This window comes from Phyllobates terribilis, unplaced genomic scaffold (genome assembly GCF_046119375.1).
Source record: "Phyllobates terribilis strain yellow unplaced genomic scaffold, ASM4611937v1 Scaffold_5__5_contigs__length_657084704, whole genome shotgun sequence".
In the NCBI taxonomy this organism is placed as follows: domain Eukaryota; kingdom Metazoa; phylum Chordata; class Amphibia; order Anura; family Dendrobatidae; genus Phyllobates; species Phyllobates terribilis.
The window spans coordinates 52,228,286-52,300,374 of NW_027362765.1; positions in this window are offsets into that span (position 1 = coordinate 52,228,286).

Below are 72,089 nucleotides of genomic sequence, written 5' to 3' on the forward strand. Positions count from 1 at the left end.
GCATTGTTAAACATCAGCGTAATTCCGAGAACAATGGAAGAGTTCCAAAGCATTTTTAAACTTCAGCGGAATTCCGAAAAAATGGAAGAGTTCCAAAGCATTTTTAAACTTCAGCAGAATTCCGAAAAGAATGGAAGAGTTACAAAGCATTGTTAATCTTCAGCGGAATTCCGAGAACAATGGAAGCGTTTCAAATCATTTTTAATCTTCAGCAGAATTCCGAGAACAATGGAAGAGTTCCAAAGCATTTTTAGACATCAGCGGAATTCCGAGAACAATGGAAGAGTTCCAAAGCATTTTTATACTTCAGCACAATTCCAAGAGCAATGGAAGAGTTCCAAAGCATTTTTAAATTTCATCGGAATTCCCTGAGCAATGGAAGAGTTCCAAAGCATTGTTAAACATCAGCGTAATTCCGAGAACAATGGAAGAGTTCCAAAGCATTTTTAAACTTCAGCGGAATTCCGAAAAAATGGAAGAGTTCCAAAGCATTTTTAAACTTCAGCAGAATTCCGAAAAGAATGGAAGAGTTACAAAGCATTGTTAATCTTCAGCGGAATTCCGAGAACAATGGAAGCGTTTCAAAGCATTTTTAAACTTCAGCAGAATTCCGAGAACAATGGAAGAGTTCCATAGCATTTTTAAACTTCAGCAGAATTCCGAGAACAAAGAAAGAGTTCCAAAGCACTGTTAAACATCAGCGGATTTCCGAGAACAATGGAAGAGTTCCAAAGCATTTTTAAACTTCAGCGGAATTCTGAGAACAAGGAAGAGTTCCAAAGCATTTTTAAACTTCATCGGAATTCTGAGAACAATAGAAGTGTTCCAAAGCATATTTAAACTTCACCAGAATTCCGAGAACAATGGAAGAGATCCAAATCATTGTTAAACATCAGCGGAATTCCGAGAACAATGAAAGAGTTCCAAATCATTTTTAATCTTCAGCAGAATTCCGAGAACAATGGAAGAGTTCCAAAGCATTTTTAGACATCAGCGGAATTCCGAGGACAATGGAAGATTTCCAAAGCATTTTTATACTTCAGCACAATTCCGAGAGCAATGGAAGAGTTCCAAAGCATTTTTAAATTTCATCGGAATTCCATGAGCAATGGAAGAGTTCCAAAGCATTGTTAAACATCAGCGTAATTCCGAGAACAATGGAAGAGTTCCAAAGCATTTTTAAACTTCAGCGGAATTCCGAAAAAATGGAAGAGTTCCAAAGCATTTTTAAACTTCAGCAGAATTCCGAAAAGAATGGAAGAGTTACAAAGCATTGTTAACCTTCAGCGGAATTCCGAGAACAATGGAAGCGTTTCAAAGCATTTTTAAACTTCAGCAGAATTCCGAGAACAATGGAAGAGTTCCATAGCATTTTTAAACTTCAGCGGAATTCTGAGAACAAGGAAGAGTTCCAAAGCATTTTAAACTTCAGTAGAATTTTGAGAACAATGGAAGTGTTCCAAAGCATTTTTAAACTTCAGCAGAATTCCGAGAACAATGGAAGAGTTCCAAATCATTGTTAAACATCAGCGGATTTCCGAGAACAATGAAAGAGTTCCAAATCATGTTTAATCTTCAGCAGAATTCCGAGAACAATGGAAGAGTTCAAAGCATTTTTAAACTTCAGTGGAATTCCGAAAAAATGGAAGAGTTCCAAAGCATTTTTAAACTTCAGCGGAATTCTGAGAACAAGGAAGAGTTCCAAAGCATTTTTAAACTTCAGCGGAATTCTGAGAACAATAGAAGTGTTCCAAAGCATATTTAAACTTCATCAGAATTCCGAGAACAATGGAAGAGCTCCAAATCATTGTTAAACATCAGCGTAATTCCGAGAACAATGAAAGAGTTCCAAATCATTTTTAATCTTCAGCAGAATTCCGAGAACAATGGAAGAGTTATAAAGCATTTTTAGACATCAGCACAATTCCGAGAGCAATGGAAGAGTTCCAAAGCATTTTTAAATTTCATCGGAATTCCGTGAGCAATGGAAGAGTTCCAAAGCATTGTTAAACATCAGCGTAATTCCGAGAACAATGGAAGAGTTCCAAAGCATTTTTAAACTTCAGCGGAATTCCGAAAAAATGGAAGAGTTCCAAAGCATTTTTAAACTTCAGCAGAATTCCGAAAAGAATGGAAGAGTTACAAAGCATTGTTAATCTTCAGCGGAATTCCGAGAACAATGGAAGCGTTTCAAAGCATTTTTAAACTTCAGCAGAATTCCGAGAACAATGGAAGAGTTCCATAGCATTTTTAAACTTCAGCAGAATTCCGAGAACAAAGAAAGAGTTCCAAAGCACTGTTAAACATTAGCGGATTTCCGAGAACAATGGAAGAGTTCCAAAGCATTTTTAAACTTCAGCAGAATTCCGAGTAGAATGGAAGAGTTCCAAAGCATTTTTAAACTTCAGCAGAATTCCGAGAACAATGGAAGAGTTCCAAAGCATTGTTAAACATCAGCGTAATTCCGAGAACAATGGAAGAGTTCCAAAGCATTTTTAAACTTCAGCAGAATTCTCAGAACAATGGAAGAGTTCCAAAGCATTGGTAAACATCAGCGTAATTACGAGAACAATGGAAGAGTTCCAAAGCATTGTTAAACATCAGCGGAATTCCGAGAACAATGGTCGAGTTTCAAAGCATTTTTAAACATCAGCAGATTTCCGAGAACAATGGAAGAGTTCCAAAGCATTTTTAAACTTCAGCAGAATTCCCAGAACAATGGAAGAGTTCCAAAGCATTGTTAAACATCAGCGTAATTCCGAGAACAATGGAAGAGTTCCAAAGCATTTTTAAACTTCAGCAGAATTCCCAGAATGATGGAAGAGTTCCAAATCATTGTTAAACATCAGCGGAATACCGAGAACAATGAAAGAGTTCCAAATCATTTTTAATCTTCAGCAGAATTCCCAGAACAATGGAAGAGTTCCAAAGCATTTTTAAACTTCAGCAGAATTCCCAGAACAATGGAAGAGTTCCAAAGCATTGTTATACATCAGCGTAATTCCGAGAACAATGGAAGAGTTCCAAAGCATTTTTAAACTTCAGCGGAATTCCGAAAAAATGGAAGATTTCCAAAGCATTTTTAAACTTCAGCGGAATTCTGAGAACAATGGAAGAGCTCCAAATCATTGTTAAACATCAGCGGAATTCCGAGAACAATGAAAGAGTTCCAAATCATTTTTAATCTTCAGCAGAATTCCGAGAACAATGGAAGAGTTCCAAAGCATTTTTAGACATCAGCGGAATTCCGAGAACAATGGAAGAGTTCCAAAGCATTTTTATACTTCAGCACAATTCCGAGAGCAATGGAAGAGTTCCAAAGCATTTTTAAATTTCATCGGAACTCCATGAGCAATGGAAGAGTTCCAAAGCATTGTTAAACATCAGCGTAATTCCGAGAACAATGGAAGAGTTCCAAAGCATTTTTAAACTTCAGCGGAATTCCGAAAAAATGGAAGAGTTCCAAAGCATTTTTAAACTTCAGCAGAATTCCGAAAAGAATGGAAGAGTTACAAAGCATTGTTAATCTTCAGCGGAATTCCGAGAACAATGGAAGCGTTTCAAATCATTTTTAATCTTCAGCAGAATTCCGAGAACAATGGAAGAGTTCCAAAGCATTTTTAGACATCAGCGGAATTCCGAGAACAATGGAAGAGTTCCAAAGCATTTTTATACTTCAGCACAATTCCGAGAGCAATGGAAGAGTTCCAAAGCATTTTTAAATTTCATCGGAATTCCCTGAGCAATGGAAGAGTTCCAAAGCATTGTTAAACATCAGCGTAATTCCGAGAACAATGGAAGAGTTCCAAAGCATTTTTAAACTTCAGCGGAATTCCGAAAAAATGGAAGAGTTCCAAAGCATTTTTAAACTTCAGCAGAATTCCGAAAAGAATGGAAGAGTTACAAAGCATTGTTAATCTTCAGCGGAATTCCGAGAACAATGGAAGCGTTTCAAAGCATTTTTAAACTTCAGCAGAATTCCGAGAACAATGGAAGAGTTCCATAGCATTTTTAAACTTCAGCAGAATTCCGAGAACAAAGAAAGAGTTCCAAAGCACTGTTAAACATCAGCGGATTTCCGAGAACAATGGAAGAGTTCCAAAGCATTTTTAAACTTCAGCGGAATTCTGAGAACAAGGAAGAGTTCCAAAGCATTTTTAAACTTCATCGGAATTCTGAGAACAATAGAAGTGTTCCAAAGCATATTTAAACTTCACCAGAATTCCGAGAACAATGGAAGAGATCCAAATCATTGTTAAACATCAGCGGAATTCCGAGAACAATGAAAGAGTTCCAAATCATTTTTAATCTTCAGCAGAATTCCGAGAACAATGGAAGAGTTCCAAAGCATTTTTAGACATCAGCGGAATTCCGAGGACAATGGAAGATTTCCAAAGCATTTTTATACTTCAGCACAATTCCGAGAGCAATGGAAGAGTTCCAAAGCATTTTTAAATTTCATCGGAATTCCATGAGCAATGGAAGAGTTCCAAAGCATTGTTAAACATCAGCGTAATTCCGAGAACAATGGAAGAGTTCCAAAGCATTTTTAAACTTCAGCGGAATTCCGAAAAAATGGAAGAGTTCCAAAGCATTTTTAAACTTCAGCAGAATTCCGAAAAGAATGGAAGAGTTACAAAGCATTGTTAACCTTCAGCGGAATTCCGAGAACAATGGAAGCGTTTCAAAGCATTTTTAAACTTCAGCAGAATTCCGAGAACAATGGAAGAGTTCCATAGCATTTTTAAACTTCAGCGGAATTCTGAGAACAAGGAAGAGTTCCAAAGCATTTTAAACTTCAGTAGAATTTTGAGAACAATGGAAGTGTTCCAAAGCATTTTTAAACTTCAGCAGAATTCCGAGAACAATGGAAGAGTTCCAAATCATTGTTAAACATCAGCGGATTTCCGAGAACAATGAAAGAGTTCCAAATCATGTTTAATCTTCAGCAGAATTCCGAGAACAATGGAAGAGTTCAAAGCATTTTTAAACTTCAGCGGAATTCCGAAAAAATGGAAGAGTTCCAAAGCATTTTTAAACTTCAGCGGAATTCTGAGAACAAGGAAGAGTTCCAAAGCATTTTTAAACTTCAGCGGAATTCTGAGAACAATAGAAGTGTTCCAAAGCATATTTAAACTTCATCAGAATTCCGAGAACAATGGAAGAGCTCCAAATCATTGTTAAACATCAGCGTAATTCCGAGAACAATGAAAGAGTTCCAAATCATTTTTAATCTTCAGCAGAATTCCGAGAACAATGGAAGAGTTCCAAAGCATTTTTAGACATCAGCACAATTCCGAGAGCAATGGAAGAGTTCCAAAGCATTTTTAAATTTCATCGGAATTCCGTGAGCAATGGAAGAGTTCCAAAGCATTGTTAAACATCAGCGTAATTCCGAGAACAATGGAAGAGTTCCAAAGCATTTTTAAACTTCAGCGGAATTCCGAAAAAATGGAAGAGTTCCAAAGCATTTTTAAACTTCAGCAGAATTCCGAAAAGAATGGAAGAGTTACAAAGCATTGTTAATCTTCAGCGGAATTCCGAGAACAATGGAAGCGTTTCAAAGCATTTTTAAACTTCAGCAGAATTCCGAGAACAATGGAAGAGTTCCATAGCATTTTTAAACTTCAGCAGAATTCCGAGAACAAAGAAAGAGTTCCAAAGCACTGTTAAACATTAGCGGATTTCCGAGAACAATGGAAGAGTTCCAAAGCATTTTTAAACTTCAGCAGAATTCCGAGTAGAATGGAAGAGTTCCAAAGCATTTTTAAACAACAGCAGAATTACGAGATCAATGGAAGAGTTCCAAAGCATTTATAAACATCAGCGGAATTCCAAGAACAATGGAAGAGTTCCAAAGCATTCTTAAACTTCAGCAGAATTCCGAGAACAATGGAAGAGTTCCAAAGAATTTTTAAACTTCAGCAGAATTCCGAGAACAATGGAAGAGTTCCAAATCATTGTTAAACATCAGCGGAATTCCGAGAACAATGGAAGAGTTCCAAATAATTTTTAATCTTCAGCAGAATTCCGAGAACAATGGAAGAGTTCCAAAGCATTGCTAAAGATCAGCGGAATTCCGAGAACAATGGAAGAGTTCCAAAGTATTTTTAAACTTCAGCAGAATTCCAAGAACAATGGAAGAGTTCCAAAGCATTTTTAGACATCAGCGGAATTCCGAGAACATTGGAAGAGTTCCAAAGCATTTTTATACTTCAGCACAATTCCGAGAGCAATGGAAGAGTTCCAAAGCATTTTTAAACTTCATAGGAATTCCGTGAGCAATGGACGGGTTCCAAAGCATTGTTAAACATCAGCGTAATTCCGAGAACAATGGAAGAGTTCCAAAGCATTTTTAAACTTCAGCGGAATTCCGAAAAAATGGAAGAGTTTCAAAGCATTTTTAAACTTCAGCAGAATTCCGAGAACAATTGAAGAGTTCCAAAGCATTTTTAAACTTCAGCGGAATTCCGAGAACAATGGAAGAGTTCCAAAGCATTTTTAACATCAGCGGAATTCCGAGAACAATGGTCGAGTTTCAAAGCATTTTTAAACTTCAGCAGAATTCCGAGAACAATGGAAGAGTTCCAAAGCATTTTTAAACTTCAGCAGAATTCTCAGAACAATGTAAGAGTACCAAAGCATTGTTAAACAGCAGCGTAATTCCGAGAACAATGGAAGAGTTCCAAAGCATTTTTAAACTTCAGCGGAATTCCGAAAAAATGGAAGAGTTCCATAACATTTTTAAACTTCAGCATAATTCTGAGAGCAAGGAAGAGTTCCAAAGCATTTTAAACTTCAGCAGAATTTTGAGAACAATGGAAGTGTTCCAAAGCATTTTTAAACTTCAGCAGAATTCTGAGAAAAATGGAAGAGTTCCAAATCATTGTTAAACATCAGCGGATTTCCGAGAACAATGAAAGAGTTCCAAAGCATTTTTAAACTTCAGCAGAATTCCGAGAACAATGGAAGAGTTCAAAAGCATTTTTAAACATCAGAGGAATTCCGAGAACAATGGAAGAGTTCCAAAGCATTTTTATACTTCATCGGAATTCCGTGAACAATGGAAGCGTTCCAAAGCATTGTTAAACATGAGCGGAATTCTGAGAACAATGGAAGAGTTCCATAGCATTTTTAAACTTCAGCAGAATTCCGAGAACAAAGAAAGAGTTCCAAAGCACTGTTAAACATCAGCGGATTTCCGAGAACAATGCAAGAGTTCCAAAGCATTTTTAAACTTCAGCAGAATTCCGAGAAGAATGGAAGAGTTTCAAAGCATTTTTAAACATCAGCAGAATTCTCAGAACAATGGAAGAGTTCCAAAGCATTGGTAAACATCAGCGTAATTACGAGAACAATGGAAGAGTTCCAAAGCATTGTTAAACATCAGCGGAATTCCGAGAACAATGGTCGAGTTTCAAACCATTTTTAAACATCAGCAGATTTCCGAGAACAATGGAAGAGTTCCAAAGCATTTTTAAACTTCAGCAGAATTCCCAGAACAATGGAAGAGTTCCAAAGCATTGTTAAACATCAGCGTAATTCCGAGAACAATGGAAGAGTTCCAAAGCATTTTTAAACTTCAGCATAATTCCCAGAATGATGGAAGAGTTCCAAATCATTGTTAAACATCAGCGGAATACCGAGAACAATGAAAGAGTTCCAAATCATTTTTAATCTTCAGCAGAATTCCCAGAACAATGGAAGAGTTCCAAAGCATTTTTAAACTTCAGCAGAATTCCCAGAACAATGGAAGAGTTCCAAAGCATTGTTATACATCAGCGTAATTCCGAGAACAATGGAAGAGTTCCAAAGCATTTTTAAACTTCAGCGGAATTCCGAAAAAATGGAAGAATTCCAAAGCATTTTTAAACTTCAGCGAAATTCTGAGAACAAGGAAGAGTTCCAAAGCATTTTTAAACTTCAGCGGAATTCTGAGAACAATAGAAGTGTTCCAAAGCATATTTAAACTTCACCAGAATTCCGAGAACAATGGAAGAGCTCCAAATCATTGTTAAACATCAGCGGAATTCCGAGAACAATGAAAGAGTTCCAAATCATTTTTAATCTTCAGCAGAATTCCGAGAACAATGGAAGAGTTCCAAAGCATTTTTAGACATCAGCGGAATTCCGAGAACAATGGAAGAGTTCCAAAGCATTTTTATACTTCAGCACAATTCCGAGAGCAATGGAAGAGTTCCAAAGCATTTTTAAATTTCATCGGAACTCCATGAGCAATGGAAGAGTTCCAAAGCATTGTTAAACATCAGCGTAATTCCGAGAACAATGGAAGAGTTCCAAAGCATTTTTAAACTTCAGCGGAATTCCGAAAAAATGGAAGAGTTCCAAAGCATTTTTAAACTTCAGCAGAATTCCGAAAAGAATGGAAGAGTTACAAAGCATTGTTAATCTTCAGCGGAATTCCGAGAACAATGGAAGCGTTTCAAATCATTTTTAATCTTCAGCAGAATTCCGAGAACAATGGAAGAGTTCCAAAGCATTTTTAGACATCAGCGGAATTCCGAGAACAATGGAAGAGTTCCAAAGCATTTTTATACTTCAGCACAATTCCGAGAGCAATGGAAGAGTTCCAAAGCATTTTTAAATTTCATCGGAATTCCCTGAGCAATGGAAGAGTTCCAAAGCATTGTTAAACATCAGCGTAATTCCGAGAACAATGGAAGAGTTCCAAAGCATTTTTAAACTTCAGCGGAATTCCGAAAAAATGGAAGAGTTCCAAAGCATTTTTAAACTTCAGCAGAATTCCGAAAAGAATGGAAGAGTTACAAAGCATTGTTAATCTTCAGCGGAATTCTGAGTACAATGGAAGCGTTTCAAAGCATTTTTAAACTTCAGCAGAATTCCGAGAACAATGGAAGAGTTCCATAGCATTTTTAAACTTCAGCAGAATTCCGAGAACAAAGAAAGAGTTCCAAAGCACTGTTAAACATCAGCGGATTTACGAGAACAATGGAAGAGTTCCAAAGCATTTTTAAACTTCAGCGGAATTCTGAGAACAAGGAAGAGTTCCAAAGCATTTTTAAACTTCATCGGAATTCTGAGAACAATAGAAGTGTTCCAAAGCATATTTAAACTTCACCAGAATTCCGAGAACAATGGAAGAGCTCCAAAGCATTTTTAAACAACAGCAGAATTCCGAGATCAATGGAAGAGTTCCAAAGCATTTATAAACATCAGCGGAATTCCGAGAACAATGGAAGAGTTCCAAAGCATTCTTAAACTTCAGAAGAATTCCGAGAACAATGGAAGAGTTCCATAGAATTTTTAAACTTCAGCAGAATTCCGAGAACAATGGAAGAGTTCCAAATCATTGATAAACATCAGCGGAATTTTGAGAACAATGGAAGAGTTCCAAATCATTTTTAATCTTCAGCAGAATTCCGAGAACAATGGAAGAGTTCCAAAGCATTGCTAAAGATCAGCGGAATTCCGAGAACAATGGAAGAGTTCCAAAGCATTTTTAAACTTCAACAGAATTCCAAGAACAATGGAAGAGTTCCAAAGCATTTTTAGACATCAGCGAAATTCCGAGAACATTGGAAGAGTTCCAAAGCAATTTTATACTTCAGCACAATTCCGAGAGCAATGGAAGAGTTCCAAAGCATTTTTAAACTTCATAGGAATTCCGTGAGCAATGGAAGGGTTCCAAAGCATTGTTAAACATCAGCGTAATTCCGAGAACAATGGAAGAGTTCCAAAGCATTTTTAAACTTCAGCGGAATTCCGAATAAATGGAAGAGTTTCAAAGCATTTTTAAACTTCAGCAGAATTCCGAGAACAGTTGAAGAGTTCCAAAGCATTTTTAAACTTCAGTGGAATTCCGAGAACAATGGAAGAGTTCCAAAGCATTTTTAAACATCAGCAGAATTCCGAGAACAATGGTCGAGTTTCAAAGCATTTTTAAACTTCAGCAGAATTACGAGAACAATGGAAGAGTACCAAAGCATTTTTAAACTTCAGCAGAATTCTCAGAACAATGTAAGAGTACCAAAGCATTGTTAAACAGCAGCGTAATTCCGAGAACAATGGAAGAGTTCCAAAGCATTTTTAAACTTCAGCGGAATTCTGAAAAAATGGAAGAGTTCCAAAGCATTTTAAACTTCAGCAGAATTTTGAGAACAATGGAAGTGTTCCAAAGCATTTTTAAACTTCAGCAGAATTCTGAGAACAATGGAAGAGTTCCAAATCATTGTTAAACATCAGCGGATTTCCGAGAACAATGAAAGAGTTCCAAAGCATTTTTAAACTTCAGCAGAATTCAGAGAACAATGGAAGAGTTCAAAAGCATTTTTAAACATCAGAGGAATTCCGAGAACAATGGAAGAGTTCCAAAGCATTTTTATACTTCATCGGAATTCCGTGAACAATGGAAGAGTTCCAAAGCATTGTTAAACATGAGCGGAATTCTGAGAACAATGGAAGAGTTCCATAGCATTTTTAAACTTCAGCAGAATTCCAAGAACAAAGAAAGAGTTCCAAAGCACTGTTAAACATCAGCGGATTTCCGAGAACAATGGAAGAGTTCCAAAGCATTTTTAAATTTCAGCAGAATTCCGAGAAGAATGGAAGAGTTCCAAAGCATTTTTAAACTTCAGCAGAATTCCGAGATCAATGGAAGAGTTCCAAAGCATTTTTAAACATCAGCGTAATTCCGAGAACAATGGAAGAGTTCCAAAGCATTCTTAAACTTCAGCAGAATTCCGAGAACAATGGAAGAGTTCCAAAGCATTTTTAAACTTCAGCAGAATTCTGAGAACAATGGAAGAGTTCCAAATCATTGTTAAACATCAGTAGAATTCCGAGAACAATGGAAAAGTTCCAAATCATTTTTAATCTTCAGCAGAATTCCGAGAACAATGGAAGAGTTCCAAAGCATTGCTAAAGATCAGCGGAATTCCGAGAACAATGGAAGAGTTCCAAAACATTTTTAAACTTCAGCAGAATTCCGAGAACAATGGAAGCGTTCCAAAGCATTGTTAAACATCAGCGGAATTCCGAGAACAATGGTCGAGTTCCAAAGCATTTTTAAACTTAAGCAGAATTCCGAGAACAATGGAAGAGTTCCAAAGCATTTTTAAACTTCAGCAGAATTCTCAGAACAATCGAATAGTTCCAAAGTATTGCTAAAGATCAGCGGAATTCCGAGAACAATGGAAGAGTTCCAAAGTATTTTTAAACTTCAGCAGAATTCCAAGAACAATGGAAGAGTTCCAAAGCATTTTTAGACATCAGCGGAATTCCGAGAACATTGGAAGAGTTCCAAAGCATTTTTATACTTCAGCACAATTCCGAGAGCAATGGAAGAGTTCCAAAGCATTTTTAAACTTCATAGGAATTCCGTGAGCAATGGACGGGTTCCAAAGCATTGTTAAACATCAGCGTAATTCCGAGAACAATGGAAGAGTTCCAAAGCATTTTTAAACTTCAGCGGAATTCCGAAAAAATGGAAGAGTTTCAAAGCATTTTTAAACTTCAGCAGAATTCCGAGAACAATTGAAGAGTTCCAAAGCATTTTTAAACTTCAGCGGAATTCCGAGAACAATGGAAGAGTTCCAAAGCATTTTTAACATCAGCGGAATTCCGAGAACAATGGTCGAGTTTCAAAGCATTTTTAAACTTCAGCAGAATTCCGAGAACAATGGAAGAGTTCCAAAGCATTTTTAAACTTCAGCAGAATTCTCAGAACAATGTAAGAGTACCAAAGCATTGTTAAACAGCAGCGTAATTCCGAGAACAATGGAAGAGTTCCAAAGCATTTTTAAACTTCAGCGGAATTCCGAAAAAATGGAAGAGTTCCATAACATTTTTAAACTTCAGCATAATTCTGAGAGCAAGGAAGAGTTCCAAAGCATTTTAAACTTCAGCAGAATTTTGAGAACAATGGAAGTGTTCCAAAGCATTTTTAAACTTCAGCAGAATTCTGAGAAAAATGGAAGAGTTCCAAATCATTGTTAAACATCAGCGGATTTCCGAGAACAATGAAAGAGTTCCAAAGCATTTTTAAACTTCAGCAGAATTCCGAGAACAATGGAAGAGTTCAAAAGCATTTTTAAACATCAGAGGAATTCCGAGAACAATGGAAGAGTTCCAAAGCATTTTTATACTTCATCGGAATTCCGTGAACAATGGAAGCGTTCCAAAGCATTGTTAAACATGAGCGGAATTCTGAGAACAATGGAAGAGTTCCATAGCATTTTTAAACTTCAGCAGAATTCCGAGAACAAAGAAAGAGTTCCAAAGCACTGTTAAACATCAGCGGATTTCCGAGAACAATGCAAGAGTTCCAAAGCATTTTTAAACTTCAGCAGAATTCCGAGAAGAATGGAAGAGTTTCAAAGCATTTTTAAACATCAGCAGAATTCTCAGAACAATGGAAGAGTTCCAAAGCATTGGTAAACATCAGCGTAATTACGAGAACAATGGAAGAGTTCCAAAGCATTGTTAAACATCAGCGGAATTCCGAGAACAATGGTCGAGTTTCAAACCATTTTTAAACATCAGCAGATTTCCGAGAACAATGGAAGAGTTCCAAAGCATTTTTAAACTTCAGCAGAATTCCCAGAACAATGGAAGAGTTCCAAAGCATTGTTAAACATCAGCGTAATTCCGAGAACAATGGAAGAGTTCCAAAGCATTTTTAAACTTCAGCATAATTCCCAGAATGATGGAAGAGTTCCAAATCATTGTTAAACATCAGCGGAATACCGAGAACAATGAAAGAGTTCCAAATCATTTTTAATCTTCAGCAGAATTCCCAGAACAATGGAAGAGTTCCAAAGCATTTTTAAACTTCAGCAGAATTCCCAGAACAATGGAAGAGTTCCAAAGCATTGTTATACATCAGCGTAATTCCGAGAACAATGGAAGAGTTCCAAAGCATTTTTAAACTTCAGCGGAATTCCGAAAAAATGGAAGAATTCCAAAGCATTTTTAAACTTCAGCGAAATTCTGAGAACAAGGAAGAGTTCCAAAGCATTTTTAAACTTCAGCGGAATTCTGAGAACAATAGAAGTGTTCCAAAGCATATTTAAACTTCACCAGAATTCCGAGAACAATGGAAGAGCTCCAAATCATTGTTAAACATCAGCGGAATTCCGAGAACAATGAAAGAGTTCCAAATCATTTTTAATCTTCAGCAGAATTCCGAGAACAATGGAAGAGTTCCAAAGCATTTTTAGACATCAGCGGAATTCCGAGAACAATGGAAGAGTTCCAAAGCATTTTTATACTTCAGCACAATTCCGAGAGCAATGGAAGAGTTCCAAAGCATTTTTAAATTTCATCGGAACTCCATGAGCAATGGAAGAGTTCCAAAGCATTGTTAAACATCAGCGTAATTCCGAGAACAATGGAAGAGTTCCAAAGCATTTTTAAACTTCAGCGGAATTCCGAAAAAATGGAAGAGTTCCAAAGCATTTTTAAACTTCAGCAGAATTCCGAAAAGAATGGAAGAGTTACAAAGCATTGTTAATCTTCAGCGGAATTCCGAGAACAATGGAAGCGTTTCAAATCATTTTTAATCTTCAGCAGAATTCCGAGAACAATGGAAGAGTTCCAAAGCATTTTTAGACATCAGCGGAATTCCGAGAACAATGGAAGAGTTCCAAAGCATTTTTATACTTCAGCACAATTCCGAGAGCAATGGAAGAGTTCCAAAGCATTTTTAAATTTCATCGGAATTCCCTGAGCAATGGAAGAGTTCCAAAGCATTGTTAAACATCAGCGTAATTCCGAGAACAATGGAAGAGTTCCAAAGCATTTTTAAACTTCAGCGGAATTCCGAAAAAATGGAAGAGTTCCAAAGCATTTTTAAACTTCAGCAGAATTCCGAAAAGAATGGAAGAGTTACAAAGCATTGTTAATCTTCAGCGGAATTCTGAGTACAATGGAAGCGTTTCAAAGCATTTTTAAACTTCAGCAGAATTCCGAGAACAATGGAAGAGTTCCATAGCATTTTTAAACTTCAGCAGAATTCCGAGAACAAAGAAAGAGTTCCAAAGCACTGTTAAACATCAGCGGATTTACGAGAACAATGGAAGAGTTCCAAAGCATTTTTAAACTTCAGCGGAATTCTGAGAACAAGGAAGAGTTCCAAAGCATTTTTAAACTTCATCGGAATTCTGAGAACAATAGAAGTGTTCCAAAGCATATTTAAACTTCACCAGAATTCCGAGAACAATGGAAGAGCTCCAAAGCATTTTTAAACAACAGCAGAATTCCGAGATCAATGGAAGAGTTCCAAAGCATTTATAAACATCAGCGGAATTCCGAGAACAATGGAAGAGTTCCAAAGCATTCTTAAACTTCAGAAGAATTCCGAGAACAATGGAAGAGTTCCATAGAATTTTTAAACTTCAGCAGAATTCCGAGAACAATGGAAGAGTTCCAAATCATTGATAAACATCAGCGGAATTTTGAGAACAATGGAAGAGTTCCAAATCATTTTTAATCTTCAGCAGAATTCCGAGAACAATGGAAGAGTTCCAAAGCATTGCTAAAGATCAGCGGAATTCCGAGAACAATGGAAGAGTTCCAAAGCATTTTTAAACTTCAACAGAATTCCAAGAACAATGGAAGAGTTCCAAAGCATTTTTAGACATCAGCGAAATTCCGAGAACATTGGAAGAGTTCCAAAGCAATTTTATACTTCAGCACAATTCCGAGAGCAATGGAAGAGTTCCAAAGCATTTTTAAACTTCATAGGAATTCCGTGAGCAATGGAAGGGTTCCAAAGCATTGTTAAACATCAGCGTAATTCCGAGAACAATGGAAGAGTTCCAAAGCATTTTTAAACTTCAGCGGAATTCCGAATAAATGGAAGAGTTTCAAAGCATTTTTAAACTTCAGCAGAATTCCGAGAACAGTTGAAGAGTTCCAAAGCATTTTTAAACTTCAGTGGAATTCCGAGAACAATGGAAGAGTTCCAAAGCATTTTTAAACATCAGCAGAATTCCGAGAACAATGGTCGAGTTTCAAAGCATTTTTAAACTTCAGCAGAATTACGAGAACAATGGAAGAGTACCAAAGCATTTTTAAACTTCAGCAGAATTCTCAGAACAATGTAAGAGTACCAAAGCATTGTTAAACAGCAGCGTAATTCCGAGAACAATGGAAGAGTTCCAAAGCATTTTTAAACTTCAGCGGAATTCTGAAAAAATGGAAGAGTTCCAAAGCATTTTAAACTTCAGCAGAATTTTGAGAACAATGGAAGTGTTCCAAAGCATTTTTAAACTTCAGCAGAATTCTGAGAACAATGGAAGAGTTCCAAATCATTGTTAAACATCAGCGGATTTCCGAGAACAATGAAAGAGTTCCAAAGCATTTTTAAACTTCAGCAGAATTCAGAGAACAATGGAAGAGTTCAAAAGCATTTTTAAACATCAGAGGAATTCCGAGAACAATGGAAGAGTTCCAAAGCATTTTTATACTTCATCGGAATTCCGTGAACAATGGAAGAGTTCCAAAGCATTGTTAAACATGAGCGGAATTCTGAGAACAATGGAAGAGTTCCATAGCATTTTTAAACTTCAGCAGAATTCCAAGAACAAAGAAAGAGTTCCAAAGCACTGTTAAACATCAGCGGATTTCCGAGAACAATGGAAGAGTTCCAAAGCATTTTTAAATTTCAGCAGAATTCCGAGAAGAATGGAAGAGTTCCAAAGCATTTTTAAACTTCAGCAGAATTCCGAGATCAATGGAAGAGTTCCAAAGCATTTTTAAACATCAGCGTAATTCCGAGAACAATGGAAGAGTTCCAAAGCATTCTTAAACTTCAGCAGAATTCCGAGAACAATGGAAGAGTTCCAAAGCATTTTTAAACTTCAGCAGAATTCTGAGAACAATGGAAGAGTTCCAAATCATTGTTAAACATCAGTAGAATTCCGAGAACAATGGAAAAGTTCCAAATCATTTTTAATCTTCAGCAGAATTCCGAGAACAATGGAAGAGTTCCAAAGCATTGCTAAAGATCAGCGGAATTCCGAGAACAATGGAAGAGTTCCAAAACATTTTTAAACTTCAGCAGAATTCCGAGAACAATGGAAGCGTTCCAAAGCATTGTTAAACATCAGCGGAATTCCGAGAACAATGGTCGAGTTCCAAAGCATTTTTAAACTTAAGCAGAATTCCGAGAACAATGGAAGAGTTCCAAAGCATTTTTAAACTTCAGCAGAATTCTCAGAACAATCGAATAGTTCCAAAGTATTGTTAAACATCAGCGTAATTCCGAGAACAATGGAAGAGTTCCAAAGCATTTTTAAACTTCAGCAGAATTCTCAGAACAATGGAAGAGTTCCAAAGCATTCGTAAACATCAGCGTAATTCCAAGAACAATGGAAGAGTTCCAAAGCATTTTTAAACTTCAGCGGAATTCCAAAAAAATGGAAGAGTTCCATAGCATTTTTAAACTTCAGCGGAATTCTGAGAACAAGGAAGAGTTCCAAAGCATTTTAAACTTCAGTAGAATTTTGAGAACAATGGAAGTGTTCCAAAGCATTTTTAAACTTCAGCAGAATTCCGAGAACAATGGAAGAGTTCCAAATCATTGTTAAATATCAGCGGATTTCCGAGAACAATGAAAGAGTTACAAATCATTTTTAATCTTCAGCAGAATTCCGAGAACAATGGAAGAGTTCAAAGCATTTTTAAACTTCAGCAGAATTCCGAGAACAATGGAAGAGTTCCAAAGCATTTTTAAACATCAGAGGAATTCCGAGAACAATGGAAGAGTTCCAAAGCATTTTTAAACTTCAGCGGAATTCCGAGAACAATGGAAGAGTTCCAAAGCATTGGTAAACATCAGCGGAATTCCGAGAACAATGGTCGAGTTCCAAAACATTTTTAAACTTCAGCAGAATTCCGAAAACATTGGAAGAGTTCCAAAGCATTTTTAAACTTCAGTAGAATTCCCAGTACAATGGAAGAGTTTCAAAGCATTGGTAAACATCAGCGTAATTCCGAGAACAATGGAAGAGTTCCAAAGCATTTTTAAACTTCAGCGGAATTCTGAGAACAAGGAAGAGTTCCAAAGCATTTTTAAACTTCAGCGGAATTTTGAGAACAATGGAAGTGTTCCAAAGCATTTTTAAACTTCAGCAGAATTCCGAGAACAATGGAAGTGTTCCAAATCATTTTTAAACATCAGCGGAATTCCGAGAACAATGAAAGAGTTCCAAATCATTTTTAATCTTCAGCAGAATTCCGAGAGCAATGGAAGAGTTCCAAATCATTTTTAAACTTCAGCAGAATTCCGAGAACAATGGAAGAGTTCCAAAGCATTTTTAGACATCAGCGGAATTCCGAGAACAATGGAAGAGTTCCAAAGCATTTTTATACTTCATCGGAATTCCGTGTACAATGGAAGAGTTCCAAAGCATTGTTAAATATCAGCGGAATTCCGAGAACAATGGAAGAGTTCCATAGCATTTTTAAACTTCAGCAGAATTCCGAGAACAAAGAAAGAGTTCCAAAGTATTGTTAAACATCAGCGGATTTCAGAGAACAATGGAAGAGTTCCAAAGCATTTTTAAACTTCAGCAGAATTCCGAGAACAATGGAAGAGTTCCAAAGCATTTTTAAACTTCAGCAGAATTCCGAGAACAATGGAAGAGTTCCTAAGCATTTTTGAACATCAACAGATTTCTGAAAACAATGGAAGAGTACCAAAGCATTTTTAAAGATCAACGGAATTCCGAGAACAATGGAAGAGTTCCAAAGCATTTTTAAACTTCAGTGGAATTCCGAGAACAATGGAAGAGTTCCAAAGCATTCTTAAACTTCAGCAGATTTCCGAGAACAATGGATGAGTTCCAAAGCATTTTTAAACTTCAGCGGAATTCCGAGAACAATGGAAGAGTTCCAAAGCATTGTTAAACATCAGCGGAATTCCGAGAACAATGGTCGAGTTCCAAAGCATTTTTAAACTTCAGCAGAATTCTGAGAACAAAGAATGAGTTCCAAAGCCCTGTTAAACATCAGCGGATTTCCCAGAACAATGGAAGAGTTCCAAAGCATTTTTAAACTTCAGCAAAATTCCGAGAAGAATGGAAGAGTTCCAAAGCATTTTTAAACATCAGCAGAATTCCGAGATCAATGGAAGAGTTCCAAAGCATTTTTAAACATCAGCGGAATTCCGAGAACAATCGAAGAGTTCCAAACCATTCTTAAACTTCAGCAGAATTCCGAGAACAATGGAAGAGTTCCAAAGCATTTTTAATCTTCAGCAGAATTCCGAGAGCAAAGGGAGAGTTCCAAATCATTGTTAAACATCAGCGGAATTCCGAGAACAATGGAAGAGTTCCAAAGCATTTTTAAACTTCAGCAGAATTCCGAGAACAATGGAAGAGTTCCAAAGCATTTTTATACTTCAGCACATTTCCGAGAGCAATGGAAGAGTTCCAAAGCATTTTTAAACTTCATCGGAATTCCGTGAGCAATGGAAGACTTCAAAAGCATTGTTAAACATCAGCGTAATTCCGAGAACAATGGAAGAGTTCCAAATCATTGTTAAACATCAGCGGAATTCCGAGAACAATGGAAGAGTTCCAAATCATTTTTAATCTTCAGCAGAATTCCGAGAATAATGGAAGAGTTCCAAAGCATTTTTAAACTTCAGCAGAATTCCGAGAACAATGGAAGAGTTCCAAAGCATTTTTAGACATCAGCGGAATTCCGAGAACAATGGAAGAGTTCCATAGCATTTTTATACTTCAGCACAATTCCGAGAGCAATGGAAGAGTTCCAAAGCATTTTTAAACTTCATCGGAATTCCGTGAGCAATGGAAGAGTTCCAAAGCATTGTTAAACATAAGCGTAATTCCGAGAACAATGGAAGAGTTCCAAAGCATTTTTAAACTTCAGCAGAATTCCGAGAACAATTGAAGAGTTCCAAAGCATTTTTAAACTTCAGCGGAATTCCGAGAACAATGGAAGAGTTCCAAAGCATTGTTAAACATCAGCGGAATTCCGAGAACAATGGTCGAGTTCCAAAGCATTTTTAAACTTCAGCAGAATTCCGAGAACAATGGAAGAGTTCCAAAGCATTTTTAAACTTCAGCAGAATTCTCAGAACAATGGAAGAGTTCCAAAGCATTGTTAAACAGCAGCGTAATTCCGAGAACAATGGAAGAGTTCCAAAGCATTTTTAAACTTCAGCGGAATTCCGAAAAAATGGAAGAGTTCCATAGCAATTTTAAAATTCAGCAGAATTCTGAGAACAAGGAAGAGTTCTAAAGCATTTTAAACTTCAACAGAATTTTGAGAACAATGGAAGTGTTCCAAAGCATTTTTAGACTTCAGCAGAATTCCGAGAATAATGGAAGAGTTCCAAATCATTGTAAAACATCAGCGGATTTCCGAGAACAATGAAAGAGTTCCAAAGCATTTTTAAACTTCAGCAGAATTCTGAGAACAATGGAAGAGTTCCAAAGCATTTTTAAACATCAGAGGAATTCCGAGAACAATGGAAGAGTTCCAAAGCATTTTTATACTTCATCGGAATTCCGTGAACAATGGAAGAGTTCCAAAGCATTTTTAAACATGAGCGGAATTCTGAGAACAATGGAAGAGTTCCATAGCATTTTTAAACTTCAGCAGAATTCCGAGAACAAAGAAAGAGTTCCAAAGCACTGTTAAACATCAGCGGATTTCCGAGAACAATGGAAAAGTTCCAAAGCATTTTTAAACTTCAGCAGAATTCCGAGAATAATGGAAGATTTCCAAAGCATTTTTAAACATCAGCAGAATTCCGAGATGAATGGAAGAGTTCCAAAGCATTTATAAACATCAGCGGAATTCCGAGAACAATGGAAGAGTTTCAAAGCATTCTTAAACTTCAGCAGAATTCCGAGAAGAATGGAAGGGTTCCAAAGCATTTTTAAACTTCAGCAGAATTCCGAGAACAATGGAAGAGTTCCAAAGCATTGTTAAACATCAGCGTAATTCCGAGAACAATGGAAGAGTTCCAAAGCATTTTTAAACTTCAGCAGAATTCTCAGAACAATGGAAGAGTTCCAAAGCATTGGTAAACATCAGCGTAATTACGAGAACAATGGAAGAGTTCCAAAGCATTGTTAAACATCAGCGTAATTCCGAGAACAATGGAAGAGTTCCAAAGCATTTTTAAACTTCAGCAGAATTCTCAGAACAATGGAAGAGTTCCAAAGCATTGTTAAACATCAGCGGAATTCCGAGAACAATGGTCGAGTTTCAAAGCATTTTTAAACATCAGCAGATTTCCGAGAACAATGGAAGAGTTCCAAAGCATTTTTAAACTTCAGCAGAATTCCCAGAACAATGGAAGTGTTCCAAAGCATTGTTAAACATCAGCGTAATTCCGAGAACAATGGAAGAGTTCCAAAGCATTTTTAAACTTCAGCAGAATTCCCAGAATGATGGAAGAGTTCCAAATCATTGTTAAACATCAGCAGAATACCGAGAACAATGAAAGAGTTCCAAATCATTTTTAATCTTCAGCAGAATTCCCAGAACAATGGAAGAGTTCCAAAGCATTTTTAAACTTCAGCAGAATTCCCAGAACAATGGAAGAGTTCCAAAGCATTGTTATACATCAGCGTAATTCCGAGAACAATGGAAGAGTTCCAAAGCATTTTTAAACTTCAGCGGAATTCCGAAAAAATGGAAGATTTCCAAAGCATTTTTAAACTTCAGCGGAATTCTGAGAACAAGGAAGAGTTCCAAAGCATTTTTAAACTTCAGCGGAATTCTGAGAACAATAGAAGTGTTCCAAAGCATATTTAAACTTCACCAGAATTCCGAGAACAATGGAAGAGCTCCAAATCATTGTTAAACATCAGCGGAATTCCGAGAACAATGAAAGAGTTCCAAATCATTTTTAATCTTCAGCAGAATTCCGAGAACAATGGAAGAGTTCCAAAGCATTTTTAGACATCAGCGGAATTCCGAGAACAATGGAAGAGTTCCAAAGCATTTTTATACTTCAGCACAATTCCGAGAGCAATGGAAGAGTTCCAAAGCATTTTTAAATTTCATCGGAACTCCATGAGCAATGGAAGAGATCCAAAGCATTGTTAAACATCAGCGTAATTCCGAGAACAATGGAAGAGTTCCAAAGCATTTTTAAACTTCAGCGGAATTCCGAAAAAATGGAAGAGTTCCAAAGCATTTTTAAACTTCAGCAGAATTCCGAAAAGAATGGAAGAGTTACAAAGCATTGTTAATCTTCAGCGGAATTCCGAGAACAATGGAAGCGTTTCAAATCATTTTTAATCTTCAGCAGAATTCCGAGAACAATGGAAGAGTTCCAAAGCATTTTTAGACATCAGCGGAATTCCGAGAACAATGGAAGAGTTCCAAAGCATTTTTATACTTCAGCACAATTCCGAGAGCAATGGAAGAGTTCCAAAGCATTTTTAAATTTCATCGGAATTCCCTGAGCAATGGAAGAGTTCCAAAGCATTGTTAAACATCAGCGTAATTCCGAGAACAATGGAAGAGTTCCAAAGCATTTTTAAACTTCAGCGGAATTCCGAAAAAATGGAAGAGTTCCAAAGCATTTTTAAACTTCAGCAGAATTCCGAAAAGAATGGAAGAGTTACAAAGCATTGTTAATCTTCAGCGGAATTCCGAGAACAATGGAAGCGTTTCAAAGCATTTTTAAACTTCAGCAGAATTCCGAGAACAATGGAAGAGTTCCATAGCATTTTTAAACTTCAGCAGAATTCCGAGAACAAAGAAAGAGTTCCAAAGCACTGTTAAACATCAGCGGATTTCCGAGAACAATGGAAGAGTTCCAAAGCATTTTTAAACTTCAGCGGAATTCTGAGAACAAGGAAGAGTTCCAAAGCATTTTTAAACTTCATCGGAATTCTGAGAACAATAGAAGTGTTCCAAAGCATATTTAAACTTCACCAGAATTCCGAGAACAATGGAAGAGATCCAAATCATTGTTAAACATCAGCGGAATTCCGAGAACAATGAAAGAGTTCCAAATCATTTTTAATCTTCAGCAGAATTCCGAGAACAATGGAAGAGTTCCAAAGCATTTTTAGACATCAGCGGAATTCCGAGGACAATGGAAGAGTTCCAAAGCATTTTTATACTTCAGCACAATTCCGAGAGCAATGGAAGAGTTCCAAAGCATTTTTAAATTTCATCGGAATTCCATGAGCAATGGAAGAGTTCCAAAGCATTGTTAAACATCAGCGTAATTCCGAGAACAATGGAAGAGTTCCAAAGCATTTTTAAACTTCAGCGGAATTCCGAAAAAATGGAAGAGTTCCAAAGCATTTTTAAACTTCAGCAGAATTCCGAAAAGAATGGAAGAGTTACAAAGCATTGTTAACCTTCAGCGGAATTCCGAGAACAATGGAAGCGTTTCAAAGCATTTTTAAACTTCAGCAGAATTCCGAGAACAATGGAAGAGTTTCATAGCATTTTTAAACTTCAGCAGAATTCCGAGAACAAAGAAAGAGTTCCAAAGCACTGTTAAACATCAGCGGATTTCCGAGAACAATGGAAGAGTTCCAAAGCATTTTTAAACTTCAGCAGAATTCCGAGAAGAATGGAAGAGTTCCAAAGCATTTTTAAACAACAGCAGAATTCCGAGATCAATGGAAGAGTCCCAACGCATTTATAAACATCAGCGGAATTCCGAGAACAATGGAAGAGTTCCAAAGCATTCTTAAACTTCAGCAGAATTCCGAGAACAATGGAAGAGTTCCATAGAATTTTTAAACTTCAGCAGAATTCCGAGAACAATGGAAGAGTTCCAAATCATTGATAAACATCAGCGGAATTTTGAGAACAATGGAAGAGTTCCAAATCATTTTTAATCTTCAGCAGAATTCCGAGAACAATGGAAGAGTTCCAAAGCAATTTTATACTTCAGCACAATTCCGAGAGCAATGGAAGAGTTCCAAAGCATTTTTAAACTTCATAGGAATTCCGTGAGCAATGGAAGGGGTCCAAAGCATTGTTAAACATCAGCGTAATTCCGAGAACAATGGAAGAGTTCCAAAGCATTTTTAAACTTCAGCGGAATTCCGAATAAATGGAAGAGTTTCAAAGCATTTTTAAACTTCAGCAGAATTCCGAGAACAATTGAAGAGTTCCAAAGCATTTTTAAACTTCAGTGGAATTCCGAGAACAATGGAAGAGTTCCAAAGCATTTTTAAACATCAGCGGAATTCCGAGAACAATGGTCGAGTTTCAAAGCATTTTTAAACTTCAGCAGAATTCCGAGAACAATGGAAGAGTTCCAAAGCATTTTTAAACTTCAGCAGAATTCTCAGAACAATGTAAGAGTACCAAAGCATTGTTAAACAGCAGCGTAATTCCGAGAACAATGGAAGAGTTCCAAAGCATTTTTAAACTTCAGCGGAATTCTGAAAAAATGGAAGAGTTCCATAACATTTTTAAACTTCAGCATAATTCTGAGAGCAAGGAAGAGTTCCAAAGCATTTTAAACTTCAGCAGAATTTTGAGAACAATGGAAGTGTTCCAAAGCATTTTTAAACTTCAGCAGAATTCTGAGAACAATGGAAGAGTTCCAAATCATTGTTAAACATCAGCGGATTTCCGAGAACAATGAAAGAGTTCCAAAGCATTTTTAAACTTCAGCAGAATTCAGAGAACAATGGAAGAGTTCAAAAGCATTTTTAAACATCAGAGGAATTCCGAGAACAATGGAAGAGTTCCAAAGCATTTTTATACTTCATCGGAATTCCGTGAACAATGGAAGAGTTCCAAAGCATTGTTAAACATGAGCGGAATTCTGAGAAAAATGGAAGAGTTCCATAGCATTTTTAAACTTCAGCAGAATTCCAAGAACAAAGAAAGAGTTCCAAAGCACTGTTAAACATCAGCAGATTTCCGAGAACAATGGAAGAGCTCCAAAGCATTTTTAAATTTCAGCAGAATTCCGAGAAGAATGGAAGAGTTCCAAAGCATTTTTAAACATCAGCAGAATTCCGAGATCAATGTAAGAGTTCCAAAGCATTTTTAAACATCAGCGTAATTCCGAGAACAATGGAAGAGTTCCAAAGCATTCTTAAACTTCAGCAGAATTCCGAGAACAATGGAAGAGTTCCAAAGCATTTTTAAACTTCAGCAGAATTCTGAGAACAATGGAAGAGTTCCAAATCATTGTTAAACATCAGTAGAATTCCGAGAACAATGGAAAAGTTCCAAATCATTTTTAATCTTCAGCAGAATTCCGAGAACAATGGAAGAGTTCCAAAGCATTGCTAAAGATCAGCGGAATTCCGAGAACAATGGAAGAGTTCCAAAGCATTTTTAAACTTCAGCAGAATTCCGAGAACAATGGAAGCGTTCCAAAGCATTGTTAAACATCAGCGGAATTCCGAGAACAATGGTCGAGTTCCAAAGCATTTTTAAACTTCAGCAGAATTCCGAGAACAATGGAAGAGTTCCAAAGCATTTTTAAACTTCAGCAGAATTCTCAGAACAATCGAATAGTTCCAAAGTATTGTTAAACATCAGCGTAATTCCGAGAACAATGGACGAGTTCCAAAGCATTTTTAAACTTCAGCAGAATTCTCAGAACAATGGAAGAGTTCCAAAGCATTGGTAAACATCAGCGTAATTCCAAGAACAATGGAAGAGTTCCAAAGCATTTTTAAACTTCAGCGGAATTCCAAAAAAATGGAAGAGTTCCATAGCATTTTTAAACTTCAGCGGAATTCTGAGAACAAGGAAGAGTTCCAAAGCATTTTAAACTTCAGTAGAATTTTGAGAACAATGGAAGTGTTCCAAAGCATTTTTAAACTTCAGCAGAATTCCGAGAACAATGGAAGAGTTCCAAATCATTGTTAAACATCAGCGGATTTCCGAGAACAATGAAAGAGTTACAAATCATTTTTAATCTTCAGCAGAATTCCGAGATCAATGTAAGAGTTCCAAAGCATTTTTAAACATCAGCGTAATTCCGAGAACAATGGAAGAGTTCCAAAGCATTCTTAAACTTCAGCAGAATTCCGAGAACAATGGAAGAGTTCCAAAGCATTTTTAAACTTCAGCAGAATTCTGAGAACAATGGAAGAGTTCCAAATCATTGTTAAACATCAGTAGAATTCCGAGAACAATGGAAAAGTTCCAAATCATTTTTAATCTTCAGCAGAATTCCGAGAACAATGGAAGAGTTCCAAAGCATTGCTAAAGATCAGCGGAATTCCGAGAACAATGGAAGAGTTCCAAAGCATTTTTAAACTTCAGCAGAATTCCGAGAACAATGGAAGCGTTCCAAAGCATTGTTAAACATCAGCGGAATTCCGAGAACAATGGTCGAGTTCCAAAGCATTTTTAAACTTCAGCAGAATTCCGAGAACAATGGAAGAGTTCCAAAGCATTTTTAAACTTCAGCAGAATTCTCAGAACAATCGAATAGTTCCAAAGTATTGTTAAACATCAGCGTAATTCCGAGAACAATGGAAGAGTTCCAAAGCATTTTTAAACTTCAGCAGAATTCTCAGAACAATGGAAGAGTTCCAAAGCATTGGTAAACATCAGCGTAATTCCAAGAACAATGGAAGAGTTCCAAAGCATTTTTAAACTTCAGCGGAATTCCAAAAAAATGGAAGAGTTCCATAGCATTTTTAAACTTCAGCGGAATTCTGAGAACAAGGAAGAGTTCCAAAGCATTTTAAACTTCAGTAGAATTTTGAGAACAATGGAAGTGTTCCAAAGCATTTTTAAACTTCAGCAGAATTCCGAGAACAATGGAAGAGTTCCAAATCATTGTTAAACATCAGCGGATTTCCGAGAACAATGAAAGAGTTACAAATCATTTTTAATCTTCAGCAGAATTCCGAGAACAATGGAAGAGTTCAAAGCATTTTTAAACTTCAGCAGAATTCCGAGAACAATGGAAGAGTTCCAAAGCATTTTTAAACATCAGAGGAATTCCGAGAACAATGGAAGAGTTCCAAAGCATTTTTAAACTTCAGCAGAATTCTGAGAACAATGGAAGAGTTCCAAAGCATTTTTAAACATCAGAGGAATTCCGAGAACAATGGAAGAGTTCCAAAGCATTTTTATACTTCATCGGAATTCCGTGAACAATGGAAGAGTTCCAAAGCATTTTTAAACATGAGCGGAATTCTGAGAACAATGGAAGAGTTCCATAGCATTTTTAAACTTCAGCAGAATTCCGAGAACAAAGAAAGAGTTCCAAAGCACTGTTAAACATCAGCGGATTTCCGAGAACAATGGAAAAGTTCCAAAGCATTTTTAAACTTCAGCAGAATTCTGAGAATAATGGAAGATTTCCAAAGCATTTTTAAACATCAGCAGAATTCCGAGATGAATGGAAGAGTTCCAAAGCATTTATAAACATCAGCGGAATTCCGAGAACAATGGAAGAGTTTCAAAGCATTCTTAAACTTCAGCAGAATTCCGAGAAGAATGGAAGGGTTCCAAAGCATTTTTAAACTTCAGCAGAATTCCGAGAACAATGGAAGAGTTCCAAAGCATTGTTAAACATCAGCGTAATTCCGAAAACAATGGAAGAGTTCCAAAGCATTTTTAAACTTCAGCAGAATTCTCAGAACAATGGAAGAGTTCCAAAGCATTGGTAAACATCAGCGTAATTACGAGAACAATGGAAGAGTTCCAAAGCATTGTTAAACATCAGCGGAATTCCGAGAACAATGGTCGAGTTTCAAAGCATTTTTAAACATCAGCAGATTTCCGAGAACAATGGAAGAGTTCCAAAGCATTTTTAAACTTCAGCAGAATTCCCAGAACAATGGAAGAGTTCCAAAGCATTGTTAAACATCAGCGTAATTCCGAGAACAATGGAAGAGTTCCAAAGCATTTTTAAACTTCAGCAGAATTCCCAGAATGATGGAAGAGTTCCAAATCATTGTTAAACATCAGCGGAATACCGAGAACAATGAAAGAGTTCCAAATCATTTTTAATCTTCAGCAGAATTCCCAGAACAATGGAAGAGTTCCAAAGCATTTTTAAACTTCAGCAGAATTCCCAGAACAATGGAAGAGTTCCAAAGCATTGTTATACATCAGCGTAATTCCGAGAACAATGGAAGAGTTCCAAAGCATTTTTAAACTTCAGCGGAATTCCGAAAAAATGGAAGATTTCCAAAGCATTTTTAAACTTCAGCGGAATTCTGAGAACAAGGAAGAGTTCCAAAGCATTTTTAAACTTCAGCGGAATTCTGAGAACAATAGAAGTGTTCCAAAGCATATTTAAACTTCACCAGAATTCCGAGAACAATGGAAGAGTTCCAAATCATTTTTAATCTTCAGCAGAATTCCGAGAACAATGGAAGAGTTCCAAAGCATTTTTAGACATCAGCGGAATTCCGAGAACAATGGAAGAGTTCCAAAGCATTTTTATACTTCAGCACAATTCCGAGAGCAATGGAAGAGTTCCAAAGCATTTTTAAATTTCATCGGAACTCCATGAGCAATGGAAGAGTTCCAAAGCATTGTTAAACATCAGCGTAATTCCGAGAACAATGGAAGAGTTCCAAAGCATTTTTAAACTTCAGCGGAATTCCGAAAAAATGGAAGAGTTCCAAAGCATTTTTAAACTTCAGCAGAATTCCGAAAAGAATGGAAGAGTTACAAAGCATTGTTAATCTTCAGCGGAATTCCGAGAACAATGGAAGCGTTTCAAATCATTTTTAATCTTCAGCAGAATTCCGAGAACAATGGAAGAGTTCCAAAGCATTTTTAGACATCAGCGGAATTCCGAGAACAATGGAAGAGTTCCAAAGCATTTTTATACTTCAGCACAATTCCGAGAGCAATGGAAGAGTTCCAAAGCATTTTTAAATTTCATCGGAATTCCCTGAGCAATGGAAGAGTTCCAAAGCATTGTTAAACATCAGCGTAATTCCGAGAACAATGGAAGAGTTCCAAAGCATTTTTAAACTTCAGCGGAATTCCGAAAAAATGGAAGAGTTCCAAAGCATTTTTAAACTTCAGCAGAATTCCGAAAAGAATGGAAGAGTTACAAAGCATTGTTAATCTTCAGCGGAATTCCGAGAACAATGGAAGCGTTTCAAAGCATTTTTAAACTTCAGCAGAATTCCGAGAACAATGGAAGAGTTCCATAGCATTTTTAAACTTCAGCAGAATTCCGAGAACAAAGAAAGAGTTCCAAAGCACTGTTAAACATCAGCGGATTTCCGAGAACAATGGAAGAGTTCCAAAGCATTTTTAAACTTCAGCGGAATTCTGAGAACAAGGAAGAGTTCCAAAGCATTTTTAAACTTCATCGGAATTCTGAGAACAATAGAAGTGTTCCAAAGCATATTTAAACTTCACCAGAATTCCGAGAACAATGGAAGAGATCCAAATCATTGTTAAACATCAGCGGAATTCCGAGAACAATGAAAGAGTTCCAAATCATTTTTAATCTTCAGCAGAATTCCGAGAACAATGGAAGAGTTCCAAAGCATTTTTAGACATCAGCGGAATTCCGAGGACAATGGAAGAGTTCCAAAGCATTTTTATACTTCAGCAGAATTCTGAGAATAATGGAAGATTTCCAAAGCATTTTTAAACATCAGCAGAATTCCGAGATGAATGGAAGAGTTCCAAAGCATTTATAAACATCAGCGGAATTCCGAGAACAATGGAAGAGTTTCAAAGCATTCTTAAACTTCAGCAGAATTCCGAGAAGAATGGAAGGGTTCCAAAGCATTTTTAAACTTCAGCAGAATTCCGAGAACAATGGAAGAGTTCCAAAGCATTGTTAAACATCAGCGTAATTCCGAGAACAATGGAAGAGTTCCAAAGCATTTTTAAACTTCAGCAGTATTCTCAGAACAATGGAAGAGTTCCAAAGCATTGGTAAACATCAGCGTAATTACGAGAACAATGGAAGAGTTCCAAAGCATTGTTAAACATCAGCGGAATTCCGAGAACAATGGTCGAGTTTCAAAGCATTTTTAAACATCAGCAGATTTCCGAGAACAATGGAAGAGTTCCAAAGCATTTTTAAACTTCAGCAGAATTCCCAGAACAATGGAAGAGTTCCAAAGCATTGTTAAACATCAGCGTAATTCCGAGAACAATGGAAGAGTTCCAAAGCATTTTTAAACTTCAGCAGAATTCCCAGAATGATGGAAGAGTTCCAAATCATTGTTAAACATCAGCGGAATACCGAGAACAATGAAAGAGTTCCAAATCATTTTTAATCTTCAGCAGAATTCCCAGAACAATGGAAGAGTTCCAAAGCATTTTTAAACTTCAGCAGAATTCCCAGAACAATGGAAGAGTTCCAAAGCATTGTTATACATCAGCGTAATTCCGAGAACAATGGAAGAGTTCCAAAGAATTTTTAAACTTCAGCGGAATTCCGAAAAAATGGAAGATTTCCAAAGCATTTTTAAACTTCAGCGGAATTCTGAGAACAAGGAAGAGTTCCAAAGCATTTTTAAACTTCAGCGGAATTCTGAGAACAATAGAAGTGTTCCAAAGCATATTTAAACTTCACCAGAATTCCGAGAACAATGGAAGAGTTCCAAATCATTTTTAATCTTCAGCAGAATTCCGAGAACAATGAAAGAGTTCCAAATCATTTTTAATCTTCAGCAGAATTCCGAGAACAATGGAAGAGTTCCAAAGCATTTTTAGACATCAGCGGAATTCCGAGAACAATGGAAGAGTTCCAAAGCATTTTTATACTTCAGCACAATTCCGAGAGCAATGGAAGAGTTCCAAAGCATTTTTAAATTTCATCGGAACTCCATGAGCAATGGAAGAGTTACAAAGCATTGTTAAACATCAGCGTAATTCTGAGAACAATGGAAGAGTTCCAAAGCATTTTTAAACTTCAGCGGAATTCCGAAAAAATGGAAGAGTTCCAAAGCATTTTTAAACTTCAGCAGAATTCCGAAAAGAATGGAAGAGTTACAAAGCATTGTTAATCTTCAGCGGAATTCCGAGAACAATGGAAGCGTTTCAAATCATTTTTAATCTTCAGCAGAATTCCGAGAACAATGGAAGAGTTCCAAAGCATTTTTAGACATCAGCGGAATTCCGAGAACAATGGAAGAGTTCCAAAGCATTTTTATACTTCAGCACAATTCCGAGAGCAATGGAAGAGTTCCAAAGCATTTTTAAATTTCATCGGAATTCCCTGAGCAATGGAAGAGTTCCAAAGCATTGTTAAACATCAGCGTAATTCCGAGAACAATGGAAGAGTTCCAAAGCATTTTTAAACTTCAGCGGAATTCCGAAAAAATGGAAGAGTTCCAAAGCATTTTTAAACTTCAGCAGAATTCCGAAAAGAATGGAAGAGTTACAAAGCATTGTTAATCTTCAGCGGAATTCCGAGAACAATGGAAGCGTTTCAAAGCATTTTTAAACTTCAGCAGAATTCCGAGAACAATGGAAGAGTTCCATAGCATTTTTAAACTTCAGCAGAATTCCGAGAACAAAGAAAGAGTTCCAAAGCACTGTTAAACATCAGCGGATTTCCGAGAACAATGGAAGAGTTCCAAAGCATTTTTAAACTTCAGCGGAATTCTGAGAACAAGGAAGAGTTCCAAAGCATTTTTAAACTTCATCGGAATTCTGAGAACAATAGAAGTGTTCCAAAGCATATTTAAACTTCACCAGAATTCCGAGAACAATGGAAGAGATCCAAATCATTGTTAAACATCAGCGGAATTCCGAGAACAATGAAAGAGTTCCAAATCATTTTTAATCTTCAGCAGAATTCCGAGAACAATGGAAGAGTTCCAAAGCATTTTTAGACATCAGCGGAATTCCGAGGACAATGGAAGAGTTCCAAAGCATTTTTATACTTCAGCACAATTCCGAGAGCAATGGAAGAGTTCCAAAGCATTTTTAAATTTCATCGGAATTCCATGAGCAATGGAAGAGTTCCAAAGCATTGTTAAACATCAGCGTAATTCCGAGAACAATGGAAGAGTTCCAAAGCATTTTTAAACTTCAGCGGAATTCCGAAAAAATGGAAGAGTTCCAAAGCATTTTTAAACTTCAGCAGAATTCCGAAAAGAATGGAAGAGTTACAAAGCATTGTTAACCTTCAGCGGAATTCCGAGAACAATGGAAGCGTTTCAAAGCATTTTTAAACTTCAGCAGAATTCCGAGAACAATGGAAGAGTTCCATAGCATTTTTAAACTTCAGCAGAATTCCGAGAACAAAGAAAGAGTTCCAAAGCACTGTTAAACATCAGCGGATTTCCGAGAACAATGGAAGAGTTCCAAAGCATTTTTAAACTTCAGCAGAATTCCGAGAAGAATGGAAGAGTTCCAAAGCATTTTTAAACAACAGCAGAATTCCGAGATCAATGGAAGAGTCCCAAAGCATTTATAAACATCAGCGGAATTCCGAGAACAATGGAAGAGTTCCAAAGCATTCTTAAACTTCAGCAGAATTCCGAGAACAATGGAAGAGTTCCATAGAATTTTTAAACTTCAGCAGAATTCCGAGAACAATGGAAGAGTTCCAAATCATTGATAAACATCAGCGGAATTTTGAGAACAATGGAAGAGTTCCAAAGCATTTTTAGACATCAGCGAAATTCCGAGAACATTGGAAGAGTTCCAAAGCAATTTTATACTTCAGCACAATTCCGAGAGCAATGGAAGAGTTCCAAAGCATTTTTAAACTTCATAGGAATTCCGTGAGCAATGGAAGGGTTCCAAAGCATTGTTAAACATCAGCGTAATTCCGAGAACAATGGAAGAGTTCCAAAGCATTTTTAAACTTCAGCGGAATTCCGAATAAATGGAAGAGTTTCAAAGCATTTTTAAACTTCAGCAGAATTCCGAGAACAATTGAAGAGTTCCAAAGCATTTTTAAACTTCAGTGGAATTCCGAGAACAATGGAAGAGTTCCAAAGCATTTTTAAACATCAGCGGAATTCCGAGAACAATGGTCGAGTTTCAAAGCATTTTTAAACTTCAGCAGAATTCCGAGAACAATGGAAGAGTTCCAAAGCATTTTTAAACTTCAGCAGAATTCTCAGAACAATGTAAGAGTACCAAAGCATTGTTAAACAGCAGCGTAATTCCGAGAACAATGGAAGAGTTCCAAAGCATTTTTAAACTTCAGCGGAATTCTGAAAAAATGGAAGAGTTCCATAACATTTTTAAACTTCAGCATAATTCTGAGAGCAAGGAAGAGTTCCAAAGCATTTTAAACTTCAGCAGAATTTTGAGAACAATGGAAGTGTTCCAAAGCATTTTTAAACTTCAGCAGAATTCTGAGAACAATGGAAGAGTTCCAAATCATTGTTAAACATCAGCGGATTTCCGAGAACAATGAAAGAGTTCCAAAGCATTTTTAAACTTCAGCAGAATTCAGAGAACAATGGAAGAGTTCAAAAGCATTTTTAAACATCAGAGGAATTCCGAGAACAATGGAAGAGTTCCAAAGCATTTTTATACTTCATCGGAATTCCGTGAACAATGGAAGAGTTCCAAAGCATTGTTAAACATGAGCGGAATTCTGAGAACAATGGAAGAGTTCCATAGCATTTTTAAACTTCAGCAGAATTCCAAGAACAAAGAAAGAGTTCCAAAGCTCTGTTAAACATCAGCAGATTTCCGAGAACAATGGAAGAGTTCCAAAGCATTTTTAAATTTCAGCAGAATTCCGAGAAGAATGGAAGAGTTCCAAAGCATTTTTAAACATCAGCAGAATTCCGAGATCAATGGAAGAGTTCCAAAGCATTTTTAAACATCAGCGTAATTCCGAGAACAATGGAAGAGTTCCAAAGCATTCTTAAACTTCAGCAGAATTCCGAGAACAATGGAAGAGTTCCAAAGCATTTTTAAACTTCAGCAGAATTCTGAGAACAATGGAAGAGTTCCAAATCATTGTTAAACATCAGTAGAATTCCGAGAACAATGGAAAAGTTCCAAATCATTTTTAATCTTCAGCAGAATTCCGAGAACAATGGAAGAGTTCCAAAGCATTGCTAAAGATCAGCGGAATTCCGAGAACAATGGAAGAGTTCCAAAGCATTTTTAAACTTCAGCAGAATTCCGAGAACAATGGAAGCGTTCCAAAGCATTGTTAAACATCAGCGGAATTCCGAGAACAATGGTCGAGTTCCAAAGCATTTTTAAACTTCAGCAGAATTCCGAGAACAATGGAAGAGTTCCAAAGCATTTTTAAACTTCAGCAGAATTCTCAGAACAATCGAATAGTTCCAAAGTATTGTTAAACATCAGCGTAATTCCGAGAACAATGGAAGAGTTCCAAAGCATTTTTAAACTTCAGCAGAATTCTCAGAACAATGGAAGAGTTCCAAAGCATTGGTAAACATCAGCGTAATTCCAAGAACAATGGAAGAGTTCCAAAGCATTTTTAAACTTCAGCGGAATTCCAAAAAAATGGAAGAGTTCCATAGCATTTTTAAACTTCAGCGGAATTCTGAGAACAAGGAAGAGTTCCAAAGCATTTTAAACTTCAGTAGAATTTTGAGAACAATGGAAGTGTTCCAAAGCATTTTTAAACTTCAGCAGAATTCCGAGAACAATGGAAGAGTTCCAAATCATTGTTAAACATCAGCGGATTTCCGAGAACAATGAAAGAGTTACAAATCATTTTTAATCTTCAGCAGAATTCCGAGAACAATGGAAGAGTTCAAAGCATTTTTAAACTTCAGCAGAATTCCGAGAACAATGGAAGAGTTCCAAAGCATTTTTAAACATCAGAGGAATTCCGAGAACAATGGAAGAGTTCCAAAGCATTTTTAAACTTCAGCGGAATTCCGAGAACAATGGAAGAGTTCCAAAGCATTGGTAAACATCAGCGGAATTCCGAGAACAATGGTCGAGTTCCAAAACATTTTTAAACTTCAGCAGAATTCCGAAAACATTGGAAGAGTACCGAAGCATTTTTAAACTTCAGTAGAATTCCCAGTACAATGGAAGAGTTTCAAAGCATTGGTAAACATCAGCGTAATTCCGAGAACAATGGAAGAGTTCCAAAGCATTTTTAAACTTCAGCGGAATTCTGAGAACAAGGAAGAGTTCCAAAGCATTTTTAAACTTCAGCAGAATTCCGAGAACAAAGGAAGTGTTCCAAATCATTTTTAAACATCAGCGGAATTCCGAGAACAATGAAAGAGTTCCAAATCATTTTTAATCTTCAGCAGAATTCCGAGAGCAATGGAAGAGTTCCAAATCATTTTTAAACTTCAGCAGAATTCCAAGTACAATGGAAGAGTTCCAAAGCATTTTGAAACATCAGCGGAATTCCGAGAACAATGGAAGAGTTCCAAAGCATTTTTATACTTCATCGGAATTCCGTGAACAATGGAAGAGTTCCAAAGCATTGTTAAACTTCATCGGAATTCCGTGAACAATGGAAGAGTTCCAAAGCATTTTTAAACTTCAGCAGAATTCCGAGAACAATGGAAGAGTTCCAAAGCATTTTTAAACTTCAGCAGAATTCCGAGAACAATGGAAGAGTTCCTAAGCATTTTTGAACATCAGCAGATTTCTGAAAACAATGGAAGAGTACCAAAGCATTTTTAAAGATCAACGGAATTCCGAGAACAATGGAAGAGTTCCAAAGCATTTTTAAACATCAGCGGAATTCCGAGAACAATAGAAGAGTTCCAAAGCATTCTTAAACTTCAGCAGATTTCCGAGAACAATGGAAGAGTTCCAAAGCATTTTTAAACTTCAGCGGAATTCCGAGAACAATGGAAGAGTTCCAAAGCATTGTTAAACATCAGCGGAATTCCGAGAACAATGGTCGAGTTCCAAAGCATTTTTAAACTTCAGCAGAATTCTGAGAACAAAGAATGAGTTCCAAAGCACTGTTAAACATCAGCGGATTTCCCAGAACAATGGAAGAGTTCCAAAACATTTTTAAACTTCAGCAGAATTCCGAGAAGAATGGAAGAGTTCCAAAGCATTTTTAAACATCAGCAGAATTCCGAGATCAATGGAAGAGTTCCAAAGCATTTTTAAACATCAGCGGAATTCCGAGAACAATCGAAGAGTTCCAAAGCATTCTTAAACTTCAGCAGAATTCCGAGAACAATGGAAGAGTTCCAAAGCATTTTTAAACATCAGAGGAATTCCGAGAACAATGGAAGAGTTCCAAAGCATTTTTAAACTTCAGCGGAATTCCGAGAACAATGGAAGAGTTCCAAAGCATTGGTAAACATCAGCGGAATTCCGAGAACAATGGTCGAGTTCCAAAACATTTTTAAACTTCAGCAGAATTCCGAAAACATTGGAAGAGTTCCAAAGCATTTTTAAACTTCAGTAGAATTCCCAGTACAATGGAAGAGTTTCAAAGCATTGGTAAACATCAGCGTAATTCCGAGAACAATGGAAGAGTTCCAAAGCATTTTTAAACATCAGCGGAATTCCGAGAACAATCGAAGAGTTCCAAAGCATTCTTAAACTTCAGCAGAATTCCGAGAACAATGGAAGAGTTCCAAAGCATTTTTAATCTTCAGCAGAATTCCGAGAGCAAAGGGAGAGTTCCAAATCATTGTTAAACATCAGCGGAATTCCGAGAACAATGGAAGAGTTCCAAAGCATTTTTAAACTTCAGCAGAATTCCGAGAACAATGGAAGAGTTCCAAAGCATTTTTATACTTCAGCACAATTCCGAGAGCAATGGAAGAGTTCCAAAGCATTTTTAAACTTCATCGGAATTCCGTGAGCAATGGAAGACTTCCAAAGCATTGTTAAACATCAGCGTAATTCCGAGAACAATGGAAGAGTTCCAAATCATTGTTAAACATCAGCGGAATTCCGAGAACAATGGAAGAGTTCCAAATCATTTTTAATCTTCAGCAGAATTCCGAGAACAATGGAAGAGTTCCAAAGCATTGCTAAAGATCAGCGGAATTCCGAGAATAATGGAAGAGTTCCAAAGCATTTTTAAACTTCAGCAGAATTCCGAGAACAATGGAAGAGTTCCAAAGCATTTTTAGACATCAGCGGAATTCCGAGAACAATGGAAGAGTTCCATAGCATTTTTATACTTCAGCACAATTCCGAGAGCAATGGAAGAGTTCCAAAGCATTTTTAAACTTCATCGGAATTCCGTGAGCAATGGAAGAGTTCCAAAGCATTGTTAAACATAAGCGTAATTCCGAGAACAATGGAAGAGTTCCAAAGCATTTTTAAACTTCAGCAGAATTCCGAGAACAATTGAAGAGTTCCAAAGCATTTTTAAACTTCAGCGGAATTCCGAGAACAATGGAAGAGTTCCAAAGCATTGTTAAACATCAGCGGAATTCCGAGAACAATGGTCGAGTTTCAAAGCATTTTTAAACTTCAGCAGAATTCCGAGAACAATGGAAGAGTTCCAAAGCATTTTTAAACTTCAGCAGAATTCTCAGAACAATGGAAGAGTTCCAAAGCATTGTTAAACAGCAGCGTAATTCCGAGAACAATGGAAGAGTTCCAAAGCATTTTTAAACTTCAGCGGAATTCCGAAAAAATGGAAGAGTTCCATAGCAATTTTAAAATTCAGCAGAATTCTGAGAACAAGGAAGAGTTCTAAAGCATTTTAAACTTCAACAGAATTTTGAGAACAATGGAAGTGTTCCAAAGCATTTTTAGACTTCAGCAGAATTCCGAGAACAATGGAAGAGTTCCAAATCATTCTAAAACATCAGCGGATTTCCGAGAACAATGAAAGAGTTCCAAAGCATTTTTAAACTTCAGCAGAATTCTGAGAACAATGGAAGAGTTCCAAAGCATTTTTAAACATCAGAGGAATTCCGAGAACAATGGAAGAGTTCCAAAGCATTTTTATACTTCATCGGAATTCCGTGAACAATGGAAGAGTTCCAAAGCATTTTTAAACATGAGCGGAATTCTGAGAACAATGGAAGAGTTCCATAGCATTTTTAAACTTCAGCAGAATTCCGAGAACAAAGAAAGAGTTCCAAAGCACTGTTAAACATCAGCGGATTTCCGAGAACAATGGAAAAGTTCCAAAGCATTTTTAAACTTCAGCAGAATTCCGAGAATAATGGAAGATTTCCAAAGCATTTTTAAACATCAGCAGAATTCCGAGATGAATGGAAGAGTTCCAAAGCATTTATAAACATCAGAGGAATTCCGAGAACAATGGAAGAGTTTCAAAGCATTCTTAAACTTCAGCAGAATTCCGAGAACAATGGAAGGGTTCCAAAGCATTTTTAAACTTCAGCAGAATTCCGAGAACAATGGAAGAGTTCCAAATCATTGTTAAACATCAGCGGAATTCCGAGAACAATGGAAGAGTTCCAAATCATTTTTAATCTTCAGCAGAATTCCGAGAACAATGGAAGAGTTCCAATGCATTGCTAAAGATCAGCGGAATTCCGAGAACAATGGAATAGTTCCAAAGCATTTTTAAACTTCAGCAGAATTCCGAGAACAATGGAAGAGTTCCAAAGCATTTTTAGACATTAGCAGAATTCCGAGAACAATGGAAGAGTTACAAAGCATTTTTATACTTCATCACAATTCCGAGAGCAATGGAAGAGTTCCAAAGCATTTTTAAACTTCATCGGAATTCCGAGAACAATGGAAGAGTTCCATAGCATTTTTAAACTTCAGCAGAATTCCGAGAACAAAGAAAGAGTTCCAAAGTATTGTTAAACATCAGCGGATTTCAGAGAACAATGGAAGAGTTCCAAAGCATTTTTAAACTTCAGCAGAATTCCGAGAACAATGGAAGAGTTCCAAAGCATTTTTAAACTTCAGCAGAATTCCGAGAACAATGGAAGAGTTCCTAAGCATTTTTGAACATCAGCAGATTTCTGAAAACAATGGAAGAGTACCAAAGCATTTTTAAAGATCAACGGAATTCCGAGAACAATGGAAGAGTTCCAAAGCATTTTTAAACATCAGCGGAATTCCGAGAACAATGGAAGAGTTCCAAAGCATTCTTAAACTTCAGCAGATTTCCGAGAACAATGGAAGAGTTCCAAAGCATTTTTAAACTTCAGCGGAATTCCGAGAACAATGGAAGAGTTCCAAAGCATTGTTAAACATCAGCGGAATTCCGAGAACAATGGTCGAGTTCCAAAGCATTTTTAAACTTCAGCAGAATTCTGAGAACAAAGAATGAGTTCCAAAGCACTGTTAAACATCAGCGGATTTCCCAGAACAATGGAAGAGTTCCAAAGCATTTTTAAACATCAGCAGAATTCCGAGATCAATGGAAGAGTTCCAAAGCATTTTTAAACATCAGCGGAATTCCGAGAACAATCGAAGAGTTCCAAAGCATTCTTAAACTTCAGCAGAATTCCGAGAACAATGGAAGAGTTCCAAAGCATTTTTAAACATCAGAGGAATTCCGAGAACAATGGAAGAGTTCCAAAGCATTTTTAAACTTCAGCGGAATTCCGAGAACAATGGAAGAGTTCCAAAGCATTGGTAAACATCAGCGGAATTCCGAGAACAATCGAAGAGTTCCAAAGCATTCTTAAACTTCAGCAGAATTCCGAGAACAATGGAAGAGTTCCAAAGCATTTTTAAACATCAGAGGAATTCCGAGAACAATGGAAGAGTTCCAAAGCATTTTTAAACTTCAGCGGAATTCCGAGAACAATGGAAGAGTTCCAAAGCATTGGTAAACATCAGCGGAATTCCGAGAACAATGGTCGAGTTCCAAAACATTTTTAAACTTCAGCAGAATTCCGAAAACATTGGAAGAGTTCCAAAGCATTTTTAAACTTCAGTAGAATTCCCAGTACAATGGAAGAGTTTCAAAGCATTGGTAAACATCAGCGTAATTCCGAGAACAATGGAAGAGTTCCAAAGCATTTTTAAACATCAGCGGAATTCCGAGAACAATCGAAGAGTTCCAAAGCATTCTTAAACTTCAGCAGAATTCCGAGAACAATGGAAGAGTTCCAAAGCATTTTTAATCTTCAGCAGAATTCCGAGAGCAAAGGGAGAGTTCCAAATCATTGTTAAACATCAGCGGAATTCCGAGAACAATGGAAGAGTTCCAAAGCATTTTTAAACTTCAGCAGAATTCCGAGAACAATGGAAGAGTTCCAAAGCATTTTTATACTTCAGCACAATTCCGAGAGCAATGGAAGAGTTCCAAAGCATTTTTAAACTTCATCGGAATTCCGTGAGCAATGGAAGACTTCCAAAGCATTGTTAAACATCAGCGTAATTCCGAGAACAATGGAAGAGTTCCAAATCATTGTTAAACATCAGCGGAATTCCGAGAACAATGGAACAGTTCCAAATCATTTTTAATCTTCAGCAGAATTCCGAGAACAATGGAAGAGTTCCAAAGCATTGCTAAAGATCAGCGGAATTCCGAGAATAATGGAAGAGTTCCAAAGCATTTTTAAACTTCAGCAGAATTCCGAGAACAATGGAAGAGTTCCAAAGCATTTTTAGACATCAGCGGAATTCCGAGAACAATGGAAGAGTTCCATAGCATTTTTATACTTCAGCACAATTCCGAGAGCAATGGAAGAGTTCCAAAGCATTTTTAAACTTCATCAGAATTCCGTGAGCAATGGAAGAGTTCCAAAGCATTGTTAAACATAAGCGTAATTCCGAGAACAATGGAAGAGTTCCAAAGCATTTTTAAACTTCAGCAGAATTCCGAGAACAATTGAAGAGTTCCAAAGCATTTTTAAACTTCAGCGGAATTCCGAGAACAATGGAAGAGTTCCAAAGCATTGTTAAACATCAGCGGAATTCCGAGAACAATGGTCGAGTTCCAAAGCATTTTTAAACTTCAGCAGAATTCCGAGAACAATGGAAGAGTTCCAAAGCATTTTTAAACTTCAGCAGAATTCTCAGAACAATGGAAGAGTTCCAAAGCATTGTTAAACAGCAGCGTAATTCCGAGAACAATGCAAGAGTTCCAAAGCATTTTTAAACTTCAGCGGAATTCCGAAAAAATGGAAGAGTTCCATAGCAATTTTAAAATTCAGCAGAATTCTGAGAACAAGGAAGAGTTCTAAAGCATTTTAAACTTCAACAGAATTTTGAGAACAATGGAAGTGTTCCAAAGCATTTTTAGACTTCAGCAGAATTCCGAGAACAATGGAAGAGTTCCAAATCATTGTAAAACATCAGCGGATTTCCGAGAACAATGAAAGAGTTCCAAAGCATTTTTAAACTTCAGCAGAATTCTGAGAACAATGGAAGAGTTCCAAAGCATTTTTAAACATCAGAGGAATTCCGAGAACAATGGAAGAGTTCCAAAGCATTTTTATACTTCATCGGAATTCCGTGAACAATGGAAGAGTTCCAAAGCATTTTTAAACATGAGCGGAATTCTGAGAACAATGGAAGAGTTCCATAGCATTTTTAAACTTCAGCAGAATTCCGAGAACAAAGAAAGAGTTCCAAAGCACTGTTAAACATCAGCGGATTTCCGAGAACAATGGAAAAGTTCCAAAGCATTTTTAAACTTCAGCAGAATTCCGAGAATAATGGAAGATTTCCAAAGCATTTTTAAACATCAGCAGAATTCTGAGATGAATGGAAGAGTTCCAAAGCATTTATAAACATCAGCGGAATTCCGAGAACAATGGAAGAGTTTCAAAGCATTCTTAAACTTCAGCAGAATTCCGAGAACAATGGAAGGGTTCCAAAGCATTTTTAAACTTCAGCAGAATTCCGAGAACAATGGAAGAGTTCCAAATCATTGTTAAACATCAGCGGAATTCCGAGAACAATGGAAGAGTTCCAAATCATTTTTAATCTTCAGCAGAATTCCGAGAACAATGGAAGAGTTCCAATGCATTGCTAAAGATCAGCGGAATTCCGAGAACAATGGAAGAGTTCCAAAGCATTTTTAAACTTCAGCAGAATTCCGAGAACAATGGAAGAGTTCCAAAGCATTTTTATACTTCATCACAATTCCGAGAGCAATGGAAGAGTTCCAAAGCATTTTTAAACTTCATCGGAATTCCGTGAGCAATGGAAGAGTTCCAAAGCATTGTTAAACATCAGCGTAATTCCGAGAACAATGGAAGAGTTCGAAAGCATTTTTAAACTTCAGCGGAATTCCGAAAAAATGGAAGAGTTCCAAAGCATTTTTAAACTTCAGTGGAATTCCGAAAAAAATGGAAGAGTTCCAAAGCATTTTTAAACTTCAGCAGAATTCCGAGAACAATTGAAGAGTTCCAAAGCATTTTTAAACTTCAGCAGAATTCCGAGAACAATGGTAGAGTTCCAAAGCATTGTTAAACATCAGCGGAATTCCGAGAACAATGGTCGAGTTCCAAAGCATTTTTAAACTTCAGCAGAATTCCGAGAACAATGGAAGAGTTCCAAAGCATATTTAAACTTCAGCAGAATTCCGAGAGCAATGGAAGAGTTCCAAAGCATTTTTAAACTTCAGCGGAATTCCGAAAAAATGGAAGAGATCCATAGCATTTTTAAACTTCAGCGGAATTCTGAGAACAAGGAAGAGTTCCAAAGCATTTTAAACTTCAGCAGAATTTTGAGAACAATGGAAGTGTTCCAAAGCATTTTTAAACTTCAGCAGAATTCTGGGAACAATGGAAGAGTTCCAAATCATTGTTAAACATCAGCGGATTTCCGAGAACAATGAAAGAGTTCCAAAGCATTTTTCAACTTCAGAAGAATTCTGAGAACAATGGAAGAGTTCCAAAGCATTTTTAAACATCAGAGGAATTCCGAGAACAATGGAAGAGTTCCAAAGCATTTTTATACTTCATAGGAATTCCGTGAACATTGGAAGAGTTCAAAAGCATTGTTAAACATGAGAGGAATTCTGAGAACAATGGAAGAGTTCCATAGCATTTTTAAACTTCAGCAGAATTCCGAGAAGAATGGAAGAGTTCCAAAGCATTTTTAAACATCAGCAGAATTCCAAGATCAATGGAAGAGTTCCAAAGCATTTATAAACATCAGCGGAATTCCGAGAACAATGGAAGAGTTCCAAAGCATTCTTAAACTTCAGCAGAATTCCGACAACAATGGAAGAGTTCCAAAGCATTTTTAAACTTCAGCAGAATTCCGAGAACAATGGAAGAGTTCCAAATCATTGTTAAACATCAGCGGAATTCCGAGAACAATGGAAGAGTTCCAAATCATTTTTAATCTTCAGCAGAATTCCGAGAACAATGGAAGAGTTCCAATGCATTGCTAAAGATCAGCGGAATTCCGAGAACAATGGAAGAGTTCCAAAGCATTTTTAAACTTCAGCAGAATTCAGAGAACAATGGAAGAGTTCCAAAGCATTTTTAGACATTAGCGGAATTCCGAGAACAATGGAAGAGTTCCAAAGCATTTTTATACTTCATCACAATTCCGAGAACAATGGAAGAGTTCCAAAGCATTTTTAAACTTCAGCAGAATTCCGAGAACAATGGAAGAGTTCCAAAGCATTTTTAGACATTAGCGGAATTCCGAGAACAATGGAAGAGTTCCAAAGCATTTTTAAACTTCATGGGAATTCCGTGAGCAATGGAAGAGTTCCAAAGCATTGTTAAACATCAGCGTAATTCCGAGAACAATGGAAGAGTTTCAAAGCATTTTTAAACTTCAGCGGAATTCCGAAAAAATGGAAGAGTTCCAAAGCATTTTTAAACTTCATCGGAATTCCAAAAAAATGGAATAGTTCCAAAGCATTTTTAAACTTCAGCAGAATTCCGAGAACAATGGTCGAGTTCCAAAGCATTTTTAAACTTCAGCAGAATTCCGAGAACAATTGAAGAGTTCCAAAGCATTTTTAAACTTCAGCAGAATTCCGAGAACAATGGAAGAGTTCCAAAGCATTGTTAAACATCAGCGGAATTCTGAGAACAATGGTCGAGTTCCAAAGCATTTTTAAACTTCAGCGGAATTCCGAGAACAATGGAAGAGTTCCAAAGCATTGTTAAACATCAGCGGAATTCCGAGAACAATGGAAGAGTTCCAAATCATTTTTAATCTTCAGCAGAATTCCGAGAACAATGGAAGAGTTCTAAAGCATTTTAAACTTCAACAGAATTTTGAGAACAATGAAAGTGTTCCAAAGCATTTTTAGACTTCAGCAGAATTCCGAGAACAATGGAAGAGTTCCAAATCATTGTAAAACATCAGCGGATTTCCGAGAACAATGAAAGAGTTCCAAAGCATTTTTAAACTTCAGCAGAATTCTGAGAACAATGGAAGAGTTCCAAAGCATTTTTAAACATCAGCGTAATTCCGAGAACAATGAAAGAGTTCCAAAGCATTTTTAAACTTCAGCAGAATTCTGAGAACAATGGAAGAGTTCCAAAGCATTGTTAAACATCAGCGTAATTTCGAGAACAATGGAAGAGTTTCAAAGCATTTTTAAACTTCAGCGGAATTCCGAAAAAATGGAAGAGTTCCAAAGCATTTTTAAACTTCATCGGAATTCCAAAAAAATGGAATAGTTCCAAAGCATTTTTAAACTTCAGCAGAATTCCGAGAACAATGGTCGAGTTCCAAAGCATTTTTAAACTTCAGCAGAATTCCGAGAACAATTGAAGAGTTCCAAAGCATTTTTAAACTTCAGCAGAATTCCGAGAACAATGGAAGAGTTCCAAAGCATTGTTAAACATCAGCGGAATTCTGAGAACAATGGTCGAGTTCCAAAGCATTTTTAAACTTCAGCGGAATTCCGAGAACAATGGAAGAGTTCCAAAGCATTGTTAAACATCAGCGGAATTCCGAGAACAATGGAAGAGTTCCAAATCATTTTTAATCTTCAGCAGAATTCCGAGAACAATGGAAGAGTTCTAAAGCATTTTAAACTTCAACAGAATTTTGAGAACAATGAAAGTGTTCCAAAGCATTTTTAGACTTCAGCAGAATTCCGAGAACAATGGAAGAGTTCCAAATCATTGTAAAACATCAGCGGATTTCCGAGAACAATGAAAGAGTTCCAAAGCATTTTTAAACTTCAGCAGAATTCTGAGAACAATGGAAGAGTTCCAAAGCATTTTTAAACATCAGAGGAATTCCGAGAACAATGGAAGAGTTCCAAAGCATTTTTATACTTCATCGGAATTCCGTGAACAATGGAAGAGTACCAAAGCTTTTTTAAACATGAGCGGAATTCTGAGAACAATGGAAGAGTTCCATAGCATTTTTAAACTTCAGCAGAATTCCGAGAACAAAGAAAGAGTTCCAAAGCACTGTTAAACATCAGCGGATTTCCGAGAACAATGGAAAAGTTCCAAAGCATTTTTAAACTTCAGCAGAATTCCGAGAATAATGGAAGATTTCCAAAGCATTTTTAAACATCAGCAGAATTCCGAGATGAATGGAAGAGTTCCAAAGCATTTATAAACATCAGCGGAATTCCGAGAACAATGGAAGAGTTTCAAAGCATTCTTAAACTTCAGCAGAATTCCGAGAACAATGGAAGGGTTCCAAAGCATTTTTAAACTTCAGCAGAATTCCGAGAACAATGGAAGAGTTCCAAATCATTGTTAAACATCAGCGGAATTCCGAGAACAATGGAAGAGTTCCAAATCATTTTTAATCTTCAGCAGAATTCCGAGAACAATGGAAGAGTTCCAATGCATTGCTAAAGATCAGCGGAATTCCGAGAACAATGGAAGAGTTCCAAAGCATTTTTAAACTTCAGCAGAATTCCGAGAACAATGGAAGAGTTCCAAAGCATTTTTAGACATTAGCAGAATTCCGAGAACAATTGAAGAGTTCCAAAGCATTTTTATACTTCATCACAATTCCGAGAGCAATGGAAGAGTTCCAAAGCATTTTTAAACTTCATCGGAATTCCGTGAGCAATGGAAGAGTTCCAAAGCATTGTTAAACATCAGCGTAATTCCGAGAACAATGGAAGAGTTCGAAAGCATTTTTAAACTTCAGCGGAATTCCGAAAAAATGGAAGAGTTCCAAAGCATTTTTAAACTTCAGTGGAATTCCGAAAAAAATGGAAGAGTTCCAAAGCATTTTTAAGCTTCAGCAGAATTCCGAGAACAATTGAAGAGTTCCAAAGCATTTTTAAACTTCAGCGGAATTCCGAGAACAATGGAAGAGTTCCAAAGCATTGTTAAACATCAGCGGAATTCCGAGAACAATGGTCGAGTTCCAAAGCATTTTTAAACTTCAGCAGAATTCCGAGAACAATGGAAGAGTTCCAAAGCATATTTAAACTTCAGCAGAATTCCGAGAACAATGGAAGAGTTCCAAAGCATTTTTATACTTCAGCACAATTCCGAGAGCAATGGAAGAGTTCCAAAGCATTTTTAAACTTCAGCGGAATTCCGAAAAAATGGAAGAGATCCATAGCATTTTTAAACTTCAGCGGAATTCTGAGAACAAGGAAGAGTTCCAAAGCATTTTAAACTTCAGCAGAATTTTGAGAACAATGGAAGTGTTCCAAAGCATTTTTAAACTTCAGCAGAATTCTGGGAACAATGGAAGAGTTCCAAATCATTGTAAAACATCAGCGGATTTCCGAGAACAATGAAAGAGTTCCAAAGCATTTTTAAACTTCAGAAGAATTCTGAGAACAATGGAAGAGTTCCAAAGCATTTTTAAACATCAGAGGAATTCCGAGAACAATGGAAGAGTTCCAAAGCATTTTTATACTTCATAGGAATTCCGTGAACATTGGAAGAGTTCAAAAGCATTGTTAAACATGAGCGGAATTCTGAGAACAATGGAAGAGTTCCATAGCATTTTTAAACTTCAGCAGAATTCCGAGAACAAAGAAAGAGTTCCAAAGCACTGTTAAACATCAGCGGATTTCCGAGAACAATGGAAGAGTTCCAAAGCATTTTTAAACTTCAGCAGAATTCCGAGAAGAATGTAAGAGTTCCAAAGCATTTTTAAACATCAGCAGAATTCCAAGATCAATGGAAGAGTTCCAAAGCATTTATAAACATCAGCGGAATTCCGAGAACAATGGAAGAGTTCCAAAGCATTCTTAAACTTCAGCAGAATTCCGACAACAATGGAAGAGTTCCAAAGCATTTTTAAACTTCAGCAGAATTCCGAGAACAATGGAAGAGTTCCAAATCATTGTTAAACATCAGCGGAATTCCGAGAACAATGGAAGAGTTCCAAATCATTTTTAATCTTCAGCAGAATTCCGAGAACAATGGAAGAGTTCCAATGCATTGCTAAAGATCAGCGGAATTCCGAGAACAATGGAAGAGTTACAAAGCATTTTTAAACTTCAGCAGAATTCCGAGAACAATGGAAGAGTTCCAAAGCATTTTTAGACATTAGCGGAATTCCGAGAACAATGGAAGAGTTCCAAAGCATTTTTATACTTCATCACAATTCCGAGAGCAATGGAAGAGTTCCAAAGCATTTTTAAACTTCATGGGAATTCCGTGAGCAATGGAAGAGTTCCAAAGCATTGTTAAACATCAGCGTAATTCCGAGAACAATGGAAGAGTTCCAAAGCATTTTTAAACCTCAGCGGAATTCCGAAAAAATGGAAGAGTTCCAAAGCATTTTTAAACTTCATCGGAATTCCAAAAAAATGGAATAGTTCCAAAGCATTTTTAAACTTCAGCAGAACTCCGAGAACAATGGTCGAGTTCCAAAGCATTTTTAAACTTCAGCAGAATTCCGAGAACAATTGAAGAGTTCCAAAGCATTTTTAAACTTCAGCAGAATTCCGAGAACAATGGAAGAGTTCCAAAGCATTGTTAAACATCAGCGGAATTCTGAGAACAATGGTCGAGTTCCAAAGCATTTTTAAACTTCAGCGGAATTCCGAGAACAATGGAAGAGTTCCAAAGCATTGTTAAACATCAGCGGAATTCCGAGAACAATGGAAGAGTTCCAAATCATTTTTAATCTTCAGCAGAATTCCGAGAACAATGGAAGAGTTCCAATGCATTGCTAAAGATCAGCGGAATTCCGAGAACAATGGAAGAGTTCCAAAGCATTTTTAAACTTCAGCAGAATTCCGAGAACAATGGAAGAGTTCCAAAGCATTTTTAGACATTAGCAGAATTCCGAGAACAATGGAAGAGTTCCAAAGCATTTTTAATCTATAGCAGAATTCCGAGAGCAAAGGGAGAGTTCCAAATCATTGTTAAACATCAGCGGAATTCCGAGAACAATGGAAGAGTTCCAAAGCATTTTTAAACTTCAGCAGAATTCCGAGAACAATGGAAGAGTTCCAGAGCATTTTTATACTTCAGCACAATTCCGAGAGCAATGGAAGAGTTCCAAAGCATTTTTAAACTTCATCGGAATTCCGTGAGCAATGGAAGAATTCCAAAGCATTGTTAAACATCAGCATAATTCCGAGAACAATGGAAGAGTTCCAAATCATTGTTAAACATCAGCGGAATTCCGAGAACAATGGAAGAGTTCCAAATCATTTTTAATCTTCAGCAGAATTCCGAGAACAATGGAAGAGTTCCAAAGCATTTTTAGACATCAGCGGAATTCCGAGAACAATGGAAGAGTTCCATAGCATTTTTATACTTCAGCACAATTCCGAGAGCAATGGAAGAGTTCCAAAGCATTTTTAAACTTCATCGGAATTCCGTGAGCAATGGAAGAGTTCCAAAGCATTGTTAAACATAACCGTAATTCCGAGAACAATGGAAGAGTTCCAAAGCATTTTTAAACTTCAGCAGAATTCCGAGAACAATTGAAGAGTTCCAAAGCATTTTTAAACTTCAGCGGAATTCCGAGAACAATGGAAGAGTTCCAAAGCATTGTTAAACATCAGCGGAATTCCGAGAACAATGGTCGAGTTCCAAAGCATTTTTAAACTTCAGCAGAATTCCGAGAACAATGGAAGAGTTCCAAAGCATTTTTAAACTTCAGCAGAATTCTCAGAACAATGGAAGAGTTCCAAAGCATTGTTAAACAGCAGCGTAATTCCGAGAACAATGGAAGAGTTCCAAAGCATTTTTAAACTTCAGCAGAATTCTGAGAACAAGGAAGAGTTCTAAAGCATTTTAAACTTCAACAGAATTTTGAGAACAATGGAAGTGTACCAAAGCATTTTTAGACTTCAGCAGAATTCCGAGAACAATGGAAGAGTTCCAAATCATTGTAAAACATCAGCGGATTTCCGAGAACAATGAAAGAGTTCCAAAGCATTTTTAAACTTCAGCAGAATTCTGAGAACAATGGAAGAGTTCCAAAGCATTTTTAAACATCAGAGGAATTCCGAGAACAATGGAAGAGTTCCAAAGCATTTTTATACTTCATCGGAATTCCGTGAACAATGGAAGAGTTCCAAAGCATTTTTAAACATGAGCGGAATTCTGAGAACAATGGAAGAGTTCCATAGCATTTTTAAACTTCAGCAGAATTCCGAGAACAAAGAAAGAGTTCCAAAGCACTGTTAAACATCAGCGGATTTCCGAGAACAATGGAAAAGTTCCAAAGCATTTTTAAACTTCAGCAGAATTCCGAGAATAATGGAAGATTTCCAAAGCATTTTTAAACATCAGCAGAATTCCGAGATGAATGGAAGAGTTCCAAAGCATTTATAAACATCAGCGGAATTCCGAGAACAATGGAAGAGTTTCAAAGCATTCTTAAACTTCAGCAGAATTCCGAGAACAATGGAAGGGTTCCAAAGCATTTTTAAACTTCAGCAGAATTCCGAGAACAATGGAAGAGTTCCAAATCATTGTTAAACATCAGCAGAATTCCGAGAACAATGGAAGAGTTCCAAATCATTTTTAATCTTCAGCAGAATTCCGAGAACAATGGAAGAGTTCCAATGCATTGCTAAAGATCAGCGGAATTCCGAGAACAATGGAAGAGTTCCAAAGCATTTTTAAACTTCAGCAGAATTCCGAGAACAATGGAAGAGTTCCAAAGCATTTTTAGACATTAGCAGAATTCCGAGAACAATGGAAGAGTTCCAAAGCATTTTTATACTTCATCACAATTCCGAGAGCAATGGAAGAGTTCCAAAGCATTTTTAAACTTCATCGGAATTCCTTGAGCAATGGAAGAGTTCCAAAGCATTGTTAAACATCAGCGTAATTCCGAGAACAATGGAAGAGTTCGAAAGCATTTTTAAACTTCAGCGGAATTCCGAAAAAATGGAAGAGTTCCAAAGCATTTTTAAACTTCAGTGGAATTCCGAAAAAAATGGAAGAGTTCCAAAGCATTTTTAAACTTCAGCGGAATTCCGAGAACAATGGAAGAGTTCCAAAGCATTGTTAAACATCAGCGGAATTCCGAGAACAATGGTCGAGTTCCAAAGCATTTTTAAACTTCAGCAGAATTCCGAGAACAATGGAAGAGTTCCAAAGAATATTTAAACTTCAGCAGAATTCCGAGAACAATGGAAAAGTTCCAAAGCATTTTTATACTTCAGCACAATTCCGAGAGCAATGGAAGAGTTCCAAAGCATTTTTAAACTTCAGCGGAATTCCGAAAAAATGGAAGAGATCCATAGCATTTTTAAACTTCAGCGGAATTCTGAGAACAAGGAAGAGTTCCAAAGCATTTTAAACTTCAGCAGAATTTTGAGAACAATGGAAGTGTTCCAAAGCATTTTTAAACTTCAGCAGAATTCTGGGAACAATGGAAGAGTTCAAAATCATTGTTAAACATCAGCGGATTTCCGAGAACAATGAAAGAGTTCCAAAGCATTTTTAAACTTCAGAAGAATTCTGAGAACAATGGAAAAGTTCCAAAGCATTTTTAAACATCAGAGGAATTCCGAGAACAATGGAAGAGTTCCAAATCATTTTTATACTTCATAGGAATTCCGTGAACATTGGAAGAGTTCAAAAGCATTGTTAAACATGAGCGGAATTCTGAGAACAATGGAAGAGTTCCATAGCATTTTTAAACTTCAGCAGAATTCCGAGAACAAAGAAAGAGTTCCAAAGCACTGTTAAACATCAGCGGATTTCCGAGAACAATGGAAGAGTTCCAAAGCATTTTTAAATTTCAGCAGAATTCCGAGAACAATGGAAGAGTTCCAAAGCATTTTTAAACATCAGCAGAATTCCAAGATCAATGGAAGCGTTCCAAAGCATTTATAAACATCAGCGGAATTCCGAGAACAATGGAAGAGTTCCAAAGCATTCTTAAACTTCAGCAGAATTCCGACAACAATGGAAGAGTTCCAAAGCATTTTTAAACTTCAGCAGAATTCCGAGAACAATGGAAGAGTTCCAAATCATTGTTAAACATCAGCGGAATTCCGAGAACAATGGAAGAGTTCCAAATCATTTTTAATCTTCAGCAGAATTCCGAGAACAATGGAAGAGTTCCAATGCATTGCTAAAGATCAGCGGAATTCCGAGAACAATGGAAGAGTTCCAAAGCATTTTTAAACTTCATGGGAATTCCGTGAGCAATGGAAGAGTTCCAAAGCATTGTTAAACATCAGCGTAATTCCGAGAACAATGGAAGAGTTCCAAAGCATTTTTAAACTTCAGCGGAATTCCGAAAAAATGGAAGAGTTCCAAAGCATTTTTAAACTTCATCGGAATTCCAAAAAAATGGAATAGTTCCAAAGCATTTTTAAACTTCAGCAGAATTCCGAGAACAATGGTCGAGTTCCAAAGCATTTTTAAACTTCAGCAGAATTCCGAGAACAATTGAAGAGTTCCAAAGCATTTTTAAACTTCAGCAGAATTCCGAGAACAATGGAAGAGTTCCAAAGCATTGTTAAACATCAGCGGAATTCTGAGAACAATGGTCGAGTTCCAAAGCATTTTTAAACTTCAGCGGAATTCCGAGAACAATGGAAGAGTTCCAAAGCATTGTTAAACATCAGCAGAATTCCGAGAACAATGGAAGAGTTCCAAATCATTGTAAAACATCAGCGGATTTCCGAGAACAATGAAAGAGTTCCAAAGCATTTTTAAACTTCAGCAGAATTCTGAGAACAATGGAAGAGTTCCAAAGCATTTTTAAACATCAGAGGAATTCCGAGAACAATGGAAGAGTTCCAAAGCATTTTTATACTTCATCGGAATTCCGTGAACAATGGAAGAGTTCCAAAGCATTTTTAAACATGAGCGGAATTCTGAGAACAATGGAAGAGTTCCATAGCATTTTTAAACTTCAGCAGAATTCCGAGAACAAAGAAAGAGTTCCAAAGCACTGTTAAACATCAGCGGATTTCCGAGAACAATGGAAAAGTTCCAAAGCATTTTTAAACTTCAGCAGAATTCCGAGAATAATGGAAGATTTCCAAAGCATTTTTAAACATCAGCAGAATTCCGAGATGAATGGAAGAGTTCCAAAGCATTTATAAACATCAGCGGAATTCCGAGAACAATGGAAGAGTTTCAAAGCATTCTTAAACTTCAGCAGAATTCCGAGAACAATGGAAGGGTTCCAAAGCATTTTTAAACTTCAGCAGAATTCCGAGAACAATGGAAGAGTTCCAAATCATTGTTAAACATCAGCGGAATTCCGAGAACAATGGAAGAGTTCCAAATCATTTTTAATCTTCAGCAGAATTCCGAGAACAATGGAAGAGTTCCAATGCATTGCTAAAGATCAGCGGAATTCCGAGAACAATGGAAGAGTTCCAAAGCATTTTTAAACTTCAGCAGAATTCCGAGAACAATGGAAGAGTTCCAAAGCATTTTTAGACATTAGCAGAATTCCGAGAACAATGGAAGAGTTCCAAAGCATTTTTATACTTCATCACAATTCCGAGAGCAATGGAAGAGTTCCAAAGCATTTTTAAACTTCATCGGAATTCCGTGAGCAATGGAAGAGTTCCAAAGCATTGTTAAACATCAGCGTAATTCCGAGAACAATGGAAGAGTTCGAAAGCATTTTTAAACTTCAGCGGAATTCCGAAAAAATGGAAGAGTTCCAAAGCATTTTTAAACTTCAGTGGAATTCCGAAAAAAATGGAAGAGTTCCAAAGCATTTTTAAGCTTCAGCAGAATTCCGAGAACAATTGAAGAGTTCCAAAGCATTTTTAAACTTCAGCGGAATTCCGAGAACAATGGAAGAGTTCCAAAGCATTGTTAAACATCAGCGGAATTCCGAGAACAATGGTCGAGTTCCAAAGCATTTTTAAACTTCAGCAGAATTCCGAGAACAATGGAAGAGTTCCAAAGCATATTTAAACTTCAGCAGAATTCCGAGAACAATGGAAGAGTTCCAAAGCATTTTTATACTTCAGCACAATTCCGAGAGCAATGGAAGAGTTCCAAAGCATTTTTAAACTTCAGCAGAATTCCGAAAAAATGGAAGAGATCCATAGCATTTTTAAACTTCAGCGGAATTCTGAGAACAAGGAAGAGTTCCAAAGCATTTTAAACTTCAGCAGAATTTTGAGAACAATGGAAGTGTTCCAAAGCATTTTTAAACTTCAGCAGAATTCTGGGAACAATGGAAGAGTTCCAAATCATTGTTAAACATCAGCGGATTTCCGAGAACAATGAAAGAGTTCCAAAGCATTTTTAAACTTCAGAAGAATTCTGAGAACAATGGAAGAGTTCCAAAGCATTTTTAAACATCAGAGGAATTCCGAGAACAATGGAAGAGTTCCAAAGCATTTTTATACTTCATAGGAATTCCGTGAACATTGGAAGAGTTCAAAAGCATTGTTAAACATGAGCGGAATTCTGAGAACAATGGAAGAGTTCCATAGCATTTTTAAACTTCAGCAGAATTCCGAGAACAAAGAAAGAGTTCCAAAGCACTGTTAAACATCAGCGGATTTCCGAGAACAATGGAAGAGTTCCAAAGCATTTTTAAACTTCAGCAGAATTCCGAGAAGAATGGAAGAGTTCCAAAGCATTTTTAAACATCAGCAGAATTCCAAGATCAATGGAAGGGTTCCAAAGCATTTATAAACATCAGCGGAATTCCGAGAACAATGGAAGAGTTCCAAAGCATTCTTAAACTTCAGCAGAATTCCGACAACAATGGAAGAGTTCCAAAGCATTTTTAAACTTCAGCAGAATTCCGAGAACAATGGAAGAGTTCCAAATCATTGTTAAACATCAGCGGAATTCCGAGAACAATGGAAGAGTTCCAAATCATTTTTAATCTTCAGCAGAATTCCGAGAACAATGGAAGAGTTCCAATGCATTGCTAAAGATCAGCGGAATTCCGAGAACAATGGAAGAGTTCCAAAGCATTTTTAAACTTCAGCAGAATTCCGAGAACAATGGAAGAGTTCCAAAGCATTTTTAGACATTAGCGGAATTCCGAGAACAATGGAAGAGTTCCAAAGCATTTTTATACTTCATCACAATTCCGAGAGCAATGGAAGAGTTCCAAAGCATTTTTAAACTTCATGGGAATTCCGTGAGCAATGGAAGAGTTCCAAAGCATTGTTAAACATCAGCGTAATTCCGAGAACAATGGAAGAGTTCCAAAGCATTTTTAAACTTCAGCGGAATTCCGAAAAAATGGAAGAGTTCCAAAGCATTTTTAAACTTCATCGGAATTCCAAAAAAATGGAATAGTTCCAAAGCATTTTTAAACTTCAGCAGAATTCCGAGAACAATGGTCGAGTTCCAAAGCATTTTTAAACTTCAGCAGAATTCCGAGAACAATTGAAGAGTTCCAAAGCATTTTTAAACTTCAGCAGAATTCCGAGAACAATGGAAGAGTTCCAAAGCATTGTTAAACATCAGCGGAATTCTGAGAACAATGGTCGAGTTCCAAAGCATTTTTAAACTTCAGCGGAATTCCGAGAACAATGGAAGAGTTCCAAAGCATTGTTAAACATCAGCGGAATTCCGAGAACAATGGAAGAGTTCCAAATCATTTTTAATCTTCAGCAGAATTCTGAGAACAATGGAAGAGTTCCAATGCATTGCTAAAGATCAGCGGAATTCCGAGAACAATGGAAGAGTTCCAAAGCATTTTTAAACTTCAGCAGAATTCCGAGAACAATGGAAGAGTTCCAAAGCATTTTTAGACATTAGCAGAATTCCGAGAACAATGGAAGAGTTCCAAAGCATTTTTATACTTCATCACAATTCCGAGAGCAATGGAAGAGTTCCAAAGCATTTTTAAACTTCATCGGAATTCCGTGAGCAATGGAAGAGTTCCAAAGCATTGTTAAACATCAGCGTAATTCCGAGAACAATGGAAGAGTTCGAAAGCATTTTTAAACTTCAGCGGAATTCCGAAAAAATGGAAGAGTTCCAAAGCATTTTTAAACTTCAGCGGAATTCCGAAAAAAATGGAAGAGTTCCAAAGCATTTTTAAACTTCAGCAGAATTCCGAGAACAATTGAAGAGTTCCAAAGCATTTTTAAACTTCAGCGGAATTCCGAGAACAATGGAAGAGTTCCAAAGCATTGTTAAACATCAGCGGAATTCCGAGAACAATGGTCGAGTTACAAAGCATTTTTAAACTTCAGCAGAATTCCGAGAACAATGGAAGAGTTCCAAAGCATATTTAAACTTCAGCAGAATTCCGAGAACAATGGAAGAGTTCCAAAGCATTTTTATACTTCAGCACAATTCCGAGAGCAATGGAAGAGTTCCAAAGCATTTTTAAACTTCAGCGGAATTCCGAAAAAATGGAAGAGATCCATAGCATTTTTAAACTTCAGCGGAATTCTGAGAACAAGGAAGAGTTCCAAAGCATTTTAAACTTCAGCAGAATTTTGAGAACAATGGAAGTGTTCCAAAGCATTTTTAAACTTCAGCAGAATTCTGGGAACAATGGAAGAGTTCCAAATCATTGTTAAACATCAGCGGATTTCCAAGAACAATGAAAGAGTTCCAAAGCATTTTTAAACTTCAGAAGAATTCTGAGAACAATGGAAGAGTTCCAAAGCATTTTTAAACATCAGAGGAATTCCGAGAACAATGGAAGAGTTCCAAAGCATTTTTATACTTCATAGGAATTCCGTGAACATTGGAAGAGTTCAAAAGCATTGTTAAACATGAGCGGAATTCTGAGAACAATGGAAGAGTTCCATAGCATTTTTAAACTTCAGCAGAATTCCGAGAACAAAGAAAGAGTTCCAAAGCACTGTTAAACATCAGCGGATTTCGAGAACAATGGAAGAGTTCCAAAGCATTTTTAAACTTCAGCAGAATTCCGAGAAGAATGTAAGAGTTCCAAAGCATTTTTAAACATCAGCAGAATTCCAAGATCAATGGAAGAGTTCCAAAGCATTTATAAACATCAGCGGAATTCCGAGAACAATGGAAGAGTTCCAAACATTCTTAAACTTCAGCAGAATTCCAACAACAATGGAAGAGTTCCAAAGCATTTTTAAACTTCAGCAGAATTCCGAGAACAATGGAAGAGTTTCAAATCATTGTTAAACATCAGCGGAATTCCGAGAACAATGGAAGAGTTCCAAATCATTTTTAATCTTCAGCAGAATTCCGAGAACAATGGAAGAGTTCCAATGCATTGCTAAAGATCAGCGGAATTCCGAGAACAATGGAAGAGTTCCAAAGCATTTTTAAACTTCAGCAGAATTCCGAGAACAATGGAAGAGTTCCAAAGCATTTTTAGACATTAGCGGAATTCCGAGAACAATGGAAGAGTTCCAAAGCATTTTTATACTTCATCACAATTCCGAGAGCAATGGAAGAGTTCCAAAGCATTTTTAAACTTCATGGGAATTCCGTGAGCAATGGAAGAGTTCCAAAGCATTGTTAAACATCAGCGTAATTCCGAGAACAATGGAAGAGTTCCAAAGCATTTTTAAACTTCAGCGGAATTCCAAAAAAATGGAAGAGTTCCAAAGCATTTTTAAACTTCATCGGAATTCCAAAAAAATGGAATAGTTCCAAAGCATTTTTAAACTTCAGCAGAATTCCGAGAACAATGGTCGAGTTCCAAAGCATTTTTAAACTTCAGCAGAATTCCGAGAACAATTGAAGAGTTCCAAAGCATTTTTAAACTTCAGCGGAATTCCGAGAACAATGGAAGAGTTCCAAAGCATTGTTAAACATCAGCGGAATTCCGAGAACAATGGTCGAGTTCCAAAGCATTTTTAAACTTCAGCGGAATTCCGAGAACAATGGAAGAGTTCCAAAGCATTGTTAAACATCAGAGGAATTCCGAGAACAATGGTCGAGTTCCAAAGCATTGTTAAACAGCAGCGTAATTCCGAGAACAATGGAAGAGTTCCAAAGCATTTTTAAACTTCAGCGGAATTCCGAAAAAATGAAAGAGTTCCATAGCAATTTTAAACTTCAGCGGAATTCTGAGAACAAGGAAGAGTTCCAAAGCATTTTAAACTTCAACAGAATTTTGAGAACAATGGAAGTGTTCCAAAGCATTTTTAGACTTCAGCAGAATTCCGAGAACAATGGAAGAGTTCCAAATCATTGTAAAACATCAGCGGATTTCCGAGAACAATGAAAGAGTTCCAAAGCATTTTTAAACTTCAGCAGAATTCTGAGAACAATGGAAGAGTTCCAAAGCATTTTTAAACATCAGAGGAATTCCGAGAACAATGGAAGAGTTCCAAAGCATTTTTATACTTCATCGGAATTCCGTGAACAATGGAAGAGTTCCAAAGCATTTTTAAACATGAGCGGAATTCTGAGAACAATGGAAGAGTTCCATGGCATTTTTAAACTTCAGCAGAATTCCGAGAACAAAGAAAGAGTTCCAAAGCACTGTTAAACATCAGCGGATTTCCGAGAACAATGGAAAAGTTCCAAAGCATTTTTAAACTTCAGCAGAATTCCGAGAATAATGGAAGATTTCCAAAGCATTTTTAAACATCAGCAGAATTCCGAGATGAATGGAAGAGTTCCAAAGCATTTATAAACATCAGCGGAATTACGAGAACAATGGAAGAGTTTCAAAGCATTCTTAAACTTCAGCAGAATTCCGAGAACAATGGAAGGGTTCCAAAGCATTTTTAAACTTCAGCAGAATTCCGAGAACAATGGAAGAGTTCCAAATCATTGTTAAACATCAGCGGAATTCCGAGAACAATGGAAGAGTTCCAAATCATTTTTAGACATTAGCAGAATTCCGAGAACAATGGAAGAGTTCCAAAGCATTTTTATACTTCATCACATTTCCGAGAGCAATGGAAGAGTTCCAAAGCATTTTTAAACTTCATCGGAATTCCGTGAGCAATGGAAGAGTTCCAAAGCATTGTTAAACATCAGCGTAATTCCGAGAACAATGGAAGAGTTCGAAAGCATTTTTAAACTTCAGCGGAATTCCGAAAAAATGGAAGAGTTCCAAAGCATTTTTAAACTTCAGCGGAATTCCGAAAAAAATGGAAGAGTTCCAAAGCATTTTTAAACTTCAGCAGAATTCCGAGAACAATTGAAGAGTTCCAAAGCATTTTTAAACTTCAGCGGAATTCCGAGAACAATGGAAGAGTTCCAAAGCATTGTTAAACATCAGCGGAATTCCGAGAACAATGGTCGAGTTCCAAAGCATTTTTAAACTTCAGCAGAATTCCGAGAATAATGGAAGATTTCCAAAGCATTTTTAAACATCAGCAGAATTCCGAGATGAATGGAAGAGTTCCAAAGCATTTATAAACATCAGCGGAATTCCGAGAACAATGGAAGAGTTTCAAAGCATTCTTAAACTTCAGCAGAATTCTGAGAACAATGGAAGGGTTCCAAAGCATTTTTAAACTTCAGCAGAATTCCGAGAACAATGGAAGAGTTCCAAATCATTGTTAAACATCAGCGGAATTCCGAGAACAATGGAAGAGTTCCAAATCATTTTTAATCTTCAGCAGAATTCCGAGAACAATGGAAGAGTTCCAATGCATTGCTAAAGATCAGCGGAATTCCGAGAACAATGGAAGAGTTCCAAAGCATTTTTAAACTTCAGCAGAATTCCGAGAACAATGGAAGAGTTCCAAAGCATTTTTAGACATTAGCAGAATTCCGAGAACAATGGAAGAGTTCCAAAGCATTTTTATACTTCATCACAATTCCGAGAGCAATGGAAGAGTTCCAAAGCATTTTTAAACTTCATCGGAATTCCGTGAGCAATGGAAGAGTTCCAAAGCATTGTTAAACATCAGCGTAATTCCGAGAACAATGCAAGAGTTCGAAAGCATTTTTAAACTTCAGCGGAATTCCGAAAAAATGGAAGAGTTCCAAAGCATTTTTAAACTTCAGCGGAATTCCGAAAAAAATGGAAGAGTTCCAAAGCATTTTTAAACTTCAGCAGAATTCCGAGAACAATGGTCGAGTTCCAAAGCATTTTTAAACTTCAGCAGAATTCCGAGAACAATTGAAGAGTTTCAAAGCATTTTTAAACTTCAGCGGAATTCCGAGAACAATGGAAGAGTTCCAAAGCATTGTTAAACATCAGCGGAATTCCGAGAACAATGGTCGAGTTCCAAAGCATTTTTAAACTTCAGCGGAATTCCGAGAACAATGGAAGAGTTCCAAAGCATTGTTAAACATCAGAGGAATTCCGAGAACAATGGTCGAGTTCCAAAGCATTGTTAAACAGCAGCGTAATTCCGAGAACAATGGAAGAGTTCCAAAGCATTTTTAAACTTCAGCGGAATTCCGAAAAAATGAAAGAGTTCCATAGCAATTTTAAACTTCAGCGGAATTCTGAGAACAAGGAAGAGTTCCAAAGCATTTTAAACTTCAACAGAATTTTGAGAACAATGGAAGTGTTCCAAAGCATTTTTAGACTTCAGCAGAATTCCGAGAACAATGGAAGAGTTCCAAATCATTGTAAAACATCAGCGGATTTCCGAGAACAATGAAAGATTTCCAAAGCATTTTTAAACTTCAGCAGAATTCTGAGAACAATGGAAGAGTTCCAAAGCATTTTTAAACATCAGAGGAATTCCGAGAACAATGGAAGAGTTCCAAAGCATTTTTATACTTCATCGGAATTCTGTGAACAATGGAAGAGTTCCAAAGCATTGTTAAACATGAGCGGAATTCTGAGAACAATGGAAGAGTTCCATAGCATTTTTAAACTTCAGCAGAATTCCGAGAACAAAGAAAGAGTTCCAAAGCACTGTTAAACGTCAGCGGATTTCCGAGAACAATGGAAAAGTTCCAAAGCATTTTTAAACTTCAGCAGAATTCCGAGAAGAATGGAAGAGTTCCAAAGCATTTTTAAACATCAGCAGAATTCCGAGATCAAAGGAAGAGTTCCAAAGCATTTATAAACATCAGCGGAATTCCGAGAACAATGGAAGAGTTTCAAAGCATTCTTAAACTTCAGCAGAATTCCGAGAACAATGGAAGAGTTCCAAAGCATTTTTAAACTTCAGCAGAATTCCGAGAACAATGGAAGAGTTCCAAATCATTGTTAAACATCAGCGGAATTCCGAGAACAAAGGAAGAGTTCCAAATCATTTTTAATCTTCAGCAGAATTCCGAGAACAATGGAAGAGTTCCAATGCATTGCTAAAGATCAGCGGAATTCCGAGAACAAAGGAAGAGTTCCAAAGCATTTTTAAACTTCAGCAGAATTCCGAGAACAATGGAAGAGTTCCAAAGCATTTTTAGACATTAGCGGAATTCCGAGAACAGTGGAAGAGTTCCAAAGCATTTTTATACTTCATCACAATTCCGAGAGCAATGGAAGAGTTACAAAGCATTTTTAAACTTCATCGGAATTCCGTGAGCAATGGAAGAGTTCCAAAGCATTGTTAAACATCAGCGTAATTCCGAGAACAATGGAAGAGTTCCAAAGCATTTTTAAACTTCAGCGGAATTCCGAAAAAATGGAAGAGTTCCAAAGCATTTTTAAACTTCAGCGGAATTCCGAAAAAATGGAAGAGTTCCAAAGCATTTTTAAACTTCAGCAGAATTCCGAGAACAATTGAAGAGTTCTAAAGCATTTTTAAACTTCAGCGGAATTCCGAGAACAATGGAAGAGTTCCAAAGCTTTGTTAAACATCAGCGGAATTCCGAGAACAATGGTCGAGTTCCAAAGCATTTTTAAACTTCAGCAGAATTCCGAGAACAATGGAAGAGTTCCAAAGCATTTTTAAACTTCAGCAGAATTCCGAGAACAATGGAAGAGTTCCAAAGCATTTTTATACTTCAGCACAATTCCGAGAGCAATAGAAGAGTTCCAAAGCATTTTTAAACTTCATCGCAATTCCGTGAGCAATGGAAGAGTTCAAAAGCATTGTTAAACATCAGCGGATTTCCGAGAACAATGGAAGAGTTCCAAAGCATTTTTAAACTTCAGCGGAATTCCGAAAAAATGGAAGAGTTCCAAAGCATTTTTAAACTTCAGCAGAATTCCGAGAACAATTGAAGAGTTCCAAAGCATTTTTAAACTTCAGCGGAATTCCGAGAACAATGGAAGAGTTCCAAAGCATTGTTAAACATCAGCGGAATTCCGAGAACAATGGTCGAGTTCCAAAGCATTTTTAAACTTCAGCAGAATTCCGAGAACAATTGAAGAGTTCCAAAGCATTTTTAAACTTCGGCGGAATTCCGAGAACAATGGAAGAGTTCCAAAGCATTGTTAAACATCAGCGGAATTCCGAGAACAATGGTCGAGTTCCAAAGCATTTTTAAACTTCAGCGGAATTCCGAGAACAATGGAAGAGTTCCAAAGCATTGTTAAACATCAGAGGAATTCCGAGAACAATGGTCGAGTTCCAAAGCATTGTTAAACAGCAGCGTAATTCCGAGAACAATGGAAGAGTTCCAAAGCATTTTTAAACTTCAGCGGAATTCCGAAAAAATGGAAGAGTTCCAAAGCATTTTTAAACTTCAGCAGAATTCCGAGAACAATTGAAGAGTTCTAAAGCATTTTTAAACTTCAGCGGAATTCCGAGAACAATGGAAGAGTTCCAAAGCATTGTTAAACATCAGCGGAATTCCGAGAACAATGGTCGAGTTCCAAAGCATTTTTAAACTTCAGCAGAATTCCGAGAACAATGGAAGAGTTCCAAAGCATTTTTAAACTTCAGCAGAATTCCGAGAACAATGGAAGAGTTCCAAAGCATTTTTATACTTCAGCACAATTCCGAGAGCAATAGAAGAGTTCCAAAGCATTTTTAAACTTCATCGGAATTCCGTGAGCAATGGAAGAGTTCAAAAGCATTGTTAAACATCAGCGTAATTCCGAGAACAATGGAAGAGTTCCAAAGCATTTTTAAACTTCAGCGGAATTCCGAAAAAATGGAAGAGTTCCAAAGCATTTTTAAACTTCAGCAGAATTCCGAGAACAATTGAAGAGTTCCAAAGCATTTTTAAACTTCAGCGGAATTCCGAGAACAATGGAAGAGTTCCAAAGCATTGTTAAACATCAGCGGAATTCCGAGAACAATGGTCGAGTTCCAAAGTATTTTTAAACTTCAGCAGAATTCCGAGAACAATGGAAGAGCTCCAAAGCATTTTTAAACTTCAGCAGAATTCTCAGAACAATGGAAGAGTTCCAAAGCATTTTTAAACTTCAGCGGAATTCCGAAAAAATGGAAGAGATCCATAGCATTTTTAAACTTCAGCGGAATTCTGAGAACAAGGAAGAATTCCAAAGCATTTTAAACTTCAGCAGAATTTTGAGAACAATGGAAGTGTTCCAAAGCATTTTTAAACTTCAGCAGAATTCCGGGAACAATGGAAGAGTTCCAAATCATTGTTAAACATCAGCGGATTTCCGAGAACAATGAAAGAGTTCCAAAGCATTTTTAAACTTCAGAAGAATTCCGAGAACAATGGAAGAGTTCCAAAGCATTTTTAAACATCAGAGGAATTCCGAGAACAATGGAAGAGTTCCAAAGCATTTTTATACTTCATCGGAATTCCGTGAACATCGGAAGAGTTCCAAAGCATTGTTAAACATGAGCGGAATTCTGAGAACAATGGAACAGTTCCATAGCATTTTTAAACTTCAGCAGAATTCCGAGAACAAAGAAAGAGTTCCAAAGCACTGTTAAACATCAGCGGATTTCCAAGAACAATGGAAGAGTTCCAAAGCATTTTTAAACTTCAGCAGAATTCCGAGAAGAATGGAAGAGTTCCAAAGCGTTTTTAAACATCAGCAGAATTCCGAGATCAATGGAAGAGTTCCAAAGCATTTATAAACATCAGCGGAATTCCGAGAACAATGGAAGAGTTCCAAAGCATTCATAAACTTCAGCAGAATTCCGAGAACAATGGAAGAGTTCCAAAGCATTTTTAAACTTCAGCAGAATTCCGAGAACAATGGAAGAGTTCCAAATCATTGTTAAACATCAGCGGAATTCCGAGAACAATGGAAGAGTTCCAAATCATTTTTAATCTTCAGCAGAATTCCGAGAACAATGGAAGAGTTCCAATGCATTGATAAAGATCAGCGGAATTCCGAGAACAATGAAGAGTTCCAAAGCATTTTTAAACTTCAGCAGAATTCCGAGAACAATGGAAGAGTTCCAAAGCATTTTTAGACATTAGCGGAATTCCGAGAACAATGGAAGAGTTCCAAAGCATTTTTATACTTCATCACAATTCCGAGAGCAATGGAAGAGTTCCAAAGCATTTTTAAACTTCATCGGAATTCCGTGAGCAATGGAAGAATTCCAAAGCATTGTTAAACATCAGCGTAATTCTGAGAACAATGGAAGAGTTCCAAAGCATTTTTAAACTTCAGCGGAATTCCGAAAAAATGGAAGAGTTCCAAAGCATTTTTAAACTTCAGCGGAATTCCGAAAAAATGGAAGAGTTCCAAAGCATTTTTAAACTTCAGCAGAATTCCGAGAACAATTGAAGAGTTCCAAAGCATTTTTAAACTTCAGTGGAATTCCGAGAACAATGGAAAAGTTCCAAAGCATTTTTAAACTTCAGCAGAATTCCGAGAACAATGGAAGAGTTCCAAATCATTGTTAAACATCAGCGGATTTCCGAGAACAATGAAAGAGTTCCAAATCATTTTTAATCTTCAGCAGAATTCCGAGAACAATGGAAGAGTTCCAAAGCATTGCTAAAGATCAGCAGAATTCCGAGAACAATGGAAGAGTTCCAAAGCATTTTTAAACTTCAGCAGAATTCCGAGAACAATGGAAGAGTTCCAAAGCATTTTTATACTTCAGCACAATTCCGAGAGCAATGGAAGAGTTCCAAAGCATTTTTATACTTCATCGGAATTCCGTGAGCAATGGAAGAGTTCCAAAGCATTGTTAAACATCAGCGTAATTCCGAGAACAATGGAAGAGTTCCAAAGCATTTTTAAACTTCAGCGGAATTCCGAGAATAAAGAAAGAGTTCCAAAGCACTGTTAAACATCAGCGTATTTCCGAGAACAATGGACGAGTTCCAAAGCATTTTTAAACTTGAGCAGAATTCCGAGAACAATGGAAGAGTTCCAAATCATTGTTAAACATCAGCGGAATTCCGAGAACAATGGAAGAGTTCCAAATCATTTTTAATCTTCAGCAGAATTCCGAGAACAATGGAAGAGTTCCATTGCATTGCTAAAGATCAGCGGAATTCCGAGAACAATGGAAGAGTTCCAAAGCATTTTTAAACTTCAGCAGAATTCCGAGAACAATGGAAGAGTTCCAAAGCATTTTTAGACATTAGCGGAATTCCGAGAACAATGGAAGAGTTCCAAAGCATTTTTGTACTTCATCACAATTCCGAGAGCAATGGAAGAGTTCCAAAGCATTTTTAAACTTCATCGGAATTCCGTGAGCAATGGAAGAGTTCCAAAGCATTGTTAAACATCAGCGTAATTCCGAGAACAATGGAAGAGTTCCAAAGCATTTTTAAACTTCAGCGGAATTCCGAAAAAATGGAAGAGTTCCAAAGCATTTTTAAACTTCAGCGGAATTCCGAAAAAAATGGAAGAGTTCCAAAGCATTTTTAAACTTCAGCAGAATTCCGAGAACAATTGAAGAGTTCCAAAGCATTTTTAAACTTAAGCGGAATTCCGAGAACAATGGAAAAGTTCCAAAGCATTTTTTAACTTCAGCAGAATTCCGAGAACTATGGAAGAGTTCCATATCATTGTTAAACATCAGCGGAATTCCGAGAACAATGAAAGAGTTCCAAATCATTTTTAATCTTCAGCAGAATTCCGAGAACAATGGAAGAGTTCCAAAGCATTGCTAAAGATCAGCAGAATTCCGAGAACAATGGAAGAGTTCCAAAGCATTTTTAAACTTCAGCAGAATTCCGAGAACAATGGAAGAGTTCCAAAGCATTTTTAGACATCAGCAGAATTCCGAGAACAATGGAAGAGTTCCAAAGCATTTTTATACTTCAGCACAATTCCGAGAGCAATGGAAGAGTTCCAAAGCATTTTTAAACTTCATCGGAATTCCGTGAGCAATGGAAGAGTTCCAAAGCATTGTTAAACATCAGCGTAATTCCGATAAAATGGAAGAGTTCCAAAGCATTTTTAAACTTCAGCGGAATTCCGAGAACAAAGAAAGAGTTCCAAAGCACTGTTAAATATCAGCGTATTTCCGAGAACAATGGACGAGTTCCAAAGCATTTTTAAACTTGAGCAGAATTCCGAGAACAATGGAAGAGTTCCAAAGCATTGTTAAACATCAGCGGATTTCCGAGAACAATGGTCGAGTTTCAAAGCATTTTTAAACTTCAGCAGAATTCTGAGAACAAGGAAGAGTTTCAAAGCATTTTAAACTTCAGTAGAATTTTGAGAACAATGGAAGTGTTCCAAAGCATTTTTAAACTTCAGCAGAATTCCGAGAACAATGGAAGAGTTCCAAATCATTGTTAAACATCAGCGGATTTCCGAGAACAATGAAAGAGTTACAAATCATTTTTAATCTTCAGCAGAATTCCGAGAACAATGGAAGAGTTCCAAAGCATTTTTAAGCTTCAGCAGAATTCCGAGAACAATGGAAGAGTTCCAAAGCATTTTTAAACATCAGAGGAATTCCGAGAACAATGGAAGAGTTCCAAAGCATTTTTAAACTTCAGCGGAATTCCGAGAACAATGGAAGAGTTCCAAAGCATTGTTAAACATCAGCGGAATTCCGAGAACAATGGTCGAGTTCCAAAACATTTTTAAACTTCAGCAGAATTCCGAGAACAATGGAAGAGTTCCAAAGCATTTTTAAACTTCAGCAGAATTCCGAGAACAATGGAAGAGTTCCAAAGCATTGGTAAACATCAGCGTAATTCTGAGGACAATGGAAGAGTTCCAAAGCATTTTTAAACTTCAGCGGAATTCTGAGAACAAGGAAGAGTTCCAGAGCATTTTTAAACTTCAGTGGAATTTTGAGAACAATGGAAGTGTTCCAAAGCATTTTTAAACTTCAGCAGAATTCCGAGAACAATGGAAGTGTTCCAAATCATTGTTAATCATCAGCGGAATTCCGAGAACAATGAAAGAGTTCCAAATCATTTTTAATCTTCAGCAGAATTCCGAGAGCAATGGAAGAGTTCCAAAGCATTGATAAAGATCAGCGGAATTCCGAGAACAATGGAAGAGTTCCAAAGCATTTTTAAACTTCAGCAGAATTCCGAGAACAATGGAAGAGTTCCAAAGCATTTTTAAACATCAGTGGAATTCCGAGAACAATGGAAGAGTTCCAAAGCATTTTTATACTTCATCGGAATTCCGTGAACAATGGAAGAGTTCCAAAGCATTGTTAAATATCAGCGGAATTCCGAGAACAATGGAAGAGTTCCATAGCATTTTTAAACTTCAGCAGAATTCCGAGAACAATGAAATAGTTCGAAAGTACTGTTAAACATCAGCGGATTTCAGAGAACAATGGAAGAGTTCCAAAGCATTTTTAAACTTCAGCAGAATTCCGAGAACAATGGAAGAGTTCCAAAGCATTTTTAAACTTCAGCAGAATTCCGAGAATAATGGAAGAGTTCCTAAGCATTCTAAAACTTCAGCAGAATTCCGAGAACAATGGAAGAGTTCCAAAGCATTTTTAAACTTCAGCGGAATTCCGAGAACAATGGAAGAGTTCCAAAGCATTGTTAAACATCAGCGGAATTCCGAGAACAATGATCGAGTTCCAAAGCATTTTTAAACTTCAGCAGAATTTCCAGAACAATGTAAGAGTTCCAAAGCATTGTTATACATCAGCATAATTCCGAGAACAATGGAAGAGTTCCAAAGCATTTTTAAACTTCAGCGGAATTCTGAGAACAAGGAAGAGTTCCAAAGCATTTTTAAACTTCAGCGGAATTTTGAGAACAATGGAAGTGTTCCAAAGCATTTTTAAACTTCAGCAGAATTCCGAGAACAATGGAAGTGTTCCAAATCATTGTTAAACATCAGCGGAATTCCGAGAACAATGAAAGAGTTCCAAATCATTTTTAATCTCCAGCAGAATTCCGAGAGCAATGGAAGAGTTCCAAAGCATTGATAAAGATCAGCGGAATTCCGAGAACAATGGAAGAGTTCCAAAGCATTTTTAAACTTCAGCAGAATTCCGAGAACAATGGAAGAGTTCCAAAGCATTTTTAAACATCAGCGGAATTCCGAGAACAATGGAAGAGTTCCAAAGCATTTTTATACTTCATCGGAATTCCGTGAACAATGGAAGAGTTCCAAAGCATTGTTAAATATCAGCGGAATTCCGAGAACAATGGAAGAGTTCCATAGCATTTTTAAACTTCAGCAGAATTCCGAGAACAATGAAAGAGTTCCAAAGTACTGTTAAACATCAGCGGATTTCAGAGAACAATGGAAGAGTTCCAAAGCATTTTTAAACTTCAGCAGAATTCCGAGAACAATGGAAGAGTTCCAAAGCATTTTTAAACTTCAGCAGAATTCCGAGAACAATGGAAGAGTTCCTAAGCATTTTTAAACATCAGCAGATTTCTGAAAACAATGGAAGAGTACCAAAGCATTTTTAAAGATCAACGGAATTCTGAGAACAATGGAAGAGTTCCATAGCATTTTTAAACATCAGCAGAATTCCGAGAACAATGGAAGAGTTCCAAAGCATTCTAAAACTTCAGCGGAATTCCGAGAACAATGGAAGAGTTCCAAAGCATTGTTAAACATCAGCGGAATTCCGAGAACAATGATCGAGTTCCAAAGCATTTTTAAACTTCAGCAGAATTCCGAGAACAATTGGAGAGTTCCAAAGCATTTTTAAACTTCAGCAGAATTTCCAGAACAATGTAAGAGTTCCAAAGCATTGTTATACATCAGCGTAATTCCGAGAACAATGGAAGAGTTCCAAAGCATTTTTAAACTTCAGCAGAATTTCCAGAACAATGTACGAGTTCCAAAGCATTGTTAAACATCAGCGTAATTCCAAGAACAATGGAAGAGTTCCAAAGCATTTTTAAACTTCAGCAGAATTCCCAGAATGATGGAAGAGTTCCAAATCATTGTTAAACATCAGCGGAATTCCGAGAACAATGGAAGAGTTCCAAAGCATTTTTAAACTTCAGCAGAATTCCCAGAACAATGGAAGAGTTCCAAAGCATTGTTATACATCAGCGTAATTCCGAGAACAATGGAAGAGTTCCAAAGCATTTTTAAACTTCAGCGGAATTCCGAAAAAATGGAAGAGTTCCAAAGCATTTTTAAACTTCAGCGGAATTCTGAGAACAAGGAAGAGTTCCAAAGCATTTTTAAACTTCAGCGGAATTCTGAGAACAATGGAAGTGTTCCAAAGCATATTTAAACTTCACCAGAATTCCGAGAACAATGGAAGAGTTACAAAGCATTGTTAATCTTCAGCGGAATTCCGAGAACAATGGAAGCGTTTCAAAGCATTTTTAAACTTCAGCAGAATTCCGAGAACAATGGAAGAGTTCCATAGCATTTTTTGAACTTCAGCAGAATTCCGAGAACAAAGAAAGAGTTCCAAAGCACTGTTAAACATCAGCGGATTTCCGAGAACAATGGAAGAGTTCCAAAGCATTCTTAAATTTCAGCAGAATTCCGAGAACAATGGAAGAGTTCCAAAGAATTTTTAAACTTCAGCAGAATTCTGAGAACAATGGAAGAGTTCCAAATCATTGTTAAAAATCAGCGGAATTCCGAGAACAATGGAAGAGTTCCAAAACATTTTTAATCTTCAGCAGAATTCCGAGAACAATGAAATAGTTCCAAAGCATTGCTAAAGATCAGCGGAATTCCGAGAACAATGGAAGAGTTCCAAAGCATTTTTAAACTTCAGCAGAATTCCGAGAACAATGGAAGAGTTCCAAAGCATTTTTAGACATTAGCGGAATTCCGAGAACAATGGAAGAGTTCCAAAGCATTTTTATACTTCATCACAATCCCGAGAGCAATGGAAGAGTTCCAAAGCATTTTTAAACTTCATCGGAATTCCGTGAGCAATGGAAGAGTTCCAAAGCATTGTTAAACATCAGCGTAATTCCGAGAACAATGGAAGAGTTCCAAAGCATTTTTAAACTTCAGCGGAATTCCGAAAAAATGGAAGAGTTCCAAAGCATTTTTAAACTTCAGCGGAATTCCGAAAAAAATGGAAGAGTTCCAAAGCATTTTTAAACTTCAGCAGAATTCCGAGAACAATTGCAGAGTTCCAAAGCATTTTTAAACTTAAGCGGAATTCCGAGAACAATGGAAAAGTTCCAAAGCATTTTTTAACTTCAGCAGAATTCCGAGAACTATGGAAGAGTTCCAAATCATTGTTAAACATCAGCGGAATTCCGAGAACAATGAAAGAGTTCCAAATCATTTTTAATCTTCAGCAGAATTCCGAGAACAATGGAAGAGTTCCAAAGCATTGCTAAAGATCAGCAGAATTCCGAGAACAATGGAAGAGTTCCAAAGCATTTTTAAACTTCAGCAGAATTCTGAGAACAATGGAAGAGTTCCAAAGCATTTTTAGACATCAGCAGAATTCCGAGAACAATGGAAGAGTTCCAAAGCATTTTTATACTTCAGCACAATTCCGAGAGCAATGGAAGAGTTCCAAAGCATTTTTAAACTTCATCAGAATTCCGTGAGCAATGGAAGAGTTCCAAAGCATTGTTAAACATCAGCGTAATTCCGAAAAAATGGAAGAGTTCCAAAGCATTTTTAAACTTGAGCAGAATTCCGAGAACAATGGAAGAGTTCCAAAGCATTGTTAAACATCAGCGGATTTCCGAGAACAATGGTCGAGTTTCAAAGCATTTTTAAACTTCAGCAGAATTCTGAGAACAAGGAAGAGTTTCAAAGCATTTTAAACTTCAGTAGAATTTTGAGAACAATGGAAGTGTTCCAAAGCATTTTTAAACTTCAGCAGTATTCCGAGAACAATGGAAGAGTTCCAAATCATTGTTAAACATCAGCGGATTTCCGAGAACAATGAAAGAGTTACAAATCATTTTTAATCTCCAGCAGAATTCCGAGAACAATGGAAGAGTTCCAAAGTATTTTTAAACTTCAGCAGAATTCCGAGAACAATGGAAGAGTTCCAAAGCATTTTTAAACATCAGCGGAATTCCGAGAACAATGGAAGAGTTCCAAAGCATTTTTATACTTCAGCGGAATTCTGAGAACAAGGAAGAGTTCCAAAGCATTTTTAAACTTCAGCGGAATTCTGAGAACAATGGAAGTGTTCCAAAGCATATTTAAACTTCACCAGAATTCCGAGAACAATGGAAGAGTTACAAATCATTGTTAAACATCAGCGGAATTCCGAGAACAATGAAAGAGTTCCAAATCATTTTATATCTTCAGCAGAATTCCGAGAACAATGGAAGAGTTCCAAAGCATTTTTAGACATCAGCGGAATTCAGAGAACAAAGGAAGAGTTCCAAAGCATTTTTAAACTTCAGCGGAATTCCGAAAAAATGGAAGAGTTCCAAAGCATTTTTAAACTTCAGCAGAATTCCGAAAGCAATGGAAGAGTTACAAAGCATTGTTAATCTTCAGCGGAATTCCGAGAACAATGGAAGTGTTTCAAAGCATTTTTAAACTTCAGCAGAATTCCGAGAACAATGGAAGAGTTCCATAGCATTTTTTGAACTTCAGCAGAATTCCGAGAACAAAGAAAGTGTTCCAAAGCACTGTTAAACATCAGCGGATTTCCGAGAACAATGGAAGAGTTCCAAAGCATTTTTAAACTTCAGCAGAATTCCGAGAAGAATGGAAGAGTTCCAAAGCATTTTTAAACAACAGCAGAATTCCGAGATCAATGGAAGAGTTCCAAAGCATTTATAAACATCAGCGGAATTCCGAGAACAATGGAAGAGTTCCAAAGCATTCTTAAATTTCAGCAGAATTCCGAGAACAATGGAAGAGTTCCAAAGAATTTTTAAACTTCAGCAGAATTCTGAGAACAATGGAAGAGTTCCAAATCATTGTTAAAAATCAGCGGAATTCCGAGAACAATGGAAGAGTTCCAAAACATTTTTAATCTTCAGCAGATTTCCGAGAACAATGAAATAGTTCCAAAGCATTGCTAAAGATCAGCGGAATTCCGAGAACAATGGAAGAGTTCCAAAGCATTTTTAAACTTCAGCAGAATTCCGAGAACAATGGAAGAGTTCCAAAGCATTTTTAGACATTAGCGGAATTCCGAGAACAATGGAAGAGTTCCAAAGCATTTTTATACTTCATCACAATTCCGAGAGCAATGGAAGAGTTCCATAGCATTTTTAAACTTCATCGGAATTCCGTGAGCAATGGAAGAGTTCCAAAGCATTGTTAAACATCAGCGTAATTCCGAGAACAATGGAAGAGTTCCAAAGCATTTTTGAACTTCAGCGGAATTCCGAAAAAATGGAAGAGTTCCAAAGCATTTTTAAACTTCAGCGGAATTCCGAAAAAAATGGAAGAGTTCCAAAGCATTTTTAAACTTCAGCAGAATTCCGAGAACAATTGAAGAGTTCCAAAGCATTTTTAAACGTAAGCGGAATTCCGAGAACAATGGAAAAGTTCCAAAGCATTTTTTAACTTCAGCAGAATTCCGAGAACTATGGAAGAGTTCCAAATCATTGTTAAACATCAGCGGAATTCCGAGAACAATGAAAGAGTTCCAAATCATTTTTAATCTTCAGCAGAATTCCGAGAACAATGGAAGAGTTCCAAAGCATTGCTAAAGATCAGCAGAATTCCGAGAACAATGGAAGAGTTCCAAAGCATTTTTAAACTTCAGCAGAATTCCGAGAACAATGGAAGAGTTCCAAAGCATTTTTATACTTCAGCACAATTCCGAGAGCAATGGAAGAGTTCCAAAGCATTTTTAAACTTCATCGGAATTCCGTGAGCAATGTAAGAGTTCCAAAGCATTGTTAAACATCAGCGTAATTCCGAAAAAATGGAAGAGTTCCAAAGCATTTTTAAACTTCAGCGGAATTCCGAGAACAAAGAAAGAGTTCCAAAGCACTGTTAAACATCAGCGTATTTCCGAGAACAATGGACGAGTTCCAAAGCATTTTTAAACTTGAGCAGAATTCCGAGAACAATGGAAGAGTTCCAAAGCATTGTTAAACATCAGCGGATTTCCGAGAACAATGGTCGAGTTTCAAAGCATTTTTAAACTTCAGCAGAATTCTGAGAACAAGGAAGAGTTTCAAAGCATTTTAAACTTCAGTAGAATTTTGAGAACAATGGAAGTGTTCCAAAGCATTTTTAAACTTCAGCAGTATTCCGAGAACAATGGAAGAGTTCCAAATCATTGTTAAACATCAGCGGATTTCCGAGAACAATGAAAGAGTTACAAATCATTTTTAATCTTCAGCAGAATTCCGAGAACAATGGAAGAGTTCCAAAGCATTTTTAAACTTCAGCAGAATTCCGAGAACAATGGAAGAGTTCCAAAGCATTTTTAAACATCAGAGGAATTCCGAGAACAATGGAAGAGTTCCAAAGCATTTTTAAACTTCAGCGGAATTCCGAGAACAATGGAAGAGTTCCAAAGCATTGTTAAACATCAGCGGAATTCCGAGAACAATGGTCGAGTTCCAAAACATTTTTAAACTTCAGCAGAATTCCGAGAACAATGGAAGAGTTCCAAAGCATTTTTAAACTTCAGCAGAATTCCGAGAACAATGGAAGAGTTCCAAAGCATTGGTAAACATCAGCGTAATTCTGAGGACAATGGAAGAGTTCCAAAGCATTTTTAAACTTCAGCGGAATTCTGAGAACAAGGAAGAGTTCCAAAGCATTTTTAAACTTCAGTGGAATTTTGAGAACAATGGAAGTGTTCCAAAGCATTTTTAAACTTCAGCAGAATTCCGAGAACAATGGAAGTGTTCCAAATCATTGTTAAACATCAGCGGAATTCCGAGAACAATGAAAGAGTTCCAAATCATTTTTAATCTTCAGCAGAATTCCGAGAGCAATGGAAGAGTTCCAAAGCATTTTTATACTTCATCGGAATTCCGAGAACAATGGAAGAGTTCCAAAGCATTTTTATACTTCATCGGAATTCCGTGAACAAT